This window comes from Miscanthus floridulus, chromosome 16, assembly GCF_019320115.1.
Source record: "Miscanthus floridulus cultivar M001 chromosome 16, ASM1932011v1, whole genome shotgun sequence".
Classification (NCBI taxonomy): domain Eukaryota; kingdom Viridiplantae; phylum Streptophyta; class Magnoliopsida; order Poales; family Poaceae; genus Miscanthus; species Miscanthus floridulus.
The window spans coordinates 78813456-78879030 of NC_089595.1; the positions used below are offsets into that span (position 1 = coordinate 78813456).

The window sequence follows — 65575 nt, forward strand, 5'->3', positions numbered from 1 at the left end:
CAGTTGATGTGAAGGTGTTTGAGCAAATCAAGAATCTTGAGTATGCTTATGAGGTGTGGAAAAGATTGGAAGAATCATATGAAGGCACACCGTCGGTCAAGAGTGCTAAGCTATACATCCTCAAAGATAAATTGACAAGCTTTAAGATATTGGATGGTGAAAGCATACCGAAGATGTTTCACTGGCTCAATGTGATTATCACTGGTCTTAAGAGCTTGGGTGAAAAAGTGAGTGATGAGGACTTCTCACATTGATTCTTGAGATGTCTTCCATCAAGATTTGACACTTTGGTCACAATTCTAGTGAGAAGTGGTTTCAAGGATATGTCCCCTACCCAAATACTAGGAGATGTCATGACTCATGAGACCTACCATGTGGAAAGGGATGGGAATGACAAGGAAGATGAGAAGAAAAAGAAGAGTGTTGCATTCAAGGCAACCACATCATCCAAGAGCAAGGGCAAGACCAAGAAAGAAGAATCAAGTGAAGAAGAAGCTTGCTCGAGTTCAAATGATGATGAAGAAGAAATGGCTCTATTTGTGCGTCGATTTGGAAAATTCATGAAGAAGAAGGGCTATGGTGCTAGAAGAAAGAAGAACTCATCCAAAAACAAAGAAGAACCAAGAAGGTGCTTCAAGTGCAAGAGCAAAGGTCACCTCATAGACATTGTCCCTATAATAGTGACAATGATGATGATGGCAAGAAGGACAAAAAGAAGGAAAAGAAAGAAAAGAAGATGCTCAAGAAGAAGAAGAAGGGTCACTCATATTGTGTCACATGGGATAGTGATGCTTCTTCTAGTGATGATGATGAGTCTAGTGATGATGAGAAGAAGACAACCAAGAATAAGACACTTGCTAGTATTGCTATCAACAACAAGCCTTCCTTATTTGACACTACCTCTCCATCATGCTTCATGGCTAAGCCATCCAAGGTATCATCTGATGAGATCTCTAGTGAGAGTGAAAGTGAGGATGAAGAGGAGCCCTCTAAGGAGGAACTACTTGACATGTTGCAAAAGGCTCAATCTTAATGGACAAGAAGAGAAAAGAATTCAAAGAATTGCACAAGAAGCATCAAGCTCTTGAGCAATCCTTTGATGAGCTCAATGCTACTCATGAGAGGCTAGTGGAAGCCCATGAGAAGCTTGAAAAGGAGCACTCTTCTCTTGTTGAACAAAAGGAGAAGGAACCTATTGAAACATGCCAAGTAGGAGTTACTTGTGATTTACTTAATGAATCTTTCTATACTCCTATTGTTGTTGCTCCCACTAACCCCTCTTGTAGTTCAAGCAATGCCACATCTACTATAAATGATGGTTTCACTTGTGATGCCTCACTAATGGTGGAAAATGAGACTCTCAAGAGAGAGGTAGATGAGCTCACTCACACTCTAGGCAAGGCCTATGGCGGTGAGGCTCGCTTGCTTAAGTGCTTGGGTATGCAAAGGTTTTCTCTCAACAGAGAGATTGGGCTATACCCCCAAGAATGGCAAGGTAGTTTTTGTCACTCACAAGACTAGTTTTGTGAAGGGCAATGGTCAGTTTTGCACTAGATGCAAATAAGTTGGGCATATAGAGCAACAATGTAAAATCAAGAACAAGAATGCTAATGTATCCTCCATTTATTATGATTCTTGTTATTTGCTTACCAAGGGAACTAATGATGTGAAGGCTAAGTTCATTGGTACACCAATTGTGGGCTCAAAGAAGGAAGCCATTTGGGTATCAAAGAGCCTAGTAACTAACCTTGGAGGACCCAAAAAGGTTTGGGTACCTAAAAAGAATTGATTTCCTTTTGTAGGTCAACTATAAAGCCGGAGGAAGGCATCGGGTGCTTGATAGTGGGTGCACACAACACATGACTGGTGATGTAAGAATGTTCAACTCAATCAACACTAGTGGCAACAATCAATTTGATAGTATCACATTTGGTGACAATGGCAAAGTCAAGGTCAAAGGATTGGGCAAGATTGCAATATCAAATGACATGAGCATATCCAATGTATTGTTAGTAGAATCACTCAACTTCAACCTATTGTCTGTGGCACAACTTTGTGACTTGGGTTTCAAGTGCATATTTGGAGTTGATGATGTGGGAAATAATAAGTGTGGATGGCTCAAATTTGATCTTCAAAGGCTTTAGATATGAGAACCTCAATTTGGTGGATTTCAATGCTAGTGAAGCTCAACTCTCAACATGTTTGTTCACCAAGTCAAGCATGGGTTGGTTATGGCATAGAAGATTGGCACATCTTGGAATGAAACAATTGGACAAGCTAGTTAAACATGATCCAATGAAGGGCTTGAAGGGTGTGAAATTTGAGAAGGACAAATTATGTAGCTCTTGTCAAGCCAAAAAGCAAGTTGGAAACACACAGACTAGCAAGAGCATGATGAGCCCTAGTAGACCACTTGAGTTGTTGCACATGGACTTGTTTGGACCGACAACATATGCAAGCATTGGTGGATACAAGTATGGCATTGTGATAGTGGATGATTTCACAAAATACACATGAGTCTTCTTTCTTATTAACAAAAGTGAGGTGTTTGACATATTCAAGTCTTTTGTCAAGAGAAGCCAAAATGAGTTTGAATTGAAAATCAAGAAAGTGAGAAGTGACAATGGAAGTGAGTTTAGGAATGCAAGAGTTGATGAGCTATGTGATGATATGGGAATCAAACATGAATTCTTGGCCAAGTACTCTCCACAATCAAACGGCCTTGTTGAGAGGAAGAATAGAACACTCATTGATATGGCAATGTCTATGCTTAGTGAATACAATGTGAGTGATTCTTTTTGGGCCGAAGCTATCAACACGGCATGCTATTGTAGCAACCGGCTCTATTGTCAAAGGCTACTCAAGAAGACACCACATGAGCTATTGAATGGAAGAAAGCCCAACATTGCATACTTTAGAGTGTTTGGTTGTAAATGCTATATCTTCAAGAAAGGCACAAGGTTAAGCAAGTTTGAGAAGAAATGTGATGAAGGGTTTCTACTTGGGTACTCCACATCAAGCAAAGCATATAGAGTGTACAACAAGACACATGGCATAGTTGAAGAGGTGCATGATATTGAATTTGATGAAACAAATGGCTCTCAAGATGAAGATGAGAATCTAGATGATGTGAGAGGCATACAATTGGTCAATGCAATGAGAAATATGGACATTGGTGATATTCGGTCTAGAGAGGTGATAGATGTTGAAGATGACAAAGATCAAGTGCTCCCTCCTCAAAATGTGCAAGCTAGTGGTTCTCTAAATCAAGCTCAAGTCCAACATGATCAAGATCAACAAGCTAGTACATCTCAAGTGAATCAATCAAATGACCAACCTAGTGCAAGTGATCAACCTCAAGTTCTCCAACCGGTTCATATTGCAAGAGATCATCCATTGGATCAAATTATTGGTGACATTAGGAGTGGTGTGCAAACAAGATTAAGATTGGCATCATATTGTGAGCACTACTCATTTGTCTCATCCATAGAACCAACCAAGATTGAAGAAGCTTTGATGGATGTTGATTGGGTAAATGCCATTCATGAAGAGCTCAACAACCTTGAAAGAAATCAAGGTTGGAAACTAGTTGAGAGGCCCAAGAAGCATAATGTGATTGGAACCAAATGGGTGTAACATCCCACCTAAAAAATGGGTCGAGTTGGGCCGCGGGCACTGTAGCCAGGGGGACTATAGATACAGGATGGAAGCAGGTACTGTAGCGGCAAGCATTGTAGCGATGAGGGTACTGTAGCGATGAGTTCGGTTCGAGTTACTGTTGCTCTATGGGTACTATTCATCCAAAAATTTAGTACCATACTGAGAGTTGGTTGTTCACCAGACCGACTTAAATAGCTAGGCTAAGGATGCATAGTAACCTTTGGTTAACCGTTTTGCACAAAGCGAGGATGAAAACACAAGCGGGTTCTATGCCGGTGGGGCCCACCCCTCAGTAGAGTGGGCCTAGGGCATTACATTTGGTATCGGAGCCAACTCTTGCGGTTTCATGGGTGCGTGTGAGTCAGTTGCGCAGGCATGGTGCGCATGCACGTGGGCCCAGTGAGGACACGACATGGCACATGCGCTGTCACTGGGCATACGAACATGGCTAAAAGAGGAGATTCTTGGTTAGTGTCCCATATAGGGAGAGCCGGTCTGGCACTCAACGGGGATGTCGAGTCCTTAGGGGGTGATTGTAACATCCCACCTAAAAATGGGCTAAGTTGGGCCGCGGGGGTACTATAGCGGGGGGCTATAGCTGTGGGCCGATTCAGGTACTGTACCCGGCGAGCACTGTAGCGTTCGGGGGTACTGTAGCGCTGAGTTCGGTTTGAGTTACTATTGCTCTGTGGGTACTGTTCATCCAAAAATTTAGTACCATACTAAGAGTTGGTTGTTCGCCAGACCAACTTAAATAGCCAGGCCAAGGACGCATAGTAACCTTTGGTTAACCATTTTGCGCGAAGCGAGGACTAAAACACAAGCGGGTTGATATGTAGGCGGGACCCACCCCTCGGTAGAGTGGGACTGGGCCACGCGTCGGGCCTAGGGCATTACAATGGGTCTTTTGCAACAAGAAAGATCAAGATGGAATTGTAGTGAGGAACAAGGCAAGACTAGTAGCACAAGGGTACACTCAAATGGAAGGAATTGATTTTGGTGAAACATATGCCTCAGTTGCTAGATTGGAAGCAATTAGAATCTTGCTAGCTTATGCATGTGCCAACAACATCAAGCTTTATCAAATGGATGTGAAGAGTGCACTTCTCAATGGATATATCAATGAGTTAGTATATGTTGAGCAACCCCTAGTTTCAAAGATGACAAGAAGCCCAACCAAGGCACTATATGGCTTGAAGCAAGCACCTAGAGCATGGTATAAGAGGTTGAGGGACTTTATCCTCTCTAAAGGGTTCAAAATGGGAAAAGTTGACACTACTCTCATCACCAAAAAGATAGGCAAAGACTTGTTTGTATTGCAAATCTATGTGGATGACATCATATTTGGATCAACCATTCAAGAATTTTGTGAAGAGTTTCGAGAGATGATGGCTAAAGAATTTGAAATGTCTATGATTGGAGAGCTTAGCTACTTCCTTGGTCTATAAATCAAGCAATTGAAACATGGTACATTTGTTAGTCAAGGCAAGTACATCAAGGATATGTTGAAGAAGTTTGGAATGGAAGATGCAAAGCCAATTCACACTCCAATGGGAAAAATGGTCACTTGGATTTGGACACTAGTGGAAATATGGTGGATCAAAAGTTGTATCGGTGAATGATTGGAAGTTTGCTATATCTAACAGCATCAAGACCGAACATCATGTTTAGTGTATGCATGTGTGCATGATTTCAACCCTCACCAAGAGAAAGTCACTTGAAAGCTGTTAAAAGGATCTTGCAGTACTTGAAGTATACACTAGAGGTTGGACTATGGTATCCCAAGGGGTCACACTTTGAGTTGATTGGATATTCGAACTTTGACTATGCGGGATGCAAGGTGGATAGGAAGAGCACAAGTGGTACATGTCAATTATTAGGAAGATCACTTGTGTCATGGTCATCAAAGAAGCAAAATAGTGTTGCACTTTCAACCACCAAAGCGGAATACATATTGGCCAGTAGTTGTTGTGCACAATTACTTCATATGAAGGCACATTTGCAAGATTATGGAATCAAATTTGGACAAGTACCATTGCTATGTGACTGACAATGAGAGTGCCATGAAGATTGCCACCAATCCGGTTCAACACTAAAGAACAAAGAACATTGACATTCACCATCACTTGATAAGAGATCATCAATCCAAGGGTGACATTTCAATTGAGAGTGTGGGCACCGATGATCAACTTGCCAACATATTCACCAAGCCATTAGACGAAGCATGGTTTTGCAAGGTAAGAAATGAATTAAACATCCTTGATTTCTCCAACATGAGTTGATGCACCCCACTTATATGGCATGCCTCTCCTCCAACAAAGCAATGGTAAAATTGTTTGGCATGTGCATTCATACTTTGCTAAGGACATGTTAGTGCATATAGACATATCTAGGTGAAAAATAGGAGCATTCATGAAAACCAAATGATTTAGAGTATATATGATGGCACTATTGCTTCTATGCTTGATTGATCTAGTGGTAAACATATGACTTGTTTGTGAGCTAGTGAACCTAGTGTTTGATCTAGAAAATGAGCAAACAAGTGTTTAACTCAACATTGGCAAGATAACCATTGAAAGATGTGTGAAAAAGCTTGTCATTGGTTCAAACCAAGTTGAATTACTAATGCAAGTTATCTAGATTAGACCAAAAAGAAGGAAGCTAATGAAAATAATCTAAGTATGAAGCTCAAAATGATTCTCAACTTTAAGTTATCATCTCCATTGATTTCAAGTTTATCAAGTGGTGTCCTCCTATATCAAGATGGTTTAACCCTTTTGTGGTCATTAATGCCAAAGGGGGAGAGACTGATGACAAAGATAAGAATTTCCTTTGTAAAGTAGATGACATAGGGGGAGAAGATGGAGAAGATGGCGAGACACCAACCAAGTGGATATGAAGAACCATGGGCAACAAAGAAGAGAAGGGGGTCAACAAAATATTGAAGCACACAAGTAGGGGGAGCAAGCTCATAAACATGATTGATTGCATTTGAATTGTGCATATTCATATGAATGTTTGCATAATGCACAAGTACTTAATTTCGATATACATGCTTGTGTGGTGTATGCTAGTTGTAGAAACTTGTATGATGAAATGACCAACTAGCATGAATAGGTGTCTAGCTAGATATTTGTTGACTTTCAAGTGGTACTAGAGCCTTGCTACTAATGTTGATCTCATGAGGTATCTAGTCTTTGTTGTATCTAGCTATTCCATGGTGCTAAGGGTGATTCAATGGTGCACTCCGATGGTATCACGCTTCAAAGGTCCACTCTATACACCTTAGCATCATTTGGAAGTAATAACTCTCCCACAATTCATATCCATGCATATGTGCAAGCCTTTTAAATCCAAACTCTAGCACATATGTAGGGGGAGCTAGTAGTACCAAATTGGGTTTGCATGACTTGTCCAACTCTTTTCATGTGATCATATTGCTTGGACAAGTGATTCAAATCCAAAATTAAATTTAATTCATATCTTTGTATGGGTTGTCATCAATTACTAGAAAGGGAAAGATTGAAAGCCCTAGTTTGGTTTTGGATAATTGATGAAACCTATTTGGACTAACCCTATGCTCTAAGTGTGTAGATGAGATAGGTTGGTTCAAGCCCAAGATGGAGCTAGATGGCATACCATGGTGGATGGTGTTGACCACAAGAGATGATCAAGTGCTCCAACTTGGAAAAGAAGAAAGAAAAAACAAAACCCTATGGAGTTCAAGGCAAAGGTATAAGATAGGGCTTTTGTTTTGACCAGCCAAGACACAATAGAGTGCGTGATCGGGTTTAGGATATATAACCGTACTATGAAGAGGGGAATTCTCATGGTAATTGCGGTTATCAAGTGAAACTAGGTGAATTGACTTATGGCATATGCATTAGGACCTAGTGAGTGCTAACTTGACCCTTGAAAATGTTTTGAAAAATGCTAACTCACATGCACTAGTGTTCAATACACTTTGGAGTTGGCACTTTAGAACAAGGGTTGAAGAAAAGAAGAGAAGGAGCTACTCTGCCTACATCAGACGGAAGTGGCACAAGCATCGGACAAATGACATCAGCATCCAATGGGAAACCCTAAGGCTCGGGCACACACAAAAGATGCATTGGATGATTAATACGTAGGCATCGGACAAATGGACTCTTGTCTGATGTCAAACCCTGAGGCTTGGGCAAAGGCAGAGCATGCATCGGACAACAGACATAGAACACATCGGACGCAATGCTAGCACTGTTCATTCATTGACTAGGCGAGTCAAAGTGCATCAGACAATGGAGTTTATCTGATGCTACCCCGTCAGCCTTGTTCAATGTGATTTGGGAGCTTCTGGAGCTCTTTAGTCATGCATCGAATGGAACTATGCATTTATCCAATCGTCATCAGACAAGAGATCGTGGAGATGAATGTTGGCGCATAACGGTCATATTCAATTGGCTAGTTTGTGAAGCTGAAAGATCCTAAATGGCTAGAGGGGGGGTGAATAGCCTAATAAAAATTCTACAAAACACTTAGAGCAACTAATTAGACAATTAGAAAGCGAAGCTTTTACTCTAGCTCTACTAAGTGTTGCAAGCCACCTATCCAAGCAATTCTAGTATATTATGATCTCTATGTCAAACAATGTCTAAGTCACTACTCTCTAAATTAGTGAGCTAGAAAGAGCTAATTAATTCTAACTAGAGAACAACTACTAGCAACTACAACTACCACTACACAAGTATATAGGGAAGTAATGCAAGTGATAGAGATAGTTACCAACACTGGCAAGAGACAATCAATCACAATATGAATATCAAATGAACATCGAGAGATATCCAATGAGACAAAGGACACACGATCTTTTCCTGAGGTTCACGTGCTTGCCAGCACGCAAGTCCCCATTGTATTGACCACACACTTGGTGGTTCGGTGGCTAATAGGTGTTTCAAACCAAGCCCAACAAATGGGCACCACAATAACTAACCCACAAGTGAGGGTAACTCAATAACACGAGCAATTTACTAGAGTTACCCTTTGGCTCTTCGCTAGGAGGGCACAAGACCCCTCACAAGATCACCAAAGCTGGCCATGAACAATCACCAACACGTTTCGAAGCTCCACTGCTACTCCAAGCTGTATAGGTGGCGGCAACTACCAAGAGTTACAAGAAAACTATAGCTCAAACGATCTCAAGTGCCACTAGATGCTCAAACACAATGCAAATGCACTTGGATCACTCCCAATCTCACTTTGAATGATCAACACATGAACTAGATGAGTGGGAGAGAATAGAGTATGCTCACAAGGTGTATCAATGAGTTAGAGAGCCAAGAGAGTGAGCAAGAGCCAGCCACCATGTTTTTATAGAGCCCCCAAATCTCAACTAGCTGTTACCCCACACATTGGGCTGACCGCGTAGGCATCAGACGATGTAGCAGGGGCATCAGATGCTATGGTAGCGTCCGATGTGCCACATGTCAAAGCCCGGTGAGTCGGCCATTTGAATTCGACTATTGTCGCTCTCTGTTAGATAGCATCCGACGCAACCATCGGACGCTACACCCAAATCATCTTATGTCCGTTAAATTCACACCGAGGTTCCAGAGAGGGCCAAACATATCAGACGCATCCGATGGGGTCACATTGGACCCTAACCAGCATCCGATGCCCTCTGACTCACTTGGTCAGTATATGAATAGTGTTAGCGTTGCATCCAGTGTGTCACTCTTCAGTGTCCGATGCTCTGCTGTAGCCTCTGCCGTGCTAGGGTTAGCCATTGGATGCTACGCCTTAGCGTCCGATGCCTTTCTCTTTAGCGTCCGATGCAGCCAGGGTAGATACAATTCTTCCAACATTTCAACCCTTGTGCAAAAGTGCTAGCTCCAAGTATTTCCAAAACTTGTGTGAGTGAGTTAGCAATTTCTCAAAGCATTTTCAAAGGGTTGTTAGCATTCACTAGATCCTAATGCAAATGCATGGAATTCATTCACCTAGTGGCACTTTGATAACTGCAATCGCAAATGATTTTCTCCTCTTAATAGTCTGGCTATCAATCCTAAATACACTCACACCCTCTATGATGTCTTGAGTGCCAAAACAAAAACCTATTTGATACCTTTGCCTTGATCACAATGATTTTTTGTTTTTCTCTTTTTTCTTTTCAAGTTGGAGCACTTGATCATTTCTTTTAGTCACCTCCATCACCATGACCATCATCTAGCTCCATCACTTGGTCTCGGACCATCCTATCTTGTCTACATACTTAGATCATGGATTAGTCCATAGGTTTTATCAATTAGCCAAAACTAAACTAGGGCTTTCAATCTCTCCCTTTTTGGTAATTGATGACAACCTTCACAAAGATAGATATTCAATTAAGATTTGAATTTGAGTTGCTTGCCCAAGCTTTTTGTTCATGAATAGAATTGGACAATCACCATAAATTCGATTTTGGTAGCATTAGCTCCCCCTACATATGTGCTAAGAGTTTGGATTGAAAGCTTGCACATATGCATAGAATTAAATTGTGGGAGAGTAATGACTACCAAATGATGCTAGGGTGTAGAGAATGGACCTTTGAAGCATGATACCAATCAGAGTTGCCAATGTACACTATCCTTAGCATCATGGTTAGCTAGATACCACTTGCGAAATAAACACAAACTAGATACCTCATGAGATCAACATTAGAAAAAAGGCTCTAGTACCACTTGTGAAAACAAAGGTATATCTAGCTATCACCTATGCATGCTAGTATTCAAATCATCAATCAAGTTCTACCACTAGCATACACCATACAATCATATATCTTGAATTTAAAAATTTGTGCAATGCAAGCAACCATATGTAAGTGCACATCCAAATGCATCAATCAAGTTTATGAGCTTGCTCCCCCTACTTGTGTGCTAAAATTTTTTAATTGATCTATATCTCTCCTCCTTTGTTCATTTCTCTTTATCTTTGTGACTTTCTCTCCCCCTTTGTCATTAATTGCCATAAAAGATATGGCTCAAATTTTAGGTTGAGTAAGTCAATCAATGGGGTGATTAAGGACCACTAATTCATTTGGTTCAATCTAGATCATTTGCAAAATATATTTAACTCGGTTTGAACCAATGGCAAGCTTCTTCACACCACTTGCAAGGGTTATCTTGACAATGTTGAGTTAAACACTTTTGAGCTCATTATCTAGACCAAACACTAGGTTCACAAGCCCATAAACATGTTATATGTTACCACTAGATCATATCAAGCATAGAAGCAATAGTGGCACATATAATCATCAAATTCTTTTGATTTTCATGAATGAACCTAATAGACCACTTGTTATGCCTAAATGAACTAATCAAGTCCTTAGCAATATATGAATGTATGCCAATCAACTTTTACCTTGTTTAGCTCAAAGGAGAGGCATGTCATATGTGTGGGGGTGTATCAATTCATATTGGAGAAGTCAAGTATGTTCAACTCATTTTTTAGCTTGCAAAATCTCTTCTCATCAAGTGGCTTGGTGAATATGTCTGATAATTGATCATTGGTGCCCACACTTTCAATTACAATGTCCCCTTTCATTGGGTGATCTCTAATGAAATGATGTCTTATGTCAATGTGCTTGGTTCTTGAATGTTGGACCGGATTGTTGGTAAGCTTCATGACACTTTCATTGTCACATAGCAATGGCACTTATTTGTATTTGATTCCAAAGTCATCCAAAGTTGCTCTAATCCATAGCAATTGTGCACAACAATTATCGATCGAAATGTACTCAGCTTCAGCGGTTGATAATGCCACACTATTTTGCTTCTTTGATGACCAAGATACAAGTGACCTTCCTAATAGTTGACATGTACCGGATGTGCTCTTTCTATCCACTTTGCAACCGGCATAGTCAGAGTCCGAATATCTAATTAGCTCAAAGTTAGACCCTGTAACACCCCGGTGTTATGCCTACATATAGGCACTGCTAATCATACATGTCATGCATCATCAAGCATCCTAATCCTACATGCATGATCTTGCATATAACAACTGAAACATTACTTCGAAACATACGAAACATGTTTGTGAAAAGAAAATGATGCATACACTTATTAGAGTTGTTTTGCTCTGATTCTTGCTTGCTAGTTGAGTAGAAATTGTTGGTTATGCTTGTAAATCATCTAGAATTGTTTAGCACAATTTTTGGAGCAAGGTTTGTATTTAAATTAATTCAAAATTTTGCTTCCAAAGTAAATTCCCAAAATTAGGGTTTTGAGTTAAAATTTAACTTTGATTCTATAATTTAAAATCTAGATAGAATTGGACTTTGGTCATAAAAGCAAAGTTGTAGGGAATTAAATTCTAAGCAACTTTCATTTTTGGTACATTTTCAAAAGAGGTCATTTTCTTGCTCAAAATAATATGTGAAAACTGTTATTTGAAAATTTATTGAAAATGGAAATTGAAAAGAATGTTTCTGTTTTCGTGGGCCGCCTCCTCCTTTCCGGCCCAGCCCCGCAAGCCGGTCCAGCGAAGCCCCCGCGCGCCTCGTGCTTCCACCGCGCCCCGGCCCAGCCCAGCGCCGCGCTGGCCTGCCTCCGCGCGCCTGCTCGCTGACGCGCCGCGCCGCGCGTCCCGACCGCGACAGAGGAATCCCACCGCGTGGCGACTCCGCGCCGGCGTCGCCCGCCGCGCGGCAGCCGTGGCCTGGCACCGCGCCCACGCGCCCGCCTTCACCTGCTGGTGCCCGCGCACTCGCTCACTCGCGCCCGCACTTCCTCCCCTTCTCCTCCAAAGCCGCGAGCTCCGAGCTCCGCCATCGCTGCGCTCGAGCTCCGCCGGCGTCCAACTCCCGAACCACCGCGCCATTCTCCAATTCCTCGTGCCCCGAGCTCCGCCTCGCCTTCCTCGAAGTCGTGCTCGAGCTGCTCCGCCTTCCGAGCACAGGTCGGGCCTCCCCGCGTCTCGCCGCCGACGGCCATGGCGCCGCTGTGCACGGCCGCCATGGAATCCGTTTTCTTTTCCCCCTCCAGCCTCGCATAGCTACCCTACCGAGCTCGCTTTCTCCTCGCACGTCTCCTGCGCTCGCTCGCTGGCATTGCTGTGGTCGGAGACGGTCGCTGGCCGCTGGCCGAGCCGCGCCGCCGCGCCAGCGCGCCCCGGCGAGGCGCCTCGCCTCGGCTGGCCAGGCCGAGCCAGGCCGGGGGCTGACGCCTGTTGGGCTGTTTCCCCCTCCCTCGCGCTCGGGCCACGCAGGCCGGTGATGGCCATGGGCCAGCTGTTCCCTTCGGGCCGGCCCAGTAGAGTTTTGAAGAATTGTTTTCAGTTTATTCTTTATTATTTGAAAATAGAAATGGTTTGAAAAATGTTTGGATGATCAAACTTGCTCCAAATTTGTTGAAACAAATTTTGCTAGATTCCTTATCATCAGATCTACTTGGGAAAATTTTTGCATGTCATTTTTGGGATACTTTTCTGTAGGATTTTATTTAATCATGTAAATTGCTGATAACTTGAAAAATGTGTATAAAAATATATAGGCTTCAGAAAAATATGATTTCAAGTTTGTTCATCTTCTTATGTCATGTACTTCCTAAGGAAAATATGTTTCATGCATGTGCTGTGGAAAACTTTGGAGGTGTAGTTCAAGTGCCTTTAATAGCTGATTTTTGTTATTTTTGCTAGAGAGCAAAATTTGTATAAAACATGCATGTGGTAATTTTTGTACAGTCATTGTATGCTATGAATAACCTAGGAAAAATATTAATTCTGTTGTTTGACACTTTTCATAGTACAAAGTAATTTCATGCTCATTTTCATGCTATAGCTTGTCATTTTTGTGTAGGATAGTTTACTTATCCAAATGCCATGAAATTTTTATGGTAGTCTGTTTAGGGTAGTAGTATGCTACTGCAATTTTCTCAGATTTTTAGGAGCATCAAAAATATAGGTTGCTATTCAAACCTATTAGTAACTAGGGTTTAAGCCAGTGTCGCTTTAAGTGTGATTAAGAAAGTCGTAAAGCTTTGGTGTATCTTTGAAGCATTTCATAAGATAGGTTAACTTAACATATTAGTAGTAGAAGAGAATGCAGTAGATGACATGTGCTTGTAGTATAGTTCTTAGATGATGTTGACTACCTTGCATTTCAACATATCCATTGCATTCATCTCCTTCGATGCACCGTTTGCATAATCACTTACGCGCATTGCATCATACAGGATCGCAAACCGAGAACCCGGTCGTCATACCCGAGGAGCCAGAGGAGCAGCTCGAGGTGCAGCCGCAGGAAGTGCCAGAAGCCGACGAGGAGGACGTTGAGGAACTTCCGGAGTGCCCCGATCACCGTCCGAGCTCCTTCGAGAGAGGCAAGCCCCGGAGCATTTTTCTCCCGGTTTGCAATGATTTAATTAAATGCTTTACTTTAATTGATGCATTACATTCAGGAGTTGTTTGCAACCATTGCTGCATTATACCTTGTTTACCTTTGTTATACTATATCCTTGTTACCCTGGTATCCGTAGTCGAGTCAATGCTTAGCTGGCTTAGACCGGTAGAAGTCGGGTGATTTCCTGTCACCTGCGAGCTATAGGTGGTTACCTGGATCTGCTTGGATGACTATGAAGTCATGGTATAACTAAGTGTTAAATGAAGTTGAGACCGGACGGAGACTTGCAGAGTTCTGGACTGTAGTGTTTCCGTCTGTGTCGATTAAGGACCGACCGTTGTTGGGCCTCGAGTCATGTTGAACGCATGCCTTACATTTAGCTGGCCGGATAAAGTACCTTCCGACCGCGAAGCTGGGAGATTTTTCGGGCCGAGTAGATTGCCCGCAACGCACTGTACCGGAGCAGGTGTGGTAGGACACGGGGGCAGGATGATAAGACCAAAGTGTAGTCGGTCGGCCCCCGGGTACATGTGGTTCCTGGCAAACTCGAGATTCCTGGAAAGTTGACTCGGTGATCAATATCTCACTTTAGCGGGTGAGTGAGGTTTGTGTAAGGAATAAATCACCAGCTGGTTAGGAATCGATTCGAATCGCCATCGCTCCTGGATAGTGAGCACTTGACTTGAGTTACTTCATCGTAGTAAATGTTATGGAACACTTGGACAGTTATAGTGAATATGACAGTATGGAAGTTGTTTAATGATCATTGGTTATCATTATCTGCTTAATCACATGTTTACTCTAGCATAGGTGCAAACCTAGTTGACAGGTTAATAATAATTAACTTGGCAATAATGCTTTTAGACAGGTTCTTGAAATGCTAAAAATGCTTCTTTTTGCAAATGAGTCAGCTACCCTACTATAAAGCCATTCATAATCCTTGGTGTCATTATTTTCGGTTATGTCGGGTAAGTCTGGCTGAGTACCTTCTCGTACTCAGGGTTTTATTCCCACTTGTTGCAGATGGGCAGATGTACTATGGCTACTGTATCAACTGCCTGTATCCTGCGATGGGTGATGCTTAGGACCATGGGCATGGTCATTCCTTACGTCTCATCTAATGCTTTTGTTGGAGATGATCATCCGCTGGCACTATATTTCAACTCTGTGTGTGTGTGTGTGTGATTTGAACAAAAGACTTCCGCTACTTTTTATTTGAACTGGTTTGTAATAACTATGTTGAAACTCTGATGTATCTGTTATGTGAACTTTTATGTAATATGTGATGGTGACCGCTAAACTTATTACGATCACGGCTGGGACACAAGTTGGTTTGAAATCCTTCGTGATTTCACGGACTACCGGGTTATACGGGCTTAAGTTTGCTCAATCGTCTGCTCTGGTGGATGATTTTCTTACTTAATTTCGTATAATTGGTCGGTTCTGTCACAGCTGGTATCAGAGCATGGTTTAGCGTGTTACTGTTCACAAGTGTATTTAAAACAAAAAGGCATTGGAAAATGTGATTTTAAACTATAAAGTGTGCCAGTGATCATATCCTTTATGCCCAGTTAAGGACTTTAGGTGGCTTAATTAAGTACTGACTGGGGTTCTTGCATCATATTTCTCTTTCGTCGCTCATACGGCGTGCTATTGTATGAGTGCCACTTGTTTGAGTGGTAATGAATGGATCAATTGCCTCTACGCCTCGGTAAGTGTGAGTTGTGAGAGCATGATCGGATACACCGCCGATCTAGGGTGAATGCTTATATGATGCTGGAGTAATTACATGTTCTACGCATGTTTTACCAAGGTATCTCATGTGAGGGTCTTCCGTCTGTGGAGGCGATGCCATCATTAGGATGATGATTCGGGTAGTTACTACCGTTGTACACGTGTCTGGGGATTCGTGTAGAGCGTGTAGATAAAATTTTACTGCTTTTATGCATTCATTGGGAATTGGGCTGAAATGAATCTTCTACAGGTACATAACAACGCTATCGTGTAGAACGTATTAGCTACGTAATTGAGAGATCGTTGTTATGCCACTGAATTCGTCGTTAGAAATTATTTATTTCCTAAGTTTGTGAGAACGTACGACACGTACATACATCATGTTACTTGTGCATCTCATTCATCCCATGCATACCTCCCCTTATAAATTGATTATCTCATTTTGATAAAAGTGTATCACCAAAAATATGTTTCCCCGAAGTAATAAGAGAACTTTTGCTACAGATGGCCCGCACGAAGTAGACCGCCCGTAAGTCCACCAGAGGAAGAGCACCTCGACGTCCGTTGGCCCTGAGGGAGCACCGCACCATGGACACCTTCTTGAGCGAGTTTGGCATGCCAACTTTGCTTTGGAGAGTGCTCCATGATGTGGGGTACCCAGAGGGTCAAGAGCCGGTGTACTCTTGGAATGAGAGCCAGTTAGCAGATGATGGACTTGCAGTGGTGGAGATCACGGTTCCTGCTCTTGGTGATGCTCCAGATTGGGATGGTTGGCATTTGGAGTTTGAGGGTCGCACTCCAGCTGAGGGTGCAGAGGGAGCAGCCTTCCGTGTCATCAGGGACATTATGAGCAGATTTCCCAGTGAGCTTGCTGCAGCTCTAGCTGGTACTTTTCCTAGGGATGATCCTCGTGATGCCATTTGGGTTCAGCCTCAAGGAAGCGCATTGGTCAGAGGTCCAGCTAAGGGACAGGCTAGCGACAACCAGGCAATGAGTGCTATGTTCGCCGCCATCAGAGCGTATGAGGGTCTCGAGAGTACCTACTGGACTTTGACTGGCTTGCGCAGTGAGGATAAGCTCAAAGGGAAGAAGCAGAAGAAGAGACAGGCACGAGCTATAGCTAGCTTGCAGGAGCAATTGGCTGATATGAACTTACAGCGGGATCAAGCGGTTGAGAGAGGTGATAGAGCTATGCAGCGAGTGCATACGTTGACTCAAGCCAACAACAATGCAGACCGCATGATTGGACAGCTGGTTCAAGAAAGGAATGAAGCCTGGAACGCAAGAAACCTTCTGCTGCAGAGGGTCGATGAGCTAGAGGAATACAACGGCTACTTGCACGAGGAGTTTCACGCGCTCTACAATAGGGTTGGCCCATATGCTCCACCGAACGTCGCTGGCATGGACGTTGACAACGACAACGAGAACGAGCCTGTAGTTTCACCTGGGGGCGATGGTGACGTCTCCGATCCCGATGATGGCCCTGAGGAGTAGGCTAGTTGCTTCACGCTAGTATCTATGCCTTGTCGCGATGACCTTTCTTTTGTTGGCATGTAACCTATCGTATGTTGCTTCGAACGTATGAGACTTGGCATATGGCTGGAACTTGATTTTCGAATGCGATATCTGAACGCATAAAAAGTCCAGTGTATGTATGCTGGCAATGTGATTGTATGGACGCGATGTTTGCCGTTTAAGTAATTCAATTGAGTGCTGTCGTTGTAATTGGAATGCGATTGTTGTGCCTCTGTTTTTATTGTATGAATTTATTCTCTCCAGTAAATTCAGTATGGCATAATTTTTCCTTCACTCGCAATTATTACAGCTTCACTCAATCATACTTGTTGCTGAAATATGCAGATGACAAACACTCGCCGAACCACGTATGAGGCCGCTGAGCCCGGTGCCAACGGTGCAGGGACCGGTGGTGGTGGTGGTGGTGGAAACCACAGCAACAACAATGAACCTCCCCATGAACCGCATTTACCACCTCCTCCCCTGTTTACCCCCGAAATGTTCCTCGCACAGCTGCTCGGGAGTCAGCGCAACACAGAACAATCTCAGAAGAACATGGAGGATCTTCTCAGAACCATCGCCAACAACGTTCAACGTGGTAACAATCAAGGTGGTGGCATAGGAGTGAACCAATATAGCAGCTTCAAAGATTTCATGGACACCAGGCCACCAGTATTCAAGGAGGCAACAGAGCCACTCGATGCTGAGGAATGGATCAACATGATGGAAGATAAATTCCGTGTGTTGAGAATGACTGAGGTGCTGAAAACGGAATATGCTGCACTTCAATTGCAAGGACCGGCGGGAATGTGGTGGAAGCACCATCGCACCACCTTCCCTCCAAATGCTCAGATTTCTTGGAGAGAGTTTGCTGAGGCCTTCCGTGGAGTCTATATTCCACCCGGGCTGACTGAAATGAAATTGGGAGAGTTTCTGGCATTGAACCAGGGCACCAAGACCATGACGCAATACCTACATGCTTTCAACAACTTATGTCGCTATGCTCCCGACATGGTTGACACAGATGCTAAGAGAATAGCCAGCTTTAAGAGGGGTCTCAATCCAAAAATGATGAAGCATGTTGGTACCAACAACCGCGTCAGATTCAATGACTTCATCAGCGACTGTCTGAAGCAGGAGAAGAATAACAACGCCAGCACCGCAGCCAAGACACGCAAGAGAGCCTTTGAAGGTGGGCCGTCTCAAGCTAGGGCACCTATGGGAGGTCGTCCTCCTTATCGCCCATCGGCACCTGGCGCTAGATTCTGGCCACCTCAGCCAAGAAGCCAGAATTTCCGTGGACCTCAAAAGCCGTACAAGATGGCAGTACAGCCCAACAAAGCAGCCGCAACTGCGGTGCAAGGCAGTTCCAAGGGAGCTGTGGGATCTGCCGGGACAGTAAGAGGACCCTGCTATAACTGTGATCAACCCGGTCATTTCTCGAGGTTTTGTCCGTACCCGCCTAAGAAGAAGCAGCAGACTTATAATGCTAGAGTGCATAGTACAACAGTGGATGAAATTCCAGAGGGAGAGCCCGTCACTGCTGGTAAGTTTCCTGTCAACGAAAACCCTGCAGTTGTTCTATTTGATTCTGGATCATCGCATTCTTTTATGAGTCAAGCATTTGCACAGAAACATGGACAACTATGCACAGAATTGGGTTATGGGTACCGTATAAGTTCAGCAGGGGCTGATGTTTTGACCAACCGGATGGTTCGAGGGGCAACCCTTGAATTAGGTAGCAGGAAGTTCTGAGTGAACTTGATAGTTATGCCTGGGTTAGTCTTGGATGTCATTATAGGGATGAATTGGATGAAGGATTGGGGAGCAGTCATAGATACTGGAGGTCGAGTACTTACCCTTAAGGATCCCCTGGGTGAGGGTACTTTCCAAGTACCATTGCCTCGAAGAACAGACCTTATAAGTGTTACATGCGCTACGGCAGTCATTCCTATTCATCAGATTCCGGTAGTGTGTGAATTCCCGGACGTATTCCCGGATGAGCTACCTGGTCTTCCGCCAGATAGGGAGATTGAGTTTGGAATTGAGTTAGTCCCCGGAACAGCTCCGATTTCAAGGAGGCCCTATCGGATGCCTCCCGACGAGTTAGCCGAGCTAAAGAAGCAATTAGAAGATTTGTCAAAAAAGGGGTTTATTCGGCCAAGCAAGTCTGAATGGGGATGTCCAGCTTTGTTTGTGAAGAAAAAGAAAGAGGGCACATTGAGAATGTGCGTAGATTATAGGCCACTCAATGCTGTGACCGTCAAGAATAAATATCCCTTGCCACATATTGATGTTCTGTTTGACCAATTATCCAAGGCCAAGGTGTTCTCAAAAATAGATTTGAGATCCGGTTATCATCAGATCAAGATTAGGCCCCAGGATATACCAAAAACTGCATTTTCCACCAGATACGGGTTGTATGAGTATCTTGTCATGTCTTTTGGCTTGACAAATGCTCCCGCATATTTTATGTTCTTGATGAATACAGTTTTCATGCCAGAATTGGATAAGTTTGTGGTAGTGTTCATCGATGACATTCTGGTGTACTCCGAGAATGAGAAAGATCACGAAGAGCATATGAGAACTGTCTTGACCAGACTTAGAGATCATCAATTGTATGCTAAGTTTAGCAAATGCGAATTCTGGTTGAAGGAAGTTCCTTTCCTTGGTCACATTCTGTCAGAGAATGGAGTTTCAGTCGATCCAAGTAAGGTGCAAGAAGTTATGAATTGGAAAGCACCGACCTCAGTTCCTGAGATTAGAAGTTTCTTAGGACTAGCGGGTTATTACCGTCGCTTTATACCAGATTTCTCAAAGATCGCCAAACCGATGACGAGTCTCCTACAGAAGGATCACAAGTTTGTGTGGACAGAGGAGTGTGAAGCAGCTTTCCACACTTTGCGGAAACTATTGACCACTGCTCCTGTTCTAGCACAACCAGATATCGAGAAACCATTTGATGTGTTTTGCGACGCATCTAAAACTGGATTGGGTTGTGTACTTATGCAAGAAAGGAGAGTCATAGCTTATGCATCACGTCAATTGAGGAAGCACGAGGTCAACTATCCAACACATGATCTGGAACTTGCTGCAGTTGTGCACGCCCTAAAAATTTGGAGACATTATCTACTTGGTAATGTGTGCAATATTTTCACGGATCACAAGAGTCTTAAGTATATCTTTACCCAACCAGAGCTAAACATGAGACAGCATAGATGGTTGGAATTGATCAAAGATTACAACTTGAATGTGCAATATCATCCTGGTAAAGCCAATGTAGTGGCAGATGCTTTGAGCAGAAAGTCACATTACTTGAATGTGCAGCCATTACTTGAAGATGGATTCGATCTAATGCATCCTGCTGTGTTACATAGTATTCAGATTAGTTGCTCGTTGGAGAGTAAGATAATAGAAGGTCAGAAAACTGACAAAGGGATATTCCACATCAAAGAGAAAATAAAAGAAAAGCCGTCTCAACACTTTAAAGTGGATGGACAGGGCGTGTTGTGGTTTGACAACCGTCTTGTGGTTCCCAAGGATCGAGAGCTTAGGAATAAACTCATGGATGAAGCTCACCTGTCTAAGCTATCTATCCATCCTGGAAGTAGTAAGATGTATCAAGAACTAAGATCTCGCTATTGGTGGACCAAAATGAAGAAAGAAATTACAGCATATGTTGTCAGATGTGACACATGTTGTCGAGTGAAAGCCATCCACATGAAACCTGCCGGTATGTTGCAACCCTTATCAGTCCCTAGTTGGAAGTGGGACGATATCAGTATGGATTTTATCATGGGTTTGCCCACTACTCAAAAAGGACATGATTCGATTTGGGTAATTGTGGACCGTCTTACCAAGACCGCTCATTTCTTGCCTGTCAAAACAGATTATCGACCACCTCAATATGCTGAGAAGTATATCGCAGAAATTGTGAGGTTGCATGGTATACCAAAGACCATAGTATCTGATAGAGGCTCACAGTTCACGGCTCATTTTTGGGAACATTTACACAAAGGCTTAGGAACTAGTTTGATTCGCAGTACCGCTTATCATCCTCAGACAGATGGTCAGACTGAACGAGTAAATGCTATTTTGGAGGATATGTTGAGAGCCTGTGTATTGTCTTCTAAGGGATCATGGGAGTCATGGTTACCGTTAGCTGAGTTTTCTTATAATAATAGTTATCAAGAAAGCATCAAGATGGCCCCATTCGAAGCTTTATATGGCAGAAAATGTAGAACACCATTGAATTGGATCGAGCCTGGTGATAGAAGGTATTATGGCATTGACTTTGTAGAAGAAGCCGAGAAGAGAGTTCATATTATTCAGCAGAATATGAAAGCTGCCCAATCACGTCAGAAAAGCTATGCAGACAAAAGAAGGAGACCCCTTGTGTTTGAAGTTGGTGACTATGTTTATCTGAAAGTCACACCAATGAAGAAGAAAAGATTTGGAATCCGAAGAAAGCTTGCCGCAAGATTCGTAGGACCATACAAGATCTTGGAACAAAGAGGTCCGGTAGCCTGCAAGTTAGAGTTACCTGAGACAATGAGTACAGTTTTCCCAGTTTTCCATGTATCACATCTCAAGAAATGCTTGCGTGTTCCGGAGGAAAGAATAGAACCTCGAGGTATTCAACTCAAATCAGATTTGGTGTATCGTGAGCAACCAGTCCGAGTGTTAGACACTAAGGAACGTGCTACTCGGAATAGTGTGGTAAAAACATACAAGATACAATGGGATCATCATGATGAGGGAGATGCAACTTGGGAAACAGGAGAGTATCTACAAAAAGCTTATGAAGAATTTTATAACAAATGGTTCGTAACCCAAATCTCGGGACGAGATTTTTATAAGGGGGGAGGGCTGTAACACCCCGGTGTTATGCCTACATATAGGCACTGCTAATCATACATGTCATGCATCATCAAGCATCCTAATCCTACATGCATGATCTTGCATATAACAACTGAAACATTACTTCGAAACATACGAAACATGTTTGTGAAAAGAAAATGATGCATACACTTATTAGAGTTGTTTTGCTCTGATTCTTGCTTGCTAATTGAGTAGAAATTGTTGGTTATGCTTGTAAATCATCTAGAATTGTTTAGCACAATTTTTGGAGCAAGGTTTGTATTTAAATTAATTCAAAATTTTGCTTCCAAAGTAAATTCCCAAAATTAGGGTTTTGAGTTAAAATTTAACTTTGATTCTATAATTTAAAATCTAGATAGAATTGGACTTTGGTCATAAAAGCAAAGTTGTAGGGAATTAAATTCTAAGCAACTTTCATTTTTGGTACATTTTCAAAAGAGGTCATTTTCTTGCTCAAAATAATATGTGAAAACTGTTATTTGAAAATTTATTGAAAATGGAAATTGAAAAGAATGTTTCTGTTTTCGCGGGCCGCCGCCTCCTTTCCGGCCCAGCCCCGCAAGCCGGCCCAGCGAAGCCCCCGCGCGCCTCGTGCTTCCACCGCGCCCCGGCCCAGCCCAGCGCCGCGCTGGCCTGCCTCCGCGCGCCTGCTCGCTGACGCGCCGCGCCGCGCGTCCCGACCGTGACAGAGGAATCCCGCCGCGTGGCGACTCCGCGCCGGCGTCGCCCGCCACGCGGCAGCCATGGCCTGGCACCGCGCCCACGCGCCCGCCTTCACCTGCTGGTGCCCGCGCACTCGCTCACTCGCGCCCGCACTTCCTCCCCTTCTCCTCCAAAGCCGCGAGCTCCGAGCTCCGCCATCGCTGCGCTCGAGCTCCGCCGGCGTCCAACTCCCGAACCACCGCGCCATTCTCCAATTCCTCGTGCCCCGAGCTCCGCCTCGCCTTCCTCGAAGTCGTGCTCGAGCTGCTCCGCCTTCCGAGCACAGGTCGGGCCTCCCCGCGTCTCGCCGCCGACGGCCATGGCGCCGCTGTGCACGGCCGCCATGGAATCCGTTTTCTTTTCCCCCTCCAGCCTCGCATAGCTACCCTACCGAGCTCGCTTTCTCCTCGCACGTCTCCTGCGCTCGCTCGCTGGCATTGCCGTGGCCGGAGACGGCCGCTGGCCGCTGGCCGAGCCGCGCCGCCGCGCCAGCGCGCGCCCCGGCGAGGCGCCTCGCCTCGCCTCGGCTGGCCAGGCCGAGCCAGGCCGGGGGCTGACGCCTGTTGGGCCATTTCCCCCTCCCTCGCGCTCGGGCCGCGCAGGCCGGTGATGGCCATGGGCCAGCTGTTCCCTTCGGGCCGGCCCAGTAGAGTTTTGAAGAATTGTTTTCAGTTTATTCTTTATTATTTGAAAATAGAAATGGTTTGAAAAATGTTTGGATGATCAAACTTGCTCCAAATTTGTTGAAACAAATTTTGCTAGATTCCTTATCATCAGATCTACTTGGGAAAATTTTTGCATGTCATTTTTGGGATACTTTTCTGTAGGATTTTATTTAATCATGTAAATTGCTGATAACTTGAAAAATGTGTATAAAAATATATAGGCTTCAGAAAAATATGATTTCAAGTTTGTTCATCTTCTTATGTCATGTACTTCCTAAGGAAAATATGTTTCATGCATGTGCTGTGGAAAACTTTGGAGGTGTAGTTCAAGTGCCTTTAATGGCTGATTTTTGTTATTTTTGCTAGAGAGCAAAATTTGTATAAAACATGCATGTGGTAATTTTTGTACAGTCATTGTATGCTATGAATAACCTAGGAAAAATATTAATTCTGTTGTTTGACACTTTTCATAGTACAAAGTAATTTCATGCTCATTTTCATGCTATAGCTTGTCATTTTTGTGTAGGATAGTTTACTTATCCAAATGCCATGAAATTTTTATGGTAGTCTGTTTAGGGTAGTAGTATGCTACTGCAATTTTCTCAGATTTTTAGGAGCATCAGAAATATAGGTTGCTATTCAAACCTATTAGTAACTAGGGTTTAAGCCAGTGTCGCTTTAAGTGTGATTAAGAAAGTCGTAAAGCTTTGGTGTATCTTTGAAGCATTTCATAAGATAGGTTAACTTAACATATTAGTAGTACAAGAGAATGCAGTAGATGACATGTGCTTGTAGTATAGTTCTTAGATGATGTTGACTACCTTGCATTTCAACATATCCATTGCATTCATCTCCTTCGATGCACCGTTTGCATAATCACTTACGCGCATTGCATCATACAGGATCGCAAACCGAGAACCCGGTCGTCATACCCGAGGAGCCAGAGGAGCAGCTCGAGGTGCAGCCGCAGGAAGTGCCAGAAGCCGATGAGGAGGACGTTGAGGAACTTCCGGAGTGCCCCGATCACCGTCCGAGCTCCTTCGAGAGAGGCAAGCCCCGGAGCATTTTTCTCCCAGTTTGCAATGATTTAATTAAATGCTTTACTTTAATTGATGCATTACGTTCAGGAGTTGTTTGCAACCGTTGCTGCATTATACCTTGTTTACCTTTGTTATACTATATCCTTGTTACCCTGGTATCCGCAGTCGAGTCAATGCTTAGCTGGCTTAGACCGGTAGAAGTCGGGTGATTTCCTGTCACCTGCGAGCTATAGGTGGTTACCTGGATCTGCTTGGATGACTATGAAGTCATGGTATAACTAAGTGTTAAATGAAGTTGAGACCGGACGGAGACTTGCAGAGTTCTGGACTGTAGTGTTTCCGTCTGTGTCGATTAAGGACCGACCGTTGTTGGGCCTCGAGTCATGTTGAACGCATGCCTTACATTTAGCTGGCCGGATAAAGTACCTTCCGACCGCGAAGCTGGGAGATTTTTCGGGCCGAGTAGATTGCCCGCAACGCACTGTACCGGAGCAGGTGTGGTAGGACACGGGGGCAGGATGATAAGACCAAAGTGTAGTCGGTCGGCCCCCGGGTACATGTGGTTCCTGGCAAACTCGAGATTCCTGGAAAGTTGACTCGGTGATCAATATCTCACTTTAGCGGGTGAGTGAGGTTTGTGTAAGGAATAAATCACCAGCTGGTTAGGAATCGATTCGAATCGCCATCGCTCCTGGATAGTGAGCACTTGACTTGAGTTACTTCATCGTAGTAAATGTTATGGAACACTTGGACAGTTATAGTGAATATGATAGTATGGAAGTTGTTTAATGATCATTGGTTATCATTATCTGCTTAATCACATGTTTACTCTAGCATAGGTGCAAACCTAGTTGACAGGTTAATAATAATTAACTTGGCAATAATGCTTTTAGACAGGTTCTTGAAATGCTAAAAATGCTTCTTTTTGCAAATGAGTCAGCTACCCTACTATAAAGCCATTCATAATCCTTGGTGTCATTATTTTCGGTTATGTCGGGTAAGTCTGGCTGAGTACCTTCTCGTACTCAGGGTTTTATTCCCACTTGTTGCAGATGGGCAGATGTACTATGGCTACTGTATCAACTGCCTGTATCCTGCGATGGGTGATGCTTAGGACCATGGGCATGGTCATTCCTTATGTCTCATCTAATGCTTTTGTTGGAGATGATCATCCGCTGGCACTATATTTCAACTCTGTGTGTGTGTGTGTGATTTGAACAAAAGACTTCCGCTACTTTTTATTCGAACTGGTTTGTAATAACTATGTTGAAACTCTGATGTATCTGTTATGTGAACTTTTATGTAATATGTGATGGTGACCGCTAAACTTATTACGATCACGGCTGGGACACGAGTTGGTTTGAAATCCTTCGTGATTTCATGGACTACCGGGTTATATGGGCTTAAGTTTGCTCAATCGTCTGCTCTGGTGGATGATTTTCTTACTTAATTTCGTATAATTGGTCGGTTCTGTCACAGACCCCTTGGGATACCACAATCCAACATCTTGTGTATGCTTCAAGTATCTTAATATTCTTTTTGTAGCCTTCAAGTGACTCTCTCTTGGTGAGGCTTGAAATCTTGCACACATGCATACACTAAACATTACATCTGGCCTTGATGCAGTCACATAGAGTAGGCTTCCAATCATTGACCGATACAACTTTTGATCCACCATATTTCCACTTGTGTCCAAGTCCAAGTGACCATTTGTTCCCATTGGTGTACTCATTCGTTTAGCATCTTGCAATCCAAACTTCTTGACTATGTCCTTGATGTACTTGCCATGACTTATAAATGTGCCATTCCTCAATTGCTTGATTTGAAGACCAAGGAAGTAACAAAGCTCTCCAATCATGGACATCTCAAATTCATTTGCCAACATATTTTCAAACTCCTCACAAAAGTCTTGGTTGGTTGATCCAAAGATAATGTCATCAACATAAATTTGTAACACAAACAAGTCCTTGCCAATCTTCTTGGTGAAGAGAGTAATATAAACCTTGTCCATCTTGAACCCTTTAGAGAGGAGAAAGTCCTTCAACCTCTCATATCATGCTCTAGGTGCTTGCTTCAAACCATACAACGCCTTCTTGAGCTTGTAAACATGGTTGGGCTTCTTGTCATCTTCAAAACCGGATGGTTGCTCTACAAATACTAACTCATGGATGTAACCATTGAGAAATGCACTTTTGACATCCATTTGATATAACTTGATGTTGTGGGCACAAGCATAAGCTAATAGAATTCTAATTGCTTCTAGTCTTGCAACCAGTGCATATGTTTCTCCAAAGTCAAGACCTTCAACTTGAGTGTAACCTTGTGCTACCAATCTTGCTTTATTTCTCACCACTATGCCATCTTGATCTTGCTTGTTGCGAAAGACCCATCTAGTACCAATCACATTGTAGTTCTTTGGCCTCTCAACAAGTTCCCAAACTTGGTTGCAGGTGAAGTTGTTTAGCTCTTCATGCATAACATTAACCCAATCAACATCTTGCAAAGCTTCTTCAATCTTGGTTGGCTCAATGGATGATACAAATGAGTAGTGTTTACAAAATGATGCAAATCTTGATCTTGTTTGCACACCACTTTAAATTCCTCCAATAATTTGATCTAATGGATGATCTCTTGCAATGCTTGTTTGTTGAAGTATTGGAACTTGATCATTTGCTTGATTGACTTGAGTTGAATTATCTTGATCTTGTTGGACTTGAGATTGATTATGAGCACCACTTGTACTAGCTTGATTTGCATTTTGCACAATAGGAGAGAAGTGCACTTGATCTTTGTCATCTTCAACTTCAATCACCTCTCTAGGCCTTATGTCACCAACATCCATGTTCTTCATAGCATTTATCAATTGAGTCCCTCTCACATCATTTAGATTCTCATCTTCATATTTAGAGCCCTTGGTTTCATCAAATTCAACATCATGGACTTCCTCAAGTGTGCCACTAGTCAAATTTCAAACTCTATATGCCTTGCTAGTACTGGAGTAACCGAGTAAGAACCCTTCATCACACTTCATCTCAACCTTGCTCAATCTAGTGCCTTTCTTGAGAATGTAGCATTTGCATCCAAACACTCTAAAGTATGCAATATTGGGCTTTCTTCTATTCAATAGTTCATATGGTGTCTTCTCCATCATTAGGTGACAATAGAGATGGTTGCTATAGTAGCAAGTCGTATTGATTGCTTCGACCTAAAAGGAATCACTCACATTATATTCACTAAGCATAGCCCTTGACATGTCAATGAGTGTCCTATTCTTCCTCTTAACAAGGCCATTTGATTGTGTAGTGTACTTGGCCGAGAATTGATGCCTAATGCCAAAATCATCACATAACTCATCAATTTTTGTATTCTTGAATTCATTACCATTGTCACTTCTCACTTTCTTGATGGTTGTTTCAAACTCATTTTGACTTCTTTTGACAAATTTCTTGAATATATCATACACCTCACTTTTGTCAACAAGAAAGAAGACCCATATGTATCTTGTATGGTCATCCACTATCACAAAGCCATACTTGTTTCCACCAATGCTAGTGTATGTAGTTGGTCCAAATAAATCCATATGCAATAACTCAAATGCTTTGCTAGTGCTCATTATGCTCTTCTTAGGATGGCTGTTTGCAACTTGTTTACCGGCTTGACAAGGGCTACATAATTTGTCCTTCTCAAATACCACATCTTTCAAGTCTCTAACTAGATCATGTTTGGTTAATCTATTCAATTGCTTCATTCCAACATGACTAAGCCTTCTGTGCCACAACCAACCCATGCTAGATTTGGTGAACAAACATTGACCATTGAGTTTCTCTAGCATTGAAGTCAACTAGGTAGAGGTTCTCATATCTAAATCCTTTGAATATCAAGTTAGAACCATCTACACTTATGATCTCTACATCATCAACTCCAAATATGCACTTGAAACCAAGATCACAAAGTTGTGCTACCGATAATAGGTTGAAATTCAAGCTCTCTACTAGCAACACATTGGCTATCAAACACCTAATGCCATCCTCCGTCTTTATAATTAACCTACAAAAGAACATCAATTCCTTTTAGGTATCCAAACTTGCTTGGGTCCTTGAAGGTTAGTTACCAAGATCTTTGGTACCCAAATGGCTTTCTTCTTTGAGCCCACCATGGATGTACCAATGAACTTAGACTTCACACCATTGGCACCCTTTATAAGCAAATAGCAAGAATCAAACTTAATTGAGGATACATTAGCTTGTGATTTCTTGCTCTTGCAATCATGCTCTTTGTGACCAACTTGCTTGCACCTATAGCAATATCGACCATTATCCCTCACAAAACTAGTCTTATGAGAAGCAAAGGCTACCTTGCCCTTCTTGGGGGTGTAGCCCAAACCCTCTTTGTAGAGAGATGCTCTTTGGTTACCCAAGCACATAAGCAAGCGGTCCTCACCAACATAGGCTTTGCCTAAGGCGTGATTGAGCTCTTTTACCTCCTTCTTGAGGATTTCATTCTCAACCATTAGTGAGACATCACAAGTGAAACCATCACTAGTAGATGAGGTAGGAGTGGAAGTGCTACATGAAGTGTTAGTGGGAGCAACAATGATAGACTCAAAGAAAGATTCATTAAGTAGATCACAAGTTGAGCCTACATCACATGTTACAACAACTTCCTTCTTGTCTTGCTCAAGGAGAGAGGAGTGAGCCTTTTCAAGCTTTTTGTGAGCTTTGCCAAGCTTCTCATGGGCTTCCATTAGCCTCTCATCAGTAGCATTGAGCTCATCAAAGGATTGTTCAAGAGCACTAAGCTTCTTGCACAATTCTTTGCACTCCTTTCTCTTCATCTCAAAACAAGTACGAGCTTGTTCTAGCATGTCCACGAGGTCCTCCTTTGAGTGCTCCTCATCATCATCACTCTCACTATCACTACCATCGCTCTCATCACATTTTACCTTAGTGGCCTTAGCCAAGAAGCATGTTGATGGAGTGTCGAAGAGAGAAGGCTTGTTGTTGATAGCGATGCTTGCAAATGCTGCCTTCTTGGATGTCTTCTCCTCATCATCACTAGAGTCATCATTATCCGAAGAAGCATCACTATCCCATGTGAACACATATGAGCCACCCTTCTTCTTCTTTAATGTCATCTTCTTCTCCTTCTTATCTTTCTTTTCCTTCTTTTTCTCATCCTCATCATTGTCACTATTGTAGGGACAATCCGCTACAATGTGATCCTTTCTCTTGCACTTGTAGCATCTTCTCACATAGTCTTTGTTCTTGTCTCTTCTGTTTATTGCACCATAGCCCTTCTTCTTCATGAATTTACCAAATTGGCACACAAAGAGAGCCCTAGCTTCATCATCAATATCACTAGTTTTCTCATCATCACTTGATTCTTCTTTCTTTGACTTGCCCTTGCTCTTGGATAAGGCACCGGCCTTGAAAGCCACACTCTTCTTCTTCTTGTCTTCATCTTTTACACCCTCATCAGTTTCATCATTGTATTGATCCTTGGTCATAACATCACCTAGCACTTCATTTGGAGTTACGTTCTTCAAGCCCCCTCTAAAGATGATGGTGCATAAGGTCTTGAATCTTTGAGGCAAGCAACTCAAGAACCGGTGAGTGAAATCTTCATCTTGCACTTTCTCACCCAAAGACTTGAGATTATTGATGATGACTTGCAATCTATAGAACATCTCTAGAATTGTTTCATCATCCTTCATCTTGAAGTTGGTTAGCTTGTCTTTGAGCATGTATAGCTTGGCACTCTTTACCGTTGTAGTGCCCTCATATGTTTCTTCCAATCTCATCCAAACCTCACTTGCTTTCTCAAGATCTTTGATTTACTCAAACACCTTTGAATCAATGCCATTGTATATGGTGTTGAGAGCCATAGTGCGATAGAACCGCCCAATTTATACAAGATCAAGTATGACTATCCCCATTTAACATGTTGACGCGCACATACTTTCACTTATATAAACCCGGTAGTCCGCCGAGTGTCACGAATGACCTCGGTAAATCAACTTCACAGCCAAGATCGCATGATCAAGCAAATACACATCACAAACATGGAGTTGCAGTGGAATATAATGTTACAAGGAGTTCACAAATAAATATTACGAGATTGAGTTCAAAACTTATTGTCAAAAACAACATAGCTTTTAAAAAAATTACAATAACATAGGTGGAAATACATTGCTAGCTTTTAATGACATCCTCCAACAAAAGCATATTGATGAGATATAATTATGAAGTCATCGAGCCCACCGGCACTTAGCCATCCCTTCAGTAGGACAAGACCTTCACCTACAACAGGGTGGGATAAAACCTCGAGTACTCGAATGTACTCAGCTAGACTTACTCGATAGGAGAGAAATAAAAGACTCTCAAGGATATGCAAGGCTTATTTCATGGAGTTGGTTGGATAGCCTAACTTTTGCAAAAAGAGCATTACTATCATGAGTCCTTACTTTCCATCTTTTAATCAGTATTTTAGCATCAAGTTGAGTGAAGCTTGTCATAGCTAGATTTTGCACCTATTCTATAGCAATCACTTAATTAATAAGCATCACAATAGTAACCATATCCGATTTATCATATAATCATCATAACCATATTCCTTTCATTTGCTTACTATGATAGAAGGTGACATAGTCAAGTTTCTCTCTATCCGAAGAGAGACGGCGATTTGAATCGATTCCAACAAGCTAGGGGGTATTCCTAACACAAACCCAGGCATACCATGTGAAGGCAGCCTTAGGTCACCTTTGGTACAACTCAGGTTCCTGTGGGACCGATCAGCGTTGCACCCTCAGGACTGATAGTAGTACCAGGTTGCTCAAGTCATAAGCCTGCCCACAGTCCCAGACTAGGTCGCTTAGGTCATATGCTTACCCATGGCCTATTGCTCCGCTCCTGCTTGGTTTGCTACTAGGCCAGATCGGTTTTCGCCTTGAGTTGAGCTACTCGGCTTCACGGTCGGAATGAGTTATCCGGCCAGCTAAGTGAGAGGCATGTGTTCAAAATCACTGGTGTCCGACAATGATTCGGTCCTTAATCGACATAGATGGGGATAGAACAAGCAAACAAGACCTCTATGTCCTGCTGCCTCTCAATCACAAGATCCCTCTCGGTCTTGATTTATTCATCATCACATGGTTATTTCCACGATAGCAAATATAGCCAACCGTGATAAGGTATCCACTTATATCTCACAGGTGATAGGAAATCACTCGACTGCTACCGGTCTAAGCATGGCTAAGCATAGATCGCCCTACATACTAGTAAGGGTATAGGTATTTATGCATTTGGTGGACAAGGTAGGTAAAGTTGTGCAGCAACGGTTTCATCCAACTCCTATTACCTAATGCATCATACAAAAGTTATACTCATATGCATTTATAAAAAGAGAGGGTAGGAGACTTAGAATGCTCCGGGGCTTGCCTAGAATCCAACACTAGGTCAGTGTTTGTTAGATGGCATTTGCTTGGCGAGTATCTCCTATCAGGCAGGTACTCTTGGGTCCTCCATCTTCTAGATAGATCCACCAACACCATCTTCGGATTTAGCTCCAACATCATGTGCTCCACATTGTACCCTAGCGTACCTAGATGAGATGCACAATGCAGTGCATGAATGCAAAAAATGGCAATATGAAATGCATCACATAAAAGCATTCAAGATAATCATAAGGTTACACCTCAAGACTTAAGCACTTAGAGAGCAAGTTATTTAACTAACTATCACTCAAGTCTAGCATAGGGATAGTAAGCATATCAAGCATTTATCAATCAAGAACTAACTAAGGATGTTTAGCCAAACAAGAGTAAGCTAAAGCAATTAACTTAGCATCTGCCCAGAATCTAGATAGCAACACAACGGTCAATTGTTTCAGTTATAAACTGAGATACCGACATCCGATAAAGGTGATGAAATTTATTAAAATCTAATGAAATTTCCTACAACATTGTTATTATCACCAAGACATGATTTCATACATAACTAGGTCAAACAATGAAATCCTTCAAATCTGCACAGAGCATAGACCAAACATGACATATCATTTGTCAAATTCATAACTCCTAAACTATCAGGCCTATGGTCATAAAATTTGAACACAAGAAAGGTTATGAAATTATCTACAACTTTGGTATTCACTACAACCACATCAAACATAATTTACACCACAAAAATAATTACACAATCAAAACTGCACATGCAGCTCAATAGTAGTGGTACAATTATAGACAAAAAACTGATAGGAACTTCAGAGAAGGTTAACCGGAGTTCAAATCATCCAACAACCATGATTCCTAATTATTTGAACAGCTTATGAAGTTACCTACAACTTTATTATTATCATACTAAGATGATTCTACAGATAACATGGTCAATTCATCTAATGAATGCATCTCTGTCCAAAACAAGGATAGAATCTGATATGCAACTTTAAACAGCTATAACTAGAGCTCCACATGTCCAATAAATATGGTTCTAGACTTTTTAAAAATCTTAGCAAATTGTAAACAACTTTGTTATAAACACCTAGAGCTAATTCTACTACTAAAAAGGCCCCACAGAACTAACAAGGCAACCCTATCTGGGTTTGGGCAGAAACAGCCATAGAAAATCTACTTAACCAAAAATTATGATATTTAGCTTTTTGAAAAGATTAATAAAAGTAATATAACTAATTTATTATCACAAAGGCATGATTCATAACTTAACTGAGCCAATCAATACAAACATGCATGCCTATTTAGAATAGGAGCAAAGCAGCAAAGGGCATTTGTTATTTTTATATCTCTTAAACTACCAATCCTAAACTCCTTAAATTTTTACCAAAGTAGACACATATCATCAGTAGCCAACTATAAAAATTTCACATTTATTTGAGCAAAATAACTGTAGTTATGAAAAAGACAAGACATAACTAGTATTAAAAACCTAACTGCATAAATTGATTTTTACAGCAAAAACTTTAAACTAAATAATGGAATATTATAGATCTACTGCCTACATAATTTCACAAGGATTCCAAAAAGTCTAAATTTGCTATTTTACGATTTTTCTACTAATTATTACAATTTTCCAAAGTTGAGCACACAAATCTGCATAAAGAAAACAAGAAAAGAAAAACATATTTGCATCGGGAACCCTGGACTTTTCACAAATCAACCAAGTCCCGATCTAGAAATTCTCTCTCTCTGGCACTTTTGCATCTGGACCCAGCAAAGAGTTTCTATCTATACTTATACCCTTCTTCAACCTTCAACGGGCAGAGAGCAGGGGACGCCGAGGGGCGTTGGTGGCCAGCCGGTCTTGGCCAGCAGCGGCCGGCTAGGAGGGAGCACTACTGGCCAGGAGGGCGCTGCAGTAGCTAGCATGGCTAGCCTAGCGTAGCCAACAGCTAGGGGCTCGGCTCTTGTGGCAGCCAGCATGGCCAGCCTAGCTAGGGCGGCGGTGGCGGCCTGAAGAGGAGAAAGGGGAGGGGCGACCGTGCTTGGGGAGGAAGAGGAGGGGGAAAAGCTACAGGGCGAGAGTGAGAGAGCGAAGGGAGCAGAGGAAGCTCACCTGCTCTACACATCGAGCGAGGGGGCAGGGAGCATGTGTCGGAGGTGGGAGCGCACTGCTCCGCATGGCTGCCATGCCTGAGATACATAGTGGCGGGTGCCAGAGTAGACATGGTAGGGAGCCAATTTGGGCTGCTTCTGGGCTGAATCAGACATTTGGCCCAAAACAAAGTTTGCTCTACACAGATTGCTCTACATTTCTTATTTAAGGTACCAAGTCATTAAAGATTTGGATCAGTGGTAATTAGGCTCCAAAGTGATAGTGTTAGTGCGTTAACATCGATGAACAAAAGTCCAAATTGATGGTTAAAACGAAGTCAAACTGGTGCCAACTTTTTGTATGCTCTTCTCCATAATATAACCTTCAACTTTTATTTTTGGACCAACTTAAGTTGCTTAAAGAAAACATGAGAACACCGGATGTCAATGTCGATGTCGGTGAATTTCTGGATTCCAAACACTATCGGTTGATTTTAGCTTTTCTATTATACTTTGAGCCCTGATTTGATCCATTTCCAAGCCAAATCATGACTTGGTCCTTAACAAAGTTTGTTATACTCTAACTTTTCTTCAACTTTCATTTTTGGTCAAACCTCATATCTGGCCTAGAAGTCAACTTTATTTCTCAGTCAACGCAAAGCCCTAATTGCTATAAAATCTAGGGTTTCCATTATTTTTGGACATTTTCTCCACCTTTGCTCAACACGAACCCTTCATAACTTTTGTTGTAGAGTTCAATTAGAGTTATTTGGGCAAGGTTGCAAGGTTTGGTCAAACTCACATATTCCCATTTACTTCATAAAGCAATCCAAGAAAGATTATAACTTATCATTTCATGTGACTTCTTGATTCCAAACTCATGAAACTTTTCCACTGGTCAAGATGGATGTATGTTGATGTAATGTACATGAAATAAGCATGTTTAACATTACTCTTGTATAATCTTAACAAGGGTCCACATGTAAGTAAGGGTGTGTTGTCCTAGTTTAAGTTGGAGCTCACTCTTGTAGATTTGATCTTGACACCTTCATCACCACTTACCAAGTCATGTTTGAGCTCAAACCCATTGCTTAACTAGTGATAAACACCTAGGGTGTTATAGCCCTTCCCCCTTACGAGAATCTTGCCCTGAGATTCAGTGTGAAAGACTTTTAAGGGAAGAGAAGCGTGTCATCCATTTTCCAACATCAGCGATAGCATTAGGCTACTTAGCTTTGAGCATCAGAGAGGCTTATTTGGTCAAGGCCACATTTGATATTTGCTCTTCGTAATAAATTTTTGTCTAAAGAATTTCCTTCATTGACTTCCATGAAGCATTATTACGTTTGAGGCAAAACCAAGCAACCACTATGACTTTAAGAGGAAACCACAAATTACTTGTGACCTTGAGAGGAATCCAAGATAGCATCGTACTTCGTTCTCAGTATACGGAGAGTGCTATGGAGCATAACTAACTACTCATAAGTATTTGTTCCTCTAATGAATATAGCATAACCATATGAACTTTGCACTAGATTGCAGCTTCTGAAGGCTACTCATTGCGATGGTTTCACATTTGTTCACAAAGTTCAATAAGCAGTCCTCTATTAAAGTAGCTTGAGTACAACCTTCCTTAAGGAATGAGATCATAGATGGGGTAAACATCCTCTGAGGCTGTGATAAACCAAGTAACCAACAGACAATATCTAAGCCTATCATAACTGACCAAGCACTTAAATGCCAACTGATGGAAAACTACATAAGGTTCCATAGGTGTAGTTTTCTTTCTCTGACAACAATACCGTATTATCTGAGTCTGTTGAGTGAGTGGTGAATGTGATAGCTGACTCTATCGGCTTAGCATTTCTGATGCTCACTATTAAGGGGATCCTCATATCCAAACGATAATAGTTATCTAGGTTGGATTTGATGCAACCTCAAACTAGAGAAACAGTACACTACCAAGCAGGTTGAGTACCATTTTCTTAATGGTGCGGTTGCACAATAAATTGGGTTAACTTGCACTATAGCAAAACTAGTCTTGTTGGACTACTTTTGACATTGAGTTTGCCTTTCCAATGTCAATCAACAACTCAAAATCATAACCCAAAATCTGTTATTTGACACTATTCAAATTATTTTCGACTCGTAAAGGCACAAATTGACTTGTAGAACACCTTGATTGTTCAAACATCAATGATATGAGAGGGCAAAAGCAAGGCACAAAGGGTGCAAGAAGCCTTCTCTAGGAATCAAAAGGATTATCCCACGGCAAAACATTAACCATGCTGCTAATCTTGGCATCAACTATAAACACAACCTTCTAATAGGAGGGATGATAGCAGTCAACAGAGAAATCATAGATTCTATCCCCTTCGGTTTTCAATCCATCTCTCACAAATTACTGCTCCATTGTGCATGAATTTTGGTAGTCATATAGGTACAAGAGTTCTCTAATTACCGACCAAAATTTAGCTCAAACGGACACCGTTTGACTATCCAAACAAATCATCTACCAAAACTAATTTGTTCTAAAATTTTGTGACCGAACTGTCAAAATATCTCTCAAATCTGATGCTTTACTCAACCAATCCTTAAACCAACTGAATAGATCGGAGTACTCCAAGTGACGAATGAGTTCACCAAGTTTTGTGACAATCCAACCATGTTTGAACCTCCAATCATCAGCTTAAAACTGACTAGTTTAATACCATGAAATCTGGACAGATTTCCCGATCTTCTTTTTTTCTTCGCTTCACATGTTGTGGAGTGTGTTCTGCACTCTTTAATTCTCCAAACAGTAGTAGCATCCTTCTGTGCTTTATCCAATAGAGTCCTAAACAAATCTTTTATAGCCCTGGATGCATACTGATACTGACTGAAACTAGGGATATGCCTTCTCTAGCTCTTTACTTAGCTGATACATCATCTTGTACTATCTATGTGATTGTCCAAGATGGAATTGACTTGATAGCGTAGGGTTTGGAATGGATCATGATTAGCAACCTTGAAACCAATGTGTGCTGAGTAGCACAACCTTGTGTCGACTGCCACAGGAGGCTCTTGGTTTCATCGTGGCACCGTTAGTCATTAATCAAGACACCATTATCGAGCATACAATCAATGAGAAATCCCACGTGACGTAGATAGATCTTGCATGGATAAGTAGTACATGTAGGAGGGATAGCGAGCAAAGATAGCTACAAGGTATGGAGTCAACAAGGGGTGGTCCAAGGTAAAGACATGGCACAAGAGAAACATAGATTAACTAGTGTAGACAATTGGGCGTGAGATTCTTGCTTTAATTCCATGAACGCCTTGCGTTTACCAAGGAGATTACCAGACAAAAGATTAACATGAGATTTGGTCTTGTCGGTAGCAACATGAGATCAAGACTGAGAGATATCTAGAAACTTGAGCAAGTTGGAGATTAAACAAGCGAGATTCGAGGGACAAAGCCGATACACTAATTAAGGATTTAGTTGACATGGCAACGACATAACCTACAAGAAAGGATTCCAAGGTCCAGGCAGTGATAGATTAGCGTTGCACCAGATCATCTGTAGGATAAGGAGCAGAGAGGTCTGATAGAGATTTTTGGGTAGGGTCATCACACACAGGAGCAAGACATCCATGACATATGCAAACATTTAAGATAACTAAGCTTGGGCTCATGAGACAAGCAAAGGCATTGATACACAAACATTCAAGGACTAGCAATCACACACAGACTCAAGCTCCTAAGCAAAGGAAATCTACTTGGAGACAACCAAGAGATTAACATAACTTGAGGGCCATTCTAGGATAAGGCTCTTCGACACTCATATGCTCACCGAGGACAAGAGAGGTGACACTATGATACCAACCAGATAACAACACATCCACCCATACATCATGGTCTTAAGCAAGCACTTGAGAAACTCAATCAAATTAGCTTAAGCAACTATTACTAAGCACAAAGCTCACACATAACAAGTATTCATCTATAGCAACACAACTACACATAAACATGCAAAACATGGTGGCAAGGTATTGCTATCTTCTATTTCCTTTTACTGAGTAGGTATATATTCGTTCAAAACAAGTTTTACTTACATTTAATAAACTAGTTTTCAGTCATGCACAACATGACAACATGGTTACATAGACACACTACACACAAGCAAACCATAGGAATAGATTAAACTTAATCTAGTGATTACATCTGTTAAGATACATCCTAAACATGCTAGAAAAGTTATTTGTTAGCACTAAAAATGGTTTACATGCATTTATCAATTTACTTATCTAGTAAGGTGAAATAGACGACTGCTATTTCTAGTGCACAGTAAATTTTAGAATATTCACAGTAGCTTAAGCATGCAACTAAAAGCCTACTATAAAACATTCATAATTTTTGGACCTTCCTAACTTCAAGTTCACATTTTTCAAGTTTAAGTAGCACTTAACATAGATAAACCATGCAATATACAAAACAACACCAAATAGCAAGTTTTATAGTTGCATTAGGTAGAGTATTTTGAGACAACGCTAACCAAATTGGTTTCACCCAAATAGGATATTCCTAGCTTATGCTATGCATTTTACGAATTTAACACCATTTCTTCACACAAGCAAGGTGGCATCCATAGCACATCATAACAAGGTCATTCAAACAACATAGGTCAAGGCATATCTCTCTAATTTCTTACAAGGAAACTAGCACATCACCTTGATCACAATTTACTTATCATTAGAACAAGGGTGAGGGGAGCATAGTCATGCATGAAGCAACAATCATTAAGATGCATGCTCGTCCTATTCGTCCTCGCAAAATTGTTAGCCTAAGGTGGCAATCACGTTCTATATCGGTGGCACAACCCGTACTCTCTCGATATATAGCTAGTCGTTAGCTATATTCAATCTATGCATTCATGGTTGGTGTACCTGCAGAAGATTGCGCTTCAGCCCAACCCCACAATTATACAGAAATGAATTTCTAGACTCTAGGTTGCAAGCTAAATACTTCCATATATATACCCATTATATATATACTTCCATATCAAAGCTACCCAAAAGTAAATACGTCCATACATACATATAGGATATGCATATATAGCCGTACCAAAACTAACCGGCAATTAAATACTTTTGTATATATATATGAAATATATATATACTTTAGTATCAAAACTAGCTCTCCCCTTAGACCGTATGATAGCATCTTGCAGTCATGCACTCACAACTCACCTTCTTACCTGGTCGTAGAGGTACATTGATCCATACATTACCATTCAAGTGAATGGCACCCATACAATAGCACCCTGTATGGGCGAGGAAATAAAAATTGCAAGAAAGTAAACCCCCCATAGTTAGTATCGGTTTACTTAAAGCCACCTAGTAGTCCTTAATTGGGCTTAACTAGAGGTTGTCGCTAGCATAGTTTTGAAAATTTAGATTTGACAAACTTGCCTATAGCTAAATTTTTAGTCAAAATAGGCTTTTCAAAACCAAAACTTTGTTTTAAAACTATGTACATGATAGTATTATGCTTAATCTTGCTCCGATGCTAGCTGCGATAGAACCACCCAATTTATACAAGATCAAGTACGATTGTCCCCGTTTAACATATTGACGCGCACATACTTTCACTTATATAAACTCAGTAGTCCGCCGAGTGTCACGAATGACCTTGGTAAATCAACTTCACAACCAAGATCGCATGATCAAGCAAATACACATCACATACACGGAGTTGCAGTGGAATATAATGTTGCAAGGAGTTCACAAATAAATATTACGAGATTGAGTTCAAAACTAATTGTCGAAAACAACATAGCTTTTAAAAAATTTACAATAACATAGGTTGAAATACATTGCTAGCTTTCAATGACATCCTCCAACAAAAGCATATTGATGAGATATAATTATGAAGTCATCGAGCCCACCGGCACTTAGCCATCCCTTCAGTAGGACGAGACCTTCACCTACAACAGGGTGGATAAAACCCTGAGTACTCGAATGTACTCAGCTAGACTTACCCGACAGGAGAGAAATAAAAGACTCTCAAGGATATGCAAGGCTTATTTTGTGGAGTCGGTTGGATAGCATAACTTTTGCAAAAAGAGCATTACTATCATGAGTCCTTACTTTCTATCTTTTAATCAGTATTTTAGCATCAAGTTGAGTGAAGCTTATCATAGCTAGATTTTGCACCTATTCTATAGCAATCACTTAATTAATAAGCATCACAATAGTAACCATATCCGGTTTATCATATGATCATCATAACCATATTCCTTTCATTTGCTTACTATGATAGAAGGAGACACAGTCAAGTTTCTCTCTATCCAAAGAGAGACGACGATTTGAATCGATTCCAACCAGCTGGGGGTATTCCTAACACAAACCCAGGCATACCGCGCGAAGGCAGCCTTAGGTCACCTTTGGTACAACTCAGGTTCCCGTGGGACCGATCAGCGCTACACCCCTCAGGACTGATGGTAGTACCAGGTTGCTCAAGTCATAAGCCTGCCCACGGTCCCAGACTAGGTCGCTCAGGTCATATGCTTGCCCATGGCCTATTGCTTCGGTCCCTCTTGGTTTGCTACTAGGCCAGATCAGTTTTCAGCCTAAGTTGAGCTACTCGGCTTCGCGGTCGGAACAAGTTATCCGGCCAGCTAAGTGAGAGGCATACTTTCAAAATGACTGGCGTCCAACAATGATCTAGTCCTTAATCGACACAGATGGGGATAGAACATGCAAACAAGACCTCCATGTCCTGCTGCCTCTCAATCATTAGATCCCGCCCGGTCTCGATTTATTTATCATCACATGGTTATTTCCACGATAGCAAATATAGCCAACTGTGATCAGGTATCCACCTATATCTCGCAGGTGACAGGAAATCACCCAACTTCTACCACTCTAAGCATGGCTAAGCATAGATCGCCCTACATACTAGTAAGGGTATAGGTATTTATGCATCTGGTGGACAAGGTAGGTCAAGTTATGCAGCAATGGTTTCATCCAACTCCTATTACCTATTACATCATACAAAAGTTATACTCATGTGCATTTATAAAAAGAGAGGGTTGGAGACTTAGAATGCTTTGGGGCTTGCTAGGAATCCGACACTAGGTCAGTGTTTGTTAGATGGCATTCACTTGGCAAGTATCTCCTGTCCGGCAGGTACTCCCAGGTCCTCCATCTTCTAGATAGATCCACCAACACCATCTTCAGGTTCAGCTCCAACATCGTGTGCTCCACATTGTACCCTAGCATACCTAGATGAGATGCACAATGCAGTGCATGAATGCGAAGAATGGCAATATAAAATGCATCACATAAAAGCATTCAAGATAATCACAAGGTTACACCTCAAGACTTAAGCACTTAGAGAGCAATTTATTTAACTAACTATCACTCAAGTCTAGCATAGGGATAGTAAGCATATCAAGCATTTATCAATCAAGAACTAAATAAGGATGTTTAGCCAAACAAGAGTAAGCTAAAGCAATTAACTTAGCATCTGCCCAGAATCTAGACAGCAACACATCAGTTAATTGTTTTAGTTATAAACTGGGATACCGACATCTGATAAGGGCGATCCTAGACTTTATGGAAAGCTAATGAAAATTTCTACGACATTGTTATTATCACCAAGATATGATTTCATACTTAACTAGGTCAAACAATTAAATCCTTCAAATCTGCACAGAGCATAGACCAAACATGACATATCATTTATCAAATTCATAACTACTAAACTATCAGTCCTATGGTCATGAAATTTGAACACAAGCAAGGTTATGAAATTATCTACAACTTTGGTATTCACTACAACCACATCAAACATCATGTACACCATGAAAATAACTGCAATTATGAAAAAGACAAGACATAACTAGTATTAAAAACCTAACTGTATAAATTGATTTTTACAGAAAAACTTTAAACTAAATAATGCTATATTATAGATCTACTGCATATATAATTTCATAAGGATTCCAAAAAGTCTACATTTGCTATTTTACGATTTTTCTACTAATTATTACGATTTTCCAAAGTTGAGCACAGAAATCTGCATAAAAGAAACAAGAAAAGAAAAACATATTTGCATCGGGAACCCTGGACTTTTCACAAATCAACCAAGCCCTGATCTAGAAATTCTCTCTCTCTGGCGCTTTTGCATGTGGACCCAGCAAAGAGTTTCTATCTATACTTATACCCTTCTTCAACCTTCAACGGGTAGAGAGCAGGGGACGTCGATGGGCGCTGGTGGTCGGCCGGTCTTAGCCAGCAGCGGCCGGCTGGGAGGGAGCACTGCAGTCTAGGAGGGCTCTGCGGTAGCTAGCATGGCTAGCCCAGCACAGCTGGTAGCCAGGGGCTCGGCTCCTGCGATAGCCAGCATGGCCAGCCTAGCCAGGGCGGCAGTGGTGGCCTAAAGAGGAGAAAGGGGAGGGGCGACTATGCTCGGGGAGGAAGAGGAGGGGGAAAAGCTGCAGGGCGAGAGTGAGAGAGCGAAGGGAGCAGAGGGAGCTCACCTGCTCTACACATCGAGCGAGGGGGTAGGTAACATGTGTTGGAGGTGGGAGCGCACTGCTCTGCATGGCTGCCACGCCCGGTATACGTGGCACCCTTTTAGGCATTTAGGCGAACAGGTGACGGGCGCCGAAGTAGACATGGTGGGGAGCCAATTTGGGCTGCTTCCGGGCTAAATCAGATATTCAGCCCAAAACAAAGTTTTCTCTACACGGACTACTCTACATTTCTTATTTAAGGTACCAAGTCATTAGAGCTCTGGATCAGAGGTAATTAGGCTCCAAAGTGATAGTGTCAGTGCGTTAACAGCGATGAACAAAAGTCCAAATTGATGGTCAAAACAAAGTCAAATTGGTGCCAACTTTTTGCATGCTCTTCTCCATAATATAACCTTCAACTTTTATTTTTGGACCAACTTAAGTTGCTTAAAGGAAACATGAGAACACCGGATGTCAATGTCGATGTCGGTGAATTTCCGGATTCCAAACACTATCGGTTGATTTTAGCTTTTCTATTATACTTTGAGCCCTGATTTGATCCATTTTGAAGCCGAATCATGACTTGGTCCTTAACAAAGTTTGTTATACTCTAACTTTTCTTCAACTTTCATTTTTGGTCAAACCTCATATTTGGCCCAGAAGTCAACTTTATTTCTCAGTCAATGCAAAGCCCTAATTGCTATAAAATCTAGGGTTTCCATTATTTTCGGATATTTTCTCCACCTTTGCTCACAAACCCTTCATAACTTTTGTTGTAGAGTTCAATTAGAGTTATTTGGGCAAGGTTGCAAGGTTTGGTCGAACTCATATATTCCCATTTACTTCATAAAGCAATCCAAGAAAGATTATAACTTATCATTTCATGTGACTTCTTGATTCCAAACTTCATGAAACTTTTCCACTGGTCAAGATGGATGTATGTTGATGTAATGTACATGAAATAAGCATGTTTAACATTACTCTTGCATAATCTTAACAAGGGTCCACATGTAAGTAAGGGTGTGTTGTCCAAGTTTAAGTTGGAGCTCACTCTTGTAGATTTGATCTTGACACCTTTATCACCACTTAACAAGTCATGTTTGAGCTCAAACCCATTGCTTAACTAGTGACAAACACCTAGGGTATTACACATAGTATTGCATTGCTTGTTGATGGACTCATTTGGTGTTGGATTAGTAGGATCAATAATCATAAAATCATTCTCTACTACATCCCACACCATATCATTGATTGAGCCCAAATACATCTTCATTTTTCTCATCCAATAGTCAAAAGATGTGCCATCAAAGAATGGTGGTTTGCCCCCAACATGATTGAACACAATTTGAGCCATTTTGACACCAAAGGTTGTTAAGCCTTAATCAAACAGTGACCATGGATCTAATACCACTTGAAAGGTCTAAAATGGCTAGAGGGGGGTTGAATAGCCTAATAAAAATTCTACAAAACACTTAGAGCAACTAATTAGACAATTAGAAAGCAAAGCTTTTGCTCTAGCTCTACTAAGTGTTGCAAGCCACCTATCCAAGCAATTCTAGTATATTATGATCTCTATGTCAAACAATGTCTAAGTCACTACTCTCTAAATTAGTGAGCTAGAAAGAGATAATTACTTCTAACTAGAGAACAACTACTAGCAACTACAACTACCACTACACAAGTATATATAGAAGTAATGCAAGTGATAGAGATAGTTACCAACACCAGATGATTTCATGGGGGCATCGGATGCTATAGTAGCATCTGATGCGCCACATGTCAAAGCCTGGTGAGTCGACCGTTTGAATTCGACCGTTGCCGCTCTCTGTCAGACAGCGTCCGACGCAACCATTGGACGCTATGCCCAAAATGTCCAATGTCTGTTAAATTCACACCAAGAGGTTCTAGAGAGGGCCAAAACACATCGAACCCTAACTAGCATCTGATGCCCTCTGACTCACTTGGTCAGTATATGAACATTGTCAGCTTTGCGTCTAGTGTGTCACTCTTTAGCGTCCATTGCTCTGTTGTAGCCTCTTCCATGCTAGGGTTAGCTAGCTTCTGATGCCTTTCTTTCCAGCGTTCGATGTAGCCAAGGCAGATACAATTCTTCCAACACTTCAACCCTTGTGCAAAAGTGCTAGCTCCAAGTATTTCCAAAACTTGTGTGAGTGAGTTAGCAATTTCTCAAAGCATTTTCAAAGGATTGTTAGCACTCACTAGATCTTAATGCAAATGCATGGAATTCATTCACCTATTGGCACTTTGATAACTGCAATCGCAAATGATTTTCTCCTCTTAATAGTCCGGCTATCAATCCTAAATACACTCACACTCTCTATGGTGTCTTGAGTGCCAAAACAAAAACCTATTTGATACATTTGCCTTGATCACAATGATTTTTGTTTTTCTCTTTCTTCTTTTCAAGTTGGAGCACTTGATCATTTTTTTAGTCACCTCCATCACCATGACCATCATCTAGCTCCATCTCTTGGTCTTGGACCATAATATCTTGTCTACATATTTAGATCATGGATCAATCCATAGGTTTCATCAATTAGACAAAACCAAACTAGGGCTTTCAAAAGCGACGACACGTGGCGCATTGGACGAAAGTGTTTTGTCCGATGCCTCTACTGTAGCGTCTGATCCACCCATAGTCAGCCCAATAAGTGGGCAATGGCTAGTGCTTGGTTGGGGGCTCTATAAATTGGTGTTGGTCGGCTTGGGCTAGAACTCTTGACTCTCTAACTTGTTGATACACCTTGTGAGCATACTCCAACCTCTCCCACTCATCTAGTTCATGTGTTGATCATCCAAAGTGAGATCGAGAGTGATCCAAGTGCATTGCATTGAGTGAAAGCATTTAGTGTCACTTGGTGATTGTTCTTGCTGTGGGATTTCTTGTTACTCTTGGTGGTTGCCACCACCTAGATGGCTCGGAGCAGCGGAGGTTGGTGATTGTCTCTGGCTCCGATCGTGGTGATTATGGGGGGGGGGCTATTATGTTTATCCCCATAGGAGGTTTATGAAGAACAACTTTAGTGGATTGCTCGTGGCTTGTGGAACCTCTCTTGTGTTGGTTGTGTGTCACCCAAGTGTTGGGTTTGGTGTGTGATGCCAATTAGCTCGTGAACCTCCAAGTGAGTATATCACCACAACATGGATGTAGGTTGCTAGCCAGCAACCGAACCACTGGGATAAATCTTGTGTCACTTTGTTCATTGGATTTCATATTGACACTTGCCTGGTTCGGTAACAAGCTCTATCTCTAGTGAAATTACTTTCATTACCTATCTTGTTTTAGAGCTTGTAGCTTGGTTTGCTAGTGAGTAGCCTTAGTTCTAGTTACTTGTTTAGCTCTCTAGCTTGGTGTTAGTTGCAACCTAGTTAGCTTGTGTGTGACTTAGAGATCATTGCTCATAGTGTTTGGTAGGTGGCTTGCTATCCTTTAGTAGAGCTAGAGCAAAATTGCATTACGCCATTTGTATTACTAATCAAGTTGCTCTAGTGTTTTGTACAATTTTAATTAGGCTTTTCAGCCCCCTCTAGCCATTTAGGACCATTCGGCTACTTAGGATGAGGATGAAGCATGGCAATGGCATAGTCATCATGGCGGCGTGGCGGGTTACCACTGATCAATGTTGTTCCATGAGGAGGCCACACCCAGTGCTCGAGATCGAAGCCTAGAGGAATGCATGGCTCCGGGTTGATAGGAAGTTTGCCATTGTTGTAGAGTTTGGCGAAGGAGGGATCGATAGAGCTACTATTGACTGGGGAGAATTGGGGTTTTCTCATTCTTGCGGGTAAAGCGATGGGGTGGCACGACTTCCAATACCCATCTATATAATAATAATAAATTGATTTCCTTCCTTAGCACTGTTGGCATAGGCTTTGGGCCTCCAGACAATCCTTGGTTTAGACTTAGTGAAACACCAGCGGACCTTGTGGCCATAATAGAAACAAGCCTTGCATCGAACGTGTTGACCACAAACTACAATTGAATGACCCAAGACCAAACAATTCGAATAGGTTTTTGAAGCAGAAATCTCACGCGCCTGAGAATGAGCCATGTCATGTTTGGTAACCTGACTTGCCATTCTAAACAGACGGTTAGCTTTGGAAGGGTCGACATTCACTGCCCAATTTGCATTCATCTGAGATTCAAAATTTGAATTGAAGGGCAACTGATCATCCGAAGAACACACAAGATCTATGAACTTAGAGCGATCATGGGAATCACTGCAGCTTTTGGATCGATCCCCAAACACAAAAGGCTTTGAAGAGAACTTAGCAGTAGCATCAAAACGAATTTCAACCTAAAATTGACTGAAATAAAGATGCAAAGGTCGAGTCTTCTCAAAGATCACTGAAGGTTGCGAAACAAAATGAACTTTCTTTGTAGGCTGAATTGGCTTTCTCCTCCCATTTCTGCCTATTAGAAAGAATTTTGGTCCATTCATGTTCCTGTTCCTCCTCCCAAAGGCGCTTTTCACGCTCCCAATGAGGTGTACCATTATGAAAAAGTTGAAAATATACATCAAAATGATTATCAACAAACCTTCAAAGATCATAGACATGTAAACCCACAACTCTATTGGAAACCAAGAATCAAAAGTGATGATCACATTGAAATTGCACATGAAAACCAGCTGGGAGCCACCCTAACAAGAACCAAGAGCAAAAGTCACAGACTCCTCAGACAAACAAAAAGTGTAATGTCAAAAAACAGCCAAGAGCAAGAAAGATCTAGAAGGTGAGGCAGAGGTATGATGCACAGAAGAGCCAAAAAGTTGGAGGATTTCTTTATGAAATTTCTTTCCATGGGAGAAATCCAACTTAGCCTCCAATTCTTCTAGAAGATCCATCGAAGGATAGTGCAGTGGAAAAGAGGTGAACCTAGTTGATGATGAGATCACTAGGGAAGAATAAGACCAAGAGTGCCCGTCAACCATCTCAGGGGAGATTAGATTCATCATGGAGATCATCGATGATGAGGGCAACGACGGGGGGTGAGAGGGTGAGGGCATAGAGAAAAGCCATTGTGGACATGGTTGGAGCCCTAGTTTGGACTCATGCGCTCCCTGGTGATGGAGCAGGATGTGCCGACAACCCCGCACATGCCCTAGCGGCCACATCGATCATGCCATGGCGGTTGCGCCCGCGTACACCCTAGTGGTAAAGCCCCACTTTGGATCTTATGATTGATTAGCAACAAGCTAGCATGTCTAGATGAAATATTGTGGGAGTGGGGAGCAATGCTCCACATTTTTCTTTAAAAAAATATTTCATCTACTCTCTCCATCCCAAAATACTTAACCTTGTAACAATTAAATTTTGTCCCAAAATAGTTGTCATTCCCACTTCCCAATGCACATTTCTCTTCTAATACATCCTTTTCTTTTCCAAATACATCTGTATCTCTACTTTTCTAATGGCATTTTGAGCTTTTGCTTTCTGCATTAGTCTCCACAAGAAACTTTAAAATGTCAACTAATATGAGACGGAGGGAGTGGACTGTATAGAATATTTTAATGGCTAAAGACTGGTTTGAAAGGATCAAGATGCCCAAGAGGGGGTGAATTGGGCTTCTCTAAAAATTCTTGCAAAAATAAGTCCTATCCTTAGCCCACTTCACCCCTAGTGCCTAATTGTGTATCCTATTGTTCTATCGCACAATGAGTTTAGCACCCTACGTTCCAATCCTACTCTAGCATGGTAATTCTAAGAATGTAAAGACAAGAAATGAATTGCTCAATGTAAATGCTCAAAGTAAAGAGAGGGAAGGAACACGGCGATGTTTTGCTGAAGTATTGGAGAGTTGGCACTCTCCACTAGTCCTCATTGGAGCACCCATGTAAGGGTGTCGCTCCCCCTTGATCTGCGCAAGGATCAAGTGCTCTCTATGGGCTAATTCTTTGCCACTCTGGTATGGTGAATCGCCCACAACCACTCACAAGATGAGTTAGGTCATCCACAAGCTCCGCCAGATGATCACCAAGCTCCCAATCACCACCAAGCCATCTAGGTGACGCCGATCACCAAGAGTAACAAGCACAAACTCTCACTTGACCCAAACAAGGCTAATGAGGAAGTTGGATGCACACTTGCTACTCCCTAGACACTAATGAGGTCCTTAATCTTGGATTATCAAATCTCAATCACCCCACTAGGCACTTGCTCTCACTTGAACTCCAAATGGTTGCCTTAGCTGAACAAATGAGCAAGAGAACTAAATTGGATAAGTAGGGGATGTATTTATACACCCCACAACCAAACATACCCATTGAGGTCCAACTCAGCAAATTCAGTGATGACCGAACGCGCTTGTCGGGGTGACTGGACACGTCTGGTCAGAACCCAACGGCTACATGATGTCAGCTCTAATAGGCAATGGCTAGTGTGACCGGACTCTGCCAAGGTTCGGTCCACACTGACCATACACGTCCGATCAACAAAATCCTTCTTTGGAACCTCTCTGCAATGGATCGGACGTGCTGGCCTCCATCGTCTGGTGCCACGAGAACAGCATCTGGTCCTCATAGGAGACAAAACCCTAGGCACACTCGCATCCGGTGCAGACACTGTGTCAGAGTCCGGTCGACTGTAGGGTTCCCTCTGTGCTGTCTTACACTGACCAAATGGGTCTGGTCCCACAGGGATCAACATCTAGTCCATCTCAACCTTTTTTTACACTGACCGGACACGTCCGGTCCGACAAGCACCAGCATTCAATCCCTCTGTCATAGCTCCAAACACTTCCAAATCAAAACACTTTGTGAATAGAGTCGACTTTAAATGATCTTTGAGCTAACTCTAAGCTACCTAGTGCTAAGTTTGACAAGTGTGCACCACACCTAACACATTAGACTCACCTAGGTCAAGCTACTAGTTCATATCCCCCTTAATAGTATGGCCAAAGGAAAAATAAAGCCCTAAACTAATCTAAGTGTCTCTCCAATGCCAAACGACACTTAGAACTAGACGTCCTTGATCTTGTTGTCCATCCTTTGAAAACCAAAACGATTTCAATCGATAGGGGCATGAATACCATTGATTGCCCAAAAAATCACCATTATCATGACCTAACTCAAATTGTTTCTGCAAAACACATGTTAGTCACAATAATCTTCTGTTGTCATTAATCACCGAAACCCATTAGGGGCCTAGATGCTTTCAATCTCCCCCTTTTTGATGATTGATGACAACAACCTCAAGTATGAGTATAAAAGAGATGAGTGAGTTTTTCAACATACTTGGTTTATATAAGTATGAGTCAATAAGAACAAAGGGGTTAGGCATGCGTATACAAACCAAGCCAACATAAGAACTCAAAGGATATGAAATAAGCGCGAGTACAAAACATTATGCTCATATGAATCAGAGTAAAATGTGGAAGCAAAGCAAATGAGCATAAGCGGTGACAAGACATATATAAATAAAAGTGAGAGCACACATGTCACATTATCCATCACACATGCATGAAAGTAAATATGATATGCATGAAGTAGCACTCAAAAGAATCGAGTCCATCTCACACCTCTCTCCCTAAAACTATCATACTCATCCCTCTCCCCCTTTAGCATCAAGCACCAAAACCTAAGGGTCTATTGGTGGGTCTAGAGCAGATGAGTCGGTTGGTGAGGTGCACGGGGAGAACTCAAATTGAGCAGCAAGAGCATCCATATCTGACTCTGAGGACTCTAAACTCTAAGCTGTCTAACCATGACCTGACTCAAGCTGGTCCTCTGACTATGTAGGTGGTGGTAAAGCAGTCTAGGTCTGCTCAACGGTCTCTGTAACTAGGTCAACTAGGTGAGACTCTGAAGTAGCAAGAGCGGCCTAACCCTATCGCTCTGTAGCTGGCTCTATAGGAATAGGAGCCACAACTGCCTCTGACTCTATCACTGGTGCCTCTGATACAAAAGGAGGAGGCTGCCTCACAACTGGTGGTAGCTCAGTCGATGCTACTAAAGACAGGATCGTCTGTCCTGGGCTCTAGAGCTGCCATAGTAGTCATAGGCACCTGAAGCTCTAAAGGAGTAGGGTGTCCTATGAGCTCACTACAAGAAGCAGACAAGCTCCGTGAAGTGACTAGCTCTGACTCAGAGGGTGTAGGAGTGAAACCAGTAATGATCGGTGTAAACCCCTGAGCCTGCCCTATGCCTAGAGAAGCAAACCACTAAGAGAACTGCACGAAGGGTAAGGCGAACTGAGATGGTAGCTGTCCCTGTCTCTGTAGTCCACTAGATAGTAATGCTAGAGTCATGACTGAGGAAGGAGCTGCTAGACCAGGTTGCTACAACTGAGGTTTGTACGGAGGAGCACTAGTAGCCATAAGGATGTGCTCCATGAAACCAAACAAGGTCTGCTAGAAGGCAAGCAACTATGCCTATAGCTGGTCCTATCATAGCTGCATCTGTGCCTGTGTTGCTTCCTGTGCTGCTACCTAATGCTGCTGCTCCTCTACCTGGTAGGTCTACTCATGCTGCATCCGGTCAAGTATGGCTAGGAGAGGGGTCTATCTGCGGAGCCTGTGGTGGAGCTAAGCTAGAGCCGCTAGCCTCTATGTTGTGTGTGTGTGTGTGGAGGCATCTGAGGTAGCGGCTGGTAGTCCTCATCTGAGCTGTTAGATGGGAGGTCATCCAGAGCCTTGTCGTCCTACTAAGCCTCTAACTCTGCAAGCTCTACATCTACAAGGCCTCTAATAGCCTCGTCCTACTCCTCCATAATCTTGGGAATAGCAGGTCTCTGGCATGACACTCTAGCTACATATTCCCTCTACCCTGACCCATTAGCTGGCACATGTCATAAGCTGGGAACCATGTAGGTGTGTCATGCAGCACTGCAATAGACTTAGGTGCCATCTGATCAACCTCCTTCATAAGAATGAAACAAATCCAATGAGCAAAAGGAAGCTATCGGTGACCCTTGAACCCCTCTACTATGGTGTCCTCCATCTCTGAAAGTATGACATCCCATACATCGAAGGCTGTCTGAGACACCAAGTGAGACACAAGCCAAAGTTGAATACAGATCAAGCCCTCTCGATAGCCAATCTTGGGCAGCAGTGTCCTCCTCATGACCTCATTCAGGAGATGGGCTGTAGGTGTGAGATCACATGGAGTACGACTCAAACCCTCTCTGAATGGCTCACGAAAGTAGGCTCTCACTATCTCTATAGGTGGAACCTCTCCACCATGAGGATGTCTTAGTGGCTTAGTGTCTCTATAGCAGACGTAGTGAAGCTGGGTCGGTGACTCTGAAAGTCAGAGTAGCTCTCTAGCTTTGGTGCTATACAACTTGTGATCATAGCCTCTAAAGCTAAAGTGAATGTACCTGTGATCTGGGTCAATCCAAAGAGAGGCATAGAACTTCTGGACCCAAGACTCAATATAGGCACATGTCTGCCTAAGAAGCTCTGTCAATCTAGGTAGGTAAGTGAGAAGGGGTTAGACCTGCTCTCCTCTAGCTACAACTATCGCCTCCAGTGGACATACACGTTGAGATCGGATTACTGCTCCACTATTGACATAGGCATTATAGAAGTCCTCCTACAGCACTGTGTAGAAACCCTCTGAGGCTTTGGGGTCTCGTTGAGGTGGGAACCACTGCTTGAACTCAACAAAGTGCAACTCCTAGACTTTGCGAGCTGTGGCTGCTCTCAAGTCAAGGTGAACCACTGGCGGGGGACCACGTGGTCTAGGTGGTGCACGTGCATCGCGTCTCGGTCCTTTGGGTCTAGGAGACACTATGGTATGAAAGTGAGTGGACCAATGAAGCCTTTGCTCCTGTAGCTGCTCAGGCTACTCTGACTCCTGCTGCTCTGCCTGTGGCTGCACAATCTCTATCTCGACTATAGTGTCCTCTGGTGGGTCATCAAGACTGACATGAACACCTCCAATCATGACACTACCTTGAGGAGCACCGGTGGTTGTCATCTATATAGCTTTGTCAACTCGAGCTGGATCTGGATCCTTAATCCAGAGACTACCACCTCTGCCACCTCTCTTAGCACATGCGGCTGCCTCTACAATGGCAATTGCCATCTGTGTATCCCTATCAAGCCGCTTGCGCTTCTTCTTCTTTGCAGGGTCCTGCATCTGGCCCTTCCCCTTGTCTCTGCCTAATGAAGGAGGATGCCTCTCATCATCACCTAGACCGCCACCGGCATTCTTGCAACGCACCATGGTGATCATCTGTCAAGAATAGATTGCTACTGAGAAACTGACAAGCAAGAAACACTGACACTGAGAAACACTACCCTGCTAACACTCAAGAGGATTGGCCTCAATCCATATCCACAGGCTTGGCCCCAGATTCACTAATACTGCTCACTGCCAAGCGCTATCTCAAGCAACATGACTTGCTACAATGGAAAGATAGTAGAATGTATACATAAGCAACATATTAACTAAATAAGCGAGTGACCTTAATGGAAGCAAGCAATATAGGTAAGGTAAGGAACTCAGGCTTTCTACCTGATGGAACCCTATGAAAAAGGAGAGGCACTGAGCATGTTAGGGCACCACATAGGGTTGGGTGCAAACACTATAAAGGAATCGGCGAAGAAGAGGAGTCAAATAGTGCTACTAGGCTCAAATAGACAATTCATCGAGCACTAGGTGGTCATGGGAGATGCTCACCCTAGGAGAACTGTAGCCGGCTAGAAAAGAGGCGCCAGGAAGCAGGGAAGGGTCGCCGGGGCATGTAGAGAAAACTTGATGGTGATGTGCATTGCTCGATGATGGGCACGGCGTAGTGTGCAGACACGACGACATGGGGGCACGGTAGTATGCTAGCGCGTGGGTGAGGCGAGCATGTCGTGCGGCCACGAGCGACCAAGGAGCGGGCGCATGGGCAAGGCAAGCGCGTCTGTGGGGACTGAAGTGGCGTGCACGGCAGCATGGTAGTGCTGGCGCACAGGTGAGGCGGGCACGACAACAAGGGCATGGTGGCGCGGCATGACTACAGGGCAAGAACGGTTAGGGTTTGGATGCACAGAGCAGTCGGTGGTGTATGGGCGAGCATGATTAAAAGAAAGAGAGAGCAGCTGTGGGACCCACGCATCAGTTAGGATTTGAAATCAATTGTGCTTTCACTGTAGCGATTGGACACGTCAGGTGAAAGGACCGAATGCCCCAATAGTAGAGTTCGGTCCAACACAGAGAGCTCTAGAAAGCTCCTCGAGATGACTGGACACGTCCGATGACCTCGACCGGACACTGTAGGAGTCCGGTGCAACTGTGTCAAATGACTAGACGCTCCCTATTTCTCATGACCGAACATGATGGTGACATATGTCACTGAGTTCGGTCCTTCACAACTGACTGGACGCCACTATAGGCGAGTCCGGTCACTACGTCCGGTGTGGATTCAACAGTGTTTTCTTCATCTTCCTTCACGGCGCTTTCTCACAACCAAGTTCCAACTAAAATAAGAGCCAAAGAAATACCAATTGGAACTGGTATGAGTGACCTCTCTCAAACCCTCAAAATTTTCAAATAATTTGCCTTAGGCTATATGAATTTTAGTAAAAATGAGCGATAAAGCGGGGCGAGGAGCATCATATGGCCATACAATAGGGATCATAACCATTTAGAGCTTCAAATGCTCCCTGTATTTATGGGCAAACACAGCGGATGCTCAAACTTAACCAAAAGGAAACGACAAAGCAACACACATGCATATGCAATGCAATACTTGAAAGTAAATCTAGTTGCTTGTCAAGTTTAAACTTTGGTTAAGCTTCTTCACACGCTTGTAGGCGGTTATCTTAACCAAGTTAGCCAAGCCCTAAGTGGAATACAAGTTATTTAAACATGTTTTATATTGCAATGCAACGCAAGGGACAACACAAGCTCATCTTTTAGTGAAGTTACTTAGATCAAGTATATTGAGCTCGTTCCTCAACAAGCAAAACCTCGTTTCATCTAAAGGTTTTGTGAAGATATCCACTAATTGATCTTCCATTCTTACACCTTCTAGTGATATATCATCCTTAGCAACATGATCTCTAAGGAAGTGATGACGGATATCTATGTGCTTGGTGAGAGAGTGTTGAACCGAGTTATTAGCAAGTTTTTCGGCACTCTCGTCGTCACACAAAAGAGGTACCTTTTCTAGAACTACACCATAGTCTAGAAGGGTTTGTTTCATATAAAGGATTTGTGCACAACAAGCACCGGCGGCGATGTACTCCGCCTCGGTGGTGGATAAAGCAACACTATTTTGCTTTTTGGAGGACCAAGACACTAGTGATCTACCAAGCATATGGCACCCTCTGGATGTGCTTTTTCTATCAACCTTGCAACCCGCGTAATCCAAATCGGAATACCCAACGAGCTGAAATCTAGCTCCTTTAGGATACCAAAGGCCAATACTTGGTGTGTGCCTTATGTACCTAAGGATTCTTTTAATGGCAACTAAGTGAGCCTTCTTAGGTTTAGCTTGGAATCCAGCACACATACACACACTAAACATAATGTCGGGCCTAGATGCGGTCAAGTATAACAAGCTACCAATCCTACAACGGTAGAGAGTTTGATCAATCGATTTACCTCTCTCATCTAGGTCGAGATGTCCATTGGTTGGTATTGGTGTCTTGATTGGCCTACATTCATCCATATTGAACTTTTTGAGAAGGTCCTTGGTATACTTTTCATGAGAGATGAAGGTCCCTTCTCTTATTTGCTTGACTTGAAAACCAAGAAAGAATGTAAGCTCTCCAATCATTGACATTTCAAACTCCTTTGACATAAATTCACCAAACTCTTTGCAATAGTCTTCATTTGTTGAGCCAGATATGATATCATCAATATATACTTGACAAATGAAGATCACTCCATCAAACTTCTTGGTGAATAGTGTGGTGTCGACCTTCCCAATGGTGAAGCCCTTCTCAATGAGGAAATCCCGAAGACGCTCATACCAAGCTCTTGGGGCTTGCTTGAGCCCAGATAGCGCCTTGGACAACCTATAAACATGATTAGGATATCTAGGGTCTTCAAACTCGGGTAGTTGATCAACATAGACTAGTTCATTTATGAAGCTATTTAAAAATACACTTTTTACATCTATTTGATATAGTTTCATATCATGATGGGATGCATATGCAAGGAGGATACAGGTGGCTTCAAGTCTTACAACTGGCACAAAGGTCTCTCCAAAATCCAAGCCTTCAACTTGAGAGAACCCATTTGCCACTAGTCTTGCCTTGTTCCTCATAACAATACCTTGATCATATTGCTTGTTGTGGAACACCCACTTAGTTTCAATGACTCTTGCATCTTGTGGTTACTCTTCAAGTGTCTAAACTTGATTGTGGGTGAAGTTATTCAATTCTTTGTGCATGGCATTCACCCAATCCGGATCCTTGAGAGCATCATCTATGCTAGTAGGCTCAACACATGAGACAAAGGAGTGATGTTCAATAAATGAAGCAAGTTTTTGAGAGTGAGTCATTATACCCCTTGAAGGACAACCTATGATGAGATCTTATGGATGCAATTGTAGTAGTGGAGTTGTTCTTCTTTCAACCACTTGGGGGAGGAGGTTGTGGAGCATCAACATCTTGAGCTTATGCCACCACTTGATCATGAGAGACATATGTATCTTTATTTGTTTCTCTCACATCTTTATCATCATCTTGTGATACATTTGATGAAGAAGGCATATCAATCACTTGCACTTCATCTTCATCATCTTTTGGCTTGATGGCTCCAATCGGCATGTTCTTCATAGCCTCTCTCAATGGTTCTTCACCTACATTATCAAGATTTTCATGTGCTCCTTTGGAGCCATTAGATTCATCGAATTCTAGATCATATGTTTCCTCTACCAAGCCGGTGGCATGGTTGAATACACGATATGCTTTGGACTTCAATGAGTAACCAACAAGAAAACCAATGTCACAACATCTTTGAAACTTCCCTAGGTGTTGTCGCTTCTTGTAGATGTAGCATTTGCAACCAAACACCTAGAAGATTAAGACATCCGACTTCTTTCCATTGAGCAACTCATAGGGGGTCTTGTTAAGGAACCGTTGAATGAATAAGAGGTTGGATGCATAATAAGCGGTGCTGATAGCTTTGGCCCATAAACTCTCAGTGTATTGTACTCATCAAGCATAGTCCTTTTAAGGGTGATCAATGTTTGATTCTTTCTCTCTACTACACCATTTTGTTGAGGAGTGTAAATTGTGGAGACATCATGCTTGATCCCAACTTCATCACAATAGCATTCTATGTTTGTGTTGTCAAATTCTTTGCCATTGTCACTTTTTATCTTCTTTATCTTCACATCAAATTCATTTTGTGCTCTCTTGGCAAACTTCTTGAATGATACGGCCACTTCGGTCTTGTCATGAAGGAAGAACACCCAAGTATATCTTGAATAATCATCAACTATCATAAGACAATAGAGGTTGCCTCCCAAACTTGCATAAGTTGTAGGTCCAAATAAGTCCATGTGGAGAAGCTCTAGCACTCTTGATGTTGACATATAAGCCTTTCATGGATGAGTGTTGGTAACTTGCTTGCCGGCTTGACATGCACTACAAAGCTTGTCCTTCTCAAACACAACATCTTTCAAACTTCTAACCATATCCTTCTTCAATAGCTTCTTGAGTGTACTCATTCCAACATGAGCAAGCTTTCTATGCCATAGCCACCTAAGAGATGATTTGGTGAATAGGCTTGTCTTCAAGTTAGCATCATCGGAGGTGAAGTCCACTAAATATAAGTTGTTGTATCTAAAGCCTTTGAATATGACTTTATCATCATCCTTCTTTGACACAACCACTTCTTTCTCAGTGAATAAGCATTGAAAGCTAAGATCACACAATTAACCAATGGATAGCAAATTGAAACTCAATGAAGCAACAAGAAGCACATTTGAGATTGAGTGATCATTTGATATTGCAACTTTGCCCAACCCTTGTACTTTGCCCTTTGAATTGTCACCAAATGTAATCTTTTCTTGATCATCCATATCTTCATCTAGTGAGGTGAATATATGAGGATCACCGGTCATATGTTGTGTGCAACCACTATCAATAACACAATAACTTCCACCGGTCTTGTAGTTCACCTACACACATAAGAGATCAAGCTTGATTCTTAGGCACCCACACTTGATGGGGGCCAACCACTTTCTCAACTAGTGACTTTGCTACCCAAATTTGCCTAGGCCTATTCTTGTTAGGTGGACCTAGAAACACAACTTGTGGTCTTCTTTTTGTGTCCTTTCTAACCACATAATGAGCATTGAAGGCAAAGGGTCTAGCATGCTTGGGCAAGGGTTGTGGTGGTGGAGTTTTGCAATCATGAGCAAAGTGACCTTCTTGTCCACACTCAATACATCTCTTTGGCTTGGGCTTTTGCCTTATGTTGATGTTGAGCTTGATATTGAGCTTTGGCTTTCTTCTCTTTGTTTGCCTTGAAGCCAATACCACACTTGTCATTATTCATCATGATGTTCATGAGTAGCTCACTTTGAAGATTATGCCCTTTTGTGAACTTGTACAAGACGATGGTGAGATGAGTCTTCTCAATTTTGAGTCTCTTGTTCTCCTCTCTAAGCATCTCAATGTCAAGAGCCATATCATAATCTTCACCTTGCTTTTCAATGACAATTATCTTGTTGGTTGATAGCTTCTCAAGATCTTTCTTTAGCTTCTCATTCTCATTCTTGATCTTGACAAAATCATCATAATGATCTGCCACAACTACTTGCTTACCTTTGCTACTAGATCCATGTTCAATGTTCTCATCAATCAAATCATCACATGATGTAGCTATATCAATCTTAACAACATGGTTAGTAGCATCATGTGTTTCATTTGACAAGAACTCATTTGAAATGGCAAGGTTATCATGATTGACCTTGAGAGTGGTATATTCTTCTTTTAGCAAGCTATATCTAGTGTTGAGCTCTTTGTGTATCCCCTCAAGTTTATCATGTTTTTCTTTAAGCTATTTTAAGTTAGCTTTGAGCTCCTTGAGGGTGGATGACACAACCTTGTTTTCATCTCTAAGCTCATCACTAGCTTTTTGGGCTATGTCATACTTAGCTAAAAGAGATTCATTCTCAAGTTCAAGCTTTTTATTTTTAGCTCTTGTCTTTCTTATGATTTTAGAGTACTTGTTAAGTAAGGCAACTAGTTCATCATAAGAAGGTGCTTTGAATTCATCATCACTATCACTACCACTTTCATTACCACTACTATCATCATCACTTTGTACCTTTCGTTCACCCTTGGCCATGAGGCATAGGTGTGTAGAGGATGATGGCGGTGGTGGTGGTGGTGGTGGAGGTAGTGAAGTCCCAATCACAAGAGCAGCCACCTTTTCCTTCTCATCATCACTATCTTCACCGGATGAGCCACTTGATGATTCAATATCCATGAGCCAATCACCAACAATATAAGCTTTGCCATTCTTCTTCTTATGGTGTTGCTTCTTCTTGCCATCTCTTTTCTTGTATGGCTTTTCTTTCTTCTTCTCATCATCACTTGAGTCATCTCTATTGTCCTTGTACTTCTTCTTGTACTTGTCTTTCTTGAACTTTGGACATTGATGAGCTAGATGACCAAGATCACCATAATTGTAGCAATCCATTTCAGAGATGGGCTTCCTCTTGCTACTTGTGAAGAATTTCTTCTTGGAATCAAACTTGACACCATTCTTGTTTATCTTTTTGAGCATCTTGGTGGTCTTCCTCACTATGAGAGCAATGTTGGTGTCATCTTCATCTTCACTTGAGCTTTCAAGAGCCACTTTTGTTTTGCCCTTCTTCTCATGGCTAGCCTTGAAAGCCAAATCTTTCTTATTGGTGGAAGAGGAAGAGCCATCTTGTGGAGTGATGTGCATGTATATCTCATGCGCATTGATCTTTCCCAATATTTGTGTTGGTATAGATGTGGAAAGATCACCTTGATATAGCATGGTCACAATATGCCCATACTTATCAATAGGAAGAACACTCAATATCTTTCTTACAATATCAGATGGTTGCAATTGTGTAAGTCCAAGCCCATTGACTTCCTCTACAAGCACATTTAAGCGTGAATACATCTCATTAGCACATTCATTAGAAAGCATTTCAAAAGAATTTAGCTTTTTGATAACAAGATGATAGCATCCCTCATGCTCACTCTTAGTTCTCTTATGGAGCGCACAAATGTCCGACCATAGTGCATGGGAGTATTTGTGGTTCCAGACATGGTTGAAGACATCCTTGCAAAGGCCTCTAAAGAGGGTGTTTTTGGCCTTTGCATTCCACTTTTCGTAGTTGGCCTCATCACCAGCAAGGTTTGTGGGATCCTTAGGTTTTGGGAAGCCTTGTGCGGTGGCTCTAAGCACTCCAACGTCTATAGCCTCTAGGTACGCCTCCATATGAATTTTTCAATAAGGAAAGTCATCTCCCTCAAAGTAGGGAGGGGGTTCATCCACATGGGACATCTTGCTCTAGGCGGTTAAGCCTAAATCAAAGAGCACTCGGTTCCGATACCAATTGAAAGGATCAAGATGCCCAAGAGGGGGGGGGTGAATTGGGCTTCTCTAAAAATTCTTGCAAAAATAAGTCCTATCCTTAACCCACTTCACCCCTAGTGCCTAAGTGTGTATCCTATTGTTCTATCGCACAATGAGTTTGGCACTCTAGGTTCCAATCCTACTCTAGCATAGCAATTCTAAGAATGTAAAGACAAGAAATGAATTGCTCAATGTAAATGCTCAAAGTAAAGAGAGGGAAAGAACACGGTGATGTTTTGCTGAGGTATTGGAGAGTCGGCACTCCCACTAGTCCTTGTTGGAGCACCCACGCAAGGGTGTCACTCCCCCTTGATCCGCGCAAGGATCAAGTGCTCTCTACGGGCTGATTCTTCGCCACTCCAGCATGGTGAATCGCCCACAACTGCTTACAAGATGAGTTGGGTCATCCACAGGCTCCGTTGGATGATCACCAAGCTCCCAATCATCACCAAGCCATCTAGGTGATGCCGGTCACCAAGAGTAACAAGCACAAACTCTCACTTGACCCAAATAAGGCTAATGAGGAAGGTGGATGCACACTTACTACTTCCTAGACACTAATGAGGTCCTTAATCTTGGATTATCAAATCTCAATCACCCCACTAGGCACTTGCTCTCACTTGAACTCCAAATGGTTGCCTCAGCTGAACAAATGAGCAAGAAATCTAAATTGGATGAGTAGGGGATGTATTTATACACCCCATAACCAAACATACCCATTGAGGTCCAACTCAGCAACTTTAGTGATGACCGGACATGCCTGTCGGGGTGACCGAACGTGTTCAGTCAGTACCTAACGGCTACATGACGTCAGCTCTGATAGGCAACGGCTAGTGTGACTAGACTTTGCTAGGGTCTGGTCCACACTGACTGGATGAGTCTAGTCAACAAAATCCTTCTCTGGAACCTCTCTGCATTGGATCGGATGCGCTGGCCTCCAGCGTTCAGTGCCACGGGCACAGCGTTCGGTCCTCATAGGAGACAAAACCCTAGGTACAGTCGCGTTCGGTGCAGACACTATGTCAGAGTCCGGTCGACTACAAGGTATGTCAGAGTCCAAATCTAACCCGATAGGTGGAGGCCAGAGACTCACACCTTCCACCTTCCTTGCGGTGAGATGATAATCACACTGTAGGACGTGAAGATGATTTTTGGGCTTCGGTTGAGTGGGCTTTTGGAGACTAGGATCATTGACCCTGACCACTGGATGGACTTAGTCGAGCAGTTCTATGGCCGTAGGCCACCTGATGGTGACGACGCTAAATGAGCTAAGTAAGGAATCAACCGTACTAACTGATTTCCATTTTTCAGAAATTTAATAAGTCTCATTGTTTAATACATTTTTCAGGAAATCTTTCGGTGTGTCCTCGTGGTGGCTCACACACCACTTTGGGATCTGCCCCCCAGACGCTGTAGAGGACGTGGTCAAGAGGTTCGCTCTAGTCTGGGTGTGGCACTTCCTCGGCACTTTCCTATTCCCCGACACGTCGGGTAACACCATCAGCTTGGTGTTCCTTCCAATACTAAGCTAGGATTGGGAGAACATAGTAGCATACAGTTGGGGTAGCATGGTCCTAGCATGGACCTATCGACAACTTTGCATTACTTATCATCAAACCTTGCCTACCTCCAGCCTAAGTGGTTGTTTGTACCTGCTACAGGTTTGGTGTTGGGAGCGATGGCCCATTGGGAGGCCCATTCTTCGTGGAATGCCTATAAGTCCACTGAGTTTTTATGTACTTTAGTTTGTTGGCAAGCATTTGGCAACTAAATTTTGTTGTTGCATGCATGAATGGAATCACCAGGATTGTCTTCCTACTGCTCTCTATATCTGGAAGGATGCGAAGTTAGTGAGAGGCAGCCCACAGTGGCGGTACATGAGTTACACGGACCTGCTAGATGTTCTGACACAGCACTAGGTTATGCTAAGTTTGCTTGGAGATATTTGTTTTGTACCCAATCAGAAGCTAAATCGGTTACTCAATTTTCAGGTCGATTAGTGGCCTTGGGTTCGTGTGGAGCTAGACGACTACCTGAGTCCTATCTCTATGGAAGAGAGGGACGAGTGGCGTTCAGATGCTCCACTCATTTTCTTCCATGTGGTTGAGATGCACCTTCCTATCAGGGTGTGCAGGCAGTTTGGAAGAAAATAGTCTTTACCGCCGCTATACTCGATGAACCAGGAGTTACACAGGTGCATTAACAAAACCATCGAATAATCAACAAACCTTAAAATGTAGATGTGTGTATCGATTGCACTAACTATCGTGTAAATTGCAGGATTGAACGTAGGAAGAGGTACCTTGAGCTATGGGAGAATAGGGAGCGGCGAGAGGTCATGGATGGTCTAGACCATGACCAGCACACCTTCGACTAGTACCTCACCTGGTTGAACCAGTCTACCAGGACACATATCAAGTCCCCCTACACAGACGAAGCAATCGAGGACGGCTCGAAGGATGATGCCATCGAGGATGTCTATGACAAGGCCACTAGGGCTGAGACACAGCCAGAGAGAGCCCCGCTACAGAGATATGTGGTAAGATATTCGAACGATATCAAATGTGGTTGCTTATGCCAAGTTATATTTCTTACAGTAGCAAAGTAACTCAAATAATTGCATAGGCCACACAGTTGTCAAGGCTCTCTAATGAAGCAACCCTTCATCTATATGAGACCAGAGGAGAGGAGCAGGGCATTCTACACGCTTTTGTCGAGGTACACCCTATATGCAATTGCATTATAAAAAACTTCACTGTGGTTTATTTCGTTTCACACGTACTCACTTGTTATTATCTCATTACGCAGAGAGTGAGGAGGAGCTACAAGAAGCTGGCTCAAAAGCTCAGCTACATGGATACTCTATGGGAGACACCCTATGACCCTACGTAGTCTAATGGCATGCCTTCGAGCTCTTTGCCGACTACAGTGGGTTTGTCTAACACGATCCCTCATGGGACCTCAGCAGATCGTGCGCTAGTCCATCACGGGAAGGGCCCTATAGAGGGATCATTGGCATCTAGGCACTTTGCTTATGACGACAATGAGGAGGAGGAGGAGGAGGAGGAGGAGGATGAGGACTACGAGGAGATTGGCATGTCTCAGCTAGGTGATGCACCGCTGCCTACTTAGGGAGATGACCAGGTACTACAAATACACCACTGCCTATGATACAAATAATAGACCTACATATTGTAATGTGTGCTGCCTATCTTCTACTTGCAGGGTCCTAGTTAGACGCACCAGTTTCGTCGGGTGGCCCGCCAGCGCAACCACACCGACGTTGGGTTCACCCCTAACGTGATGCCTTCACGTCCGAAGAGACAGAAGCGTCCGTGAGACCCGTACACTCCTGGCACCTAGCCTATAGTCATTAGGGACACTTGTTTACTTTGTGGACTCGTGTCAATGCATTGAACTTTTGTAATGGATATTGGACAAGTCAAACCTCGATGGCCTTTTGTAATGGATATTGAACTCGTGTGAACTTTTGTCAATGCATTGAACTTTGTAATGGATATTGAACTCGTGTCTTTGATTCTCGACGGCCAAAACAACAAACCTCGACGGCCAAAACAACAAACCTAGCCGGGTCTGATTTCTTTTGTTTGGGCATCCAAGCTTGCCGCGCCAAGACCAGCGGCACAGCAAAAGCACACTGCCATGCCAGGCGGCCTGGCATGGCAAGGTTATCATGCCATCTGTGGTGGCGCGTCACTGCCACACCAGGTGGGTTGGTGCGGCAACCTTGACGCGCCAAGAGGGCTGGCGTGACAGCCTTGACGCGTCAGGCATGCTGGCACGGTAGTCTTGCCGCCCCAGGTTTGGCACCGTGTCAGGAGCGGTACTAGACCTCTTCTTCCTCTTCCTATTGCACAACTTCTTTCTTCTTTCTTATATTTTCTATTTTTTGTTTTTCTCTTTCTTCTTCTTGCCTTAGGTTTTCCCTTTGTTTTTCTTCTATTTCTTTTTCTTACCTATTTCAGCAACTTATGTTTTTAGTCTTTTGTTTTCTCCTTTTTGTTTTCTTCCTTTAGATTTATTCTTTTGTCTAAAACCACATACATAAGAACAGGTACACAAACTTTTTAGATGAATTGATTGCACAAATAGCGTAGCCTTTTTAGTGGAAATAGTAAACTAATATAGGCTTTTCAGTGTGCTATCAAATAGACTTTTCAATGTACCTTGAAATAGGCTTTTAAGTGATAACGTGTAGACTTTTCAGTGCAAATATGTTAGCCTTTTCAGGATCATTTATGCCAAAGTATCACTACTGACCATGCCTCTTCCTATATATACGCATTCATGTATTCCTCACAACTTGAAAACGAGTGTCCAAGTTCAGTTAGAGTAGAGATGTTTGGTGGCTCCTCGAGAGGAAAGGGTTTCAACGCAGGGAGAGGAAAGGGGGAGGAAGGGACCTCCCATTGTGTGGGAGAGTTCTCTTGGGCCTGATTTCTTCGAGGAGGTAGCGTATGAGTTTTCAGTTCAGAACAAAAGCGAGTTCACCAAAGAGACTCCTCTCAGAGTATACGATAACCATAGAGAAGATTGGCCAAAATGCCGCCATGGTGAGGACTGCTTAGTGCAGATGTCTACCGACGAGATAGATGGAGGCCGTCGTTTCTTCATATGCTCGTGAGCATGGGTATTTCTTATTAGTGTTCATATTCGAAATATGTTTCTCGTCTTTACTAATACTTACGCTAGATTTTGGTTACAGTCTTCCATGGCCGAAGACAACTGCGGTTTCACTAGGTGGGTCGATCCTCCTATTTATCCGCATCAGCAGTACATCTATTACCTACAAGGACGTGTCTTTGAACTAGAAAGGGAAGTTAGAAGCATGACCAGGGACGAGGAAGAGGATGACAACGACAATGGGGCCGGTTCACAGGAGGCAGTCTACACCGATCCATATTGCAACTGCCCTTGTCACAAGAAGAACGGACCTCCGCAGCCACCGCCACCGCCGCCTACAATGGGAGGATACCGTGGAGAAGGTGCAACTCAATTTCCTATGTGGGAACACTACTAGGAGTAACCTATGCTATTCATATGCTACAACCATGTATTTGTTGTTTGGTTTAATCACCTAAGGCATGTTAGGTTTAGTCTAGGACCTCTTTACCCTGCTTTAGTAGAGGTCCTCACACGCCATTTCATGTGTTGGTCGTGTTTAATTATGTATTTCATTACTTCATTAGCTTTTAATTCCAGTACATGGACTCGTTTGATTAACTCCGCAATATTGAAATGTAATCGATGACCACCATGAATGGAACAACACACTGAAAAGTAAAATTACACACCCAGTACTTAAAGTGCACTACAATACAACAAACTAAAAGGTCCACTGAGAAAGTGCAATACATGGGCACAATAAAAAATACATGGAGTACATGACCACACACTGAAAAGTCTAGTACATCAGTAGTTCTGAAA

At 42.6% G+C, this 65575-nt stretch overlaps 2 protein-coding genes across 2 annotated transcripts; both read left to right on the plus strand.

Moving 5' to 3' along the window:
- Positions 1–353: 353 nt before the first annotated feature.
- On the plus strand, positions 354–1033 carry LOC136510886 (uncharacterized). The gene is made up of 2 exons (XM_066505190.1): positions 354–628; positions 682–1033. The coding sequence occupies exons 1-2, from the start codon at positions 354–356 to the stop codon at positions 1031–1033; spliced, it is 627 nt and encodes a 208-aa protein (XP_066361287.1).
- Positions 1034–3703: 2670 nt separating this feature from the next.
- On the plus strand, positions 3704–12887 carry LOC136510887 (uncharacterized). The gene is made up of 2 exons (XM_066505191.1): positions 3704–3713; positions 12094–12887. The coding sequence occupies exons 1-2, from the start codon at positions 3704–3706 to the stop codon at positions 12885–12887; spliced, it is 804 nt and encodes a 267-aa protein (XP_066361288.1).
- Positions 12888–65575: the final 52688 nt, after the last annotated feature.

What these genes read in the sequence shown, in the direction of transcription:
- LOC136510886 (XM_066505190.1), top strand. Translation starts at nt 354, where the DNA reads ATGACTCATGAGACCTACCATGTGGAAAGGGATGGGAATGACAAGGAA. An exon ending in AACAAAGAAGAACCAAGAAG is followed by an intron (nt 629 to 681) that starts GTGCTTCAAGTG and finishes TCCCTATAATAG; the next exon opens with TGACAATGATGATGATGGCA.